This window comes from Moschus berezovskii, chromosome 25 (assembly GCF_049115385.1).
Source record: "Moschus berezovskii isolate FMDL1 chromosome 25, NW_MosBer_1.0, whole genome shotgun sequence".
Taxonomy (NCBI): Eukaryota; Metazoa; Chordata; class Mammalia; order Artiodactyla; family Moschidae; genus Moschus; species Moschus berezovskii.
The window spans coordinates 21414205-21486293 of NC_142484.1; the positions used below are offsets into that span (position 1 = coordinate 21414205).

At 39.6% G+C, this 72089-nt stretch overlaps 4 protein-coding genes and 1 pseudogene across 5 annotated transcripts; all 5 read left to right on the forward strand.

The window, feature by feature from the left end:
• The first annotated feature begins 16961 nt into the window (after positions 1 to 16961).
• LOC129548492 (olfactory receptor 8B3) lies at positions 16962 to 17906 on the forward strand. Its single transcript, XM_055415012.2, has one exon. The coding sequence runs from the start codon at positions 16962 to 16964 to the stop codon at positions 17904 to 17906; it is 945 nt and encodes a 314-aa protein (XP_055270987.2).
• A 9726-nt stretch (positions 17907 to 27632) lies between these two features.
• On the forward strand, positions 27633 to 31747 carry LOC129548493 (olfactory receptor 8B3-like). 2 transcript variants are annotated; one of them, XM_088832451.1, is made up of 2 exons: positions 27633 to 27651; positions 30828 to 31747. In XM_088832451.1, the coding sequence occupies exons 1-2, from the start codon at positions 27633 to 27635 to the stop codon at positions 31745 to 31747; spliced, it is 939 nt and encodes a 312-aa protein (XP_088688577.1). The 2 variants fall into 2 exon arrangements, with proteins under 2 accessions (XP_088688577.1, XP_055270988.2); XM_055415013.2 differs by lacking the exon at positions 27633 to 27651 and having other exon boundaries at positions 30803 to 31747.
• Positions 31748 to 36211: 4464 nt separating this feature from the next.
• On the forward strand, positions 36212 to 37162 carry LOC129548494 (olfactory receptor 8B3-like). The gene has a single exon (XM_055415014.2). It carries the CDS (start codon positions 36218 to 36220, stop codon positions 37160 to 37162), a length of 945 nt encoding a protein of 314 aa, XP_055270989.1. The 5' UTR covers positions 36212 to 36217.
• A 19979-nt stretch (positions 37163 to 57141) lies between these two features.
• On the forward strand, positions 57142 to 58068 carry LOC129548495 (olfactory receptor 8C8-like; annotated as a pseudogene).
• An 11440-nt stretch (positions 58069 to 69508) lies between these two features.
• LOC129548496 (olfactory receptor 8B3-like) lies at positions 69509 to 70456 on the forward strand. Its single transcript, XM_055415015.2, has one exon. The coding sequence runs from the start codon at positions 69533 to 69535 to the stop codon at positions 70454 to 70456; it is 924 nt and encodes a 307-aa protein (XP_055270990.2). The 5' UTR covers positions 69509 to 69532.
• The last annotated feature ends 1633 nt before the right edge of the window (positions 70457 to 72089 follow it).

Below are 72089 nucleotides of genomic sequence, written 5' to 3' on the forward strand. Positions count from 1 at the left end.
ACACGGCTGAGCAACTGAACAACAACAACGAGTTGATGCTGAACATCCTTTCATGAGACTCTTGGCCTTCTGTATGTCTTCTTTGGAGAAATGTCCACTTAGGTCTTCTGTCCTTTGTTGACTGGGTTGTCTGTTTTGGTGCTTTTAAGCACAGTAAGCTGTTTGTAAATTTTGGAGACTAATCCCTCATCAGTCACATCATTTGCAAATATTTTCTCCCTATCTCTGTGTTGTCTTTTCATTTTGCTTATTCTACTGTGCAAAGGTGTTTGAGTTTAAGTAGGTCCCATTTGTTTATTTTTGTTTTTATTTCCATTGCTCTGGGAGATGGATTGAAGAAGAAACTGAACAATTTATGTCAGACAATGTTCCGTCTATATTGTCCACCATATACTCAGATCACATGAAATTATGTAGCTCTTCTATAGGTACCTACTTTGATAACGTCCAGCGTCAACATGTGGCAGGCATGAACATTACTGCCCTTTGCCCAAGATTACCCAACAGGTTGGAGAAGGAAATGGTAACCCACTCCAGTACTATTGCCTAGAAAATTCCATGGTTAGAGGAGCCTGGTGGGCTATAGTCCATGGGGTCGCAAAGAGTCGGGCATGACTGAGCGACTTCACTCACTCATTCACTCACCCAACAGGCATTTTGAGCTTTCAAAGTCCAAAATGAGGAGAAGAAATAAAGAGAAAGGAAAAGACTCACTCTCTGCTGTTCACTATCCATAGTTTTAATTTTAGTATTCTGTTAAAAGAGATGCATCTTTCAAACATGACCAATGCCAAGATAATGATCTCATCCTCAATTGCATAATTCTGGACGAGATTTCAAGAGAGTATCGTTCTCACAAAGTGATTGGAGAGAGACCAACCCAGTGAAGAATCTCACTCCTTGCTTGATTTTGCTTCTTTTTCTTCTTTTCCTTTTTTCAATCTTTAAGATTTTTATTTTTAAGACCATTATAACACAGACCATTATAACATAGAGGTCTATGCTGTGTTATGTGTCTTATATTTCTTTACTCCACACACATTATTTTCATTATTTTCATTTTTTCTTCTCTTGAGGTACCAAGAGGTGACACTTCAGATTGCATATCCTTTCTATTCCCTTCCTGTATATCTTGCTGTGATCTCTCATGACACATTTTTCTTTTCACATTTAGTGTGAACTTTTTCTTTCTGACTGTGGCTTTGTATCAAATTAGATCCACCACAACCAAAACTCTTTCATCTTCCCAACAGCTTTTTCCAGCTGCTCTTGTTCATTGCAAAAGCTTGAAGCTTCCATTGTAGAAGTGAGACAAACTGTTCCCTGGGATTTGTTTTTCCTTTCTTAATTTACAGTTATTTTGAAGTGTGAGCATTTTCTTTGTCTTTGGATTATGCTGTGAATATTGTTTTTTATGGAATTTTACTTGTTCTTATTGTTCTGTATTGCTTTTACCAGAATTATTGGGAGGTGCAGGTCTAGGCATTTGCTATTTTTTTGGTTTCTTGAAAGTCTTGTCAAAAATAATATTTTTAAGATATTTGCATATTTTAAAAAGGCATATTGTATTGATTTAGAGATGTGGCAGCCTGGATGGGAGGAGAGTTTGGGGGAGAATGGATACATGTCTTGGAGAAGGAAATGGCAATCCACTCCAGTATTCCTGCCTGGAGAATCCCATTCACAGAGGAGTCTGGTGGGCTATAGTTGATAGGGCCGCACAAAGTCGGACACAACTGAAGCGACTTAGCATGACATGGCATGACAGAGGTGGTTCACTTCTCAGTGAACTCAAAAATATTTTTTTCATTTTAGTTCATGAAAAGCAGCATTCATCATTTAGATTTGTGTTATTTCAGAAAAAGTAAGCATTCAGAAGATTACTAGATCTGTTACTGGAAATATGGTGGTTTATTCAAGCCAACCATCTTGTTGGAAATAACTATATTGTCATACAAAATACAGACTTTTTCCTTATAAAATTGAAAAGCTGAAAGAATGTAAAGAATTACTAGGTCAAAATAGATTATGTGAAAAATCGTTTATCTGTTAAACAAATTGAATTAGTAAGTAATCCTTCACACACATGTGCTCACATCTTGTGCTCACAAGCCTAATGGTTTCACAGGTTAATTCTATCATACATGAAAAGAAGAAATAATACCAAGTGTATGCAAATTCTTTCAGAAAACAGATAAAGAGAAAACATTTTTCAAACATATTTTATGAGGCAGCGTAACTTGGATATCTAAATAAGAAATAGAATTACAAGGAAAATACATACCAATATTCCTCATAAACATAAGTGCAAAAATCACTTATACAATATTACTAATCTAATTTTGTGTTCTATAAAAATGATAATGCTTTATAATTAAGTGGGGTTCAGCACAAGAAATCAAGATTGGTTATACCTCTGAAAACCATTCGATATAATTCACAATATTAACAGAATAAAGGAGAAAACAGTATCATCAAAGTAGATACTGAAAACGTATATGGTAAAAAATATCCATTTATCATAAAAATCTCAGAAAAACAGGAACAGAAAAGAATTCTCTCAATTTAGCAAAGGGAATTTATAAAAAAACTAACATAATTAATGGTAAAAATGGAAAGCTTTCCCTGTAAGATTGGAAACAAGTGAAGAATGTTCTCTTTTCTCTATATTTGGTGAAAAGCTTAGTTAGTGAAATTAGACATTAAAATAAAATGATATCAGACTGAAAAAGAAGATAAATTAGCATTATTCTTTGAAAATATGATTATTAATGTAGAAAATCCACAAACTAAAAATATTAGAATAAGCAGATGTACCAAGATGTCAAGATATAAGGTCATTAAACATAAACTGACTGCATTTCTAAATGCTAGCAACAAATATTTGGAAAATGAAATTAAAAAAAATACCATTTATAATAGCATCAAACTAAAATTACTTAGGAATAAATTTAATGACAGATGTGCAAACCTCTAAACTGAAAACTTCAGAACCTTGATCTGAGAAATAAAAAGGTTACAAATAAAGAGAGATACACCAGGTTTGTGGATTGGAAGATCTGATACTGTTAACATTTCCATTTCCCCCAAAACAGATCTAGAGATTCAATGCATTCCAAATGGGGTTCAATGGCTTCAAAATACTGACAAAAAGTTACATTTAAACTAGAATTTCATACCTTACTAAACTATGAAAAAATAGGAAGCCAAAATTAAAGAAATTTCAGAAGTGCAATGTCTCTAAATTTTGCATTCCATGCACCCTTTCTAAGGAAATTAATGGAGCATTTGTGCTATTAAAAATGAGGGAAAAAACTGACATAGTCAAGAGGAGTCTAAAGAGGCATACCAACTAAATGTAACGTAACTTTGATGAGATCCTAGAACTGAAAAAGGACATTAAGTAAATAGTAAGGAAATCTGTGCATAGTATGGACTTTAGCTAATGATAACAACACTGGCTTGCTATTTGTAACAAACACATTGTAAGATGTTAATGTTAATAATGGAGGAAATAATTTGCAGTATATGGGAATTCTTTGTACTATGCTCTCAATTTTTTCTATAAATCTAAAACTGTCCTAAAAAATAAAGTTCATTTAAAAATTAAGAAACCAAGAAACAGGAAAATATGGGATGCAGAAAACAGAGGATCTAACATACATAAGAGGTGAAGAGAATCCTCAGAAAGATGGTGAACAGGGATCTCAAGATGTTAGATTTTCACGAGGGTAAGAGGACAGTCTATTAACACTTGAGTGGATCATGAATTTCTTAGAAAGACTTCTTAAGGAAGGCAACATTTTAAGAACAGAAGCTAACATCATATAGCTACAGCTGAATATACTGAAAGGAGATCTGTACAAAAGGGATAAATGAGAGAAATCTATAGAATATCAAGCAAATGAAAGCACCTAAAAATATTCCTTTCAAGGAAAACAACAAATCAAATGAAAGCAATAATTAAATTTGATGTACCTCTGTAAATAGTGTTTAAAATTGTCTTAATAATGTTAACCACCAATATTTACCTAAAATTTGAGTTATAACCATAGTGCAATAAAGAGAGTGTGGGTGTGTATGTGTGTGTGGTGACAGTGAGGTGAAAAAGATTCCATAGGAACTCACACTGGAAACTATTGTGTGTTTAGTCGTTCAGTCGTGTCGTGTTCGACTCTTTGCGACCTGATGGACTAGCCCACTAGGCTCCTCTGTCCATGGGGATTCTCCAGGCAAGAATATTGGAATGGGTTGCCATTTCCTTCTCCAAGGGATCTTCCCAGCCCAGGGATCAAACCCAGGTCTCCCACTTTGCAGGCGGATTCTTTACCGTCTGAGCCACCAGGGAAACCCAAGAATACTGGAGTGGGTAGCCTATCCCTATTAGAGTAATTTAAACTTTAGACAAGAAGCTTATCAAATCAATGTAACTGAGAGGGAAGGCCAGACCAGGGTTTCAAAGAGATATGTTCTCTGGGACTGGAGGTTGGATAAAGTTGAGTGAGAAGAATATGTTTATGTTTAGTTTATGAATTTAGCTTGTTGCCTAGGGGTGAAAAAAACTTAGAAAATGATGACCAGAGGAGAAGCAGCATTGTGAATCACAAGTAAATGTTGAATGCAGCTTGGGGCACTTTAACTTGAGGCACATAAATAGACTTAAAACAGAATTGTTCAGGAGGCAGGTGGGGGACAGGTTCAGGCGATACATACTGGTGAATATGAATTAGGAGAAGGAGAGCAAATACTTGTCAGACTTTTTCCATGATTCAGGCAGTGTTTCATTATTTTACATGTGGTAAGTCATTTAACACAAAGGACAATTACTCTCATGTTACAGATGTGGATACCAAGGGTGAAAGAGGTCACCTAAATTGTCTAAAATCTCACAATTAGAAAGTGGAGACTCAATCTGGATTTAAATTTCAGACTATCTGACTTGACGGTCTCTTCCTTTAAATGCTTTCCCACAGGTCAAAACTTCAGGGAGCAGAACCATTGACTCCCTTTGTTCTCCTGACAGTGGGGGCAAAACATATTCACAGCTACATTACATGATATAACTGTGGCCAACTGCTCAGAACTGGGTGAACATCCTTTGTCAGTAGCAGTACAGCTGCTATTCCTTTGGCTTGCCCCACTCTTGCAGAACCTCTGTCTACCAAACTGGTGTCCACATCTGTAAGATGCTTTGTTCGCCAATCCTGGTTTTATAATCTCAAACCAATTATCTGAATTCCCATCTTCTTTTAATTAACTCTATTTAAAAGAGCTAGTATTTTTTTCTACTTTTATTGAGATAAACTGACATACAGTAGTGAATTAGAGTCACTTTCTACTGTTTATCCACATAAACTCTAACACAGTATTTTCTCCTCACATATATAAGCCAAAGTATGAACTGACAAAACACTTAGCTGTAAAATGGGTTAAATTAGCAGTTACAAATATGAATAAACTTTGCAATATAAGATTTTAGGGAGTTTTAATTCTCAATCACAGAAATTTGTGTAATCTTTGTACTTCACTTCTCAAGTGAGAGGGCTCTAGTTTCTTCTTTGGCAAACAATATCACTAGTGGTTTTACCCAAAAGTTCTGTCTCATGTAACATAAATTCATTTGCAACAAATGAATTTGGAGTTTTCCACCAAAAATTGGATTTTTCCACCAAAAAATATAGGAAGTTGCAAATACAGTTTATATTTTTTGAAAACAACAGGTATGTCAAATTTAAAGGAATTTCTTCAGCAGAATGTCCAGTTATAGCTGGGTGGTCAGGTCAGCAAATATCCACAGCACATCTATAAACTTGGACAAAATTGGCAAACACAATGATTCCAACATTCTGTAAATCAACCAAAGTATACAAGAATCTGAGAAATGCTAATGCTTCAAAAAGTGTTTAAGTTCATGTAAGAATAAAGGGAGTCTGTGATATTTTACAAAGGACTTCTCCCAATGCCAAATTTTGACTGGATATTTTAAGGTTAAAAATAAAAAGAATTGTGTTTGGATACTGTAATCTAGTTGAATTCGTTTCTCTCAGTGTTTGCAATTCTGAAACCTTATTCCATATGTCCTGGGATTGACGGAACAATAATAAATGATACATAATAAAAATCTTGTACTCAAATGGCTTTTCCCGGCTGATTATTAGATTACGATGCATAATATTGCGGGAATATTATAACTTCCATTAGTGCATATGCCTGTTTACTAAAGATATTTTGATGGGTGGATGGCATCACCGACTCTGTGGACATGAGTTTGAGTGTACTCCGGGAGTTGGTGATGGACAGGGAGGCCTGGCGTGCTGTGATTCATGGGGTCGCGGAGAGTCGGACACGACTGAGCCTGAGCGACTTATCTGATCTGATCTGATCTGAATATTGCGGGAAGTAAGGGACACATGCTCCATCCACTTGACTCCACCCACCAGTCACCACCACTCCTTCAGCTTTAGGCTTGCCGCAGCTCGACGTGGCGCGAGAGCCAAGGGGGCTCCATCACAACCTCCCAAAACTCAAGAAGCAGTCCCAAGGCCCCACCGCAGCCTCCCCCGGAGACCTGTGTCTTAGCATAGGGGCAGCCTCACTCTTATCTTCTCTGGAGAGTCTCCGAAGACCTGGACGGCGCAGGAAGCAGCTCAGTCCTGAGCGAGAGCTCCCTGGTCTCTGGCATAGGCTGGGCCCTAAGGGAAGCAGCTTGAGGGCGCCGGGTGGCCGGCTGGACATGACTGACCCCAAGGAGACTTCAAAAGAGACGAGTGGGAGCCTATGGCCTGGGCCACCACCGAGGCCTTGTACAGCAGCAATTGCGAGATGGACGGCACAGAAGCCACTCGGGCAGATCAGCGGCCAGCGCCTTCCGCCATGGCCGACAGCAGCCTCAAGCTGGGCTGCCCACCAGCGGCTGGCAGCCTGGCCCCTGACGTGTCCCACAAGGACAGAGATGCATCTTTCGTTTTGGAGCCTGAGGATCCCAGGCCAGCTGACGTGGCTGCCCGGCTGGGCGGACCCCCGTGTGGTGTCGAGCAGAGCATGCGCACGAGAAGCCCGCCCTCAGCCATCTGGGGGATTCTGCAAAATGGAGGCGCAAGGCCGGGACCGGCCAGAGGACGTGGCTGAGGAAGACACGAGGGACCATCAGGTGAGCGAGTCCGCACGCAAGATCCTGGAAGCCGCTGAGCACGCCAGACCACGGCTCCCCTTGGGGCCAACCCAGTGGATGCCTGCCCTTGGCCTTGGTCTCTCTGGTCTCGCGGGTCTGGGCCCTCACTGCCCCAGGCCGTGCTTCCCCAACTCGGGTCTCTTCTCACACCCCAGTGTCTGGGCTCTCAGCCTCTCGTTCTCACATGCGTGCCTCCACCATGTCTTTGGGCTTCAGGCCCCCTTTTGGGCCGTCTTTCCCTTCAGGGTCCCATCTGTTTGTGCCTCAGTCCGCCATTTTGCAGGGGTCACCTTTCTGTACTTCAGTTCCCCCAGTTTCTCAAAGCCTCCTCTCTCGAGTTTTCTGTGTTCTCAGGGTTTCCCTGTGCTCATGATTTCCTGTCTCTACAGCTTCTTCACTCTTCTTTGCGTCTTTGCTGTCTCTAGCAGCCACCAGCCTCTGTATTGGGCCTTCCCACCTCCCCAGGCCCTTTCTCTCCCACTTGCATTTTAGGCAGATGGAGACTCACTTCCTGTCCTGCTTGTGTTCCTCACTGCCTACCCGCCTGCCTGCAGGCGCCTTTCTTGCTTGTTGTTCAGTTGACAAATTGGATCCGACTCTTCTGTGACCCCTTGGACTGCAGCAAGCAAGGCCTCACTGTCCCCCAGCATCTCTTAGAGTTTGCTCAAGTTCATGTCCATTGCATCAGTGATGCCATCCAACCATCTCATTCTCTGTTGCCCATTTCTCCTTCTGCCTTCAATCTTTCCCAGCATCAGGGTTTTTTTCTAGTGAGTTTGCTCTTCACATCAGGTGGCCAAAGTATTGGTTTCAGCATCAGGCCTTCCAGTGAGTAGTCAGGGTTGATTTCCTTTAAGATTGATTGGTTTTATCTCCTTGTTATTCAATGGACTCTCAGTGAGTCTTCTCTAGTACCACAATTTGAAAGCATCAATTCTTGGGCCCTCTGCCTTCTTTATGGTCAGGCTCTCAAAATCGTTCATGACTACTGTAAAGGCCATAGCTTTGACTATACAGAACTTTGTTGGCAAAATGATGCTTTTGGTTTTTAACACACTGTCTAGGTTTGTCATAGTGTTCCTGCTTAGAGGCAGTTTCTAATTTCCTTTCCTGATGGCTTATCCTTTTGCTGTGAGGAAACAGAGCTTGTTTCAGGCAGTTTGTGAGAGACGGGTGGAGCCAGATTAAAAAATGCCTTTCTTGGGAAGTACAATAGGACTGGTCATTGACAAGGGGGCAGGGGCTCCTTAAGGGGTTTCCCTGTCCAGGCCAAATGAAACCTGGCCGACTCCTCCCTCAAGGCTCTGGCCAGCATGTTGTGAGGAGTGGATACATTAGGCTTTGCACACGATCACACCTGGTCTAGATAGATGATGTCCCTGCCATGAAGAGTCCCTGGCATGCCCCACAGACACACAGATACCATCCCCAGCCATGCCTGGAAAGGGGCTAAATATGGAGCGCTTGTTGTTGAATAGGTGAAGGTAAGAATGATAGCTGCTGAGCCCCAGCACATTACTAGGCAGGGTCCTCATGAGCATCTCATGGGCACCCCATAAAGTGGCAGTGGTCCTTGCTTTTACAGGTACCTGGCAGACCCCAACTCCACCCTGTTTTTGGAGTCTTTCCTCTTTGTAACTAACCTGCAAAATCTGTCCTCTTACTTTTCTTATGTTTCTTTTTTTTTTCAGCTCCAGAGAATAACTTTGATTTGATTTTAACTCCAGAGAATAACTTTGATTTGGAATGATACCTTTGGTACTAAATATTTAGAAAGCCCTACCCCCATCCCCCCAACACACCCTGGCCATGTAGGTGCTAGCACTGTGAAAATACTCTTTCTGCTATTTCATTATAAATAGATTAAAAAAAATTAGTTATAAGGATTCGTGTCAATGTATGGCAAAACCAACCAATATATTAATGTAAGGTAATTTGCCTCCAATAAAAAAAAAAAAGAAATCCCAGGAAAGAAAATTTAAGAAACAAGGCCATTGAGCCAAAGCCACAGTTCTGTCTCCCAGCATGGAGAAGGGAGGGTGGTGGGCCTTGGGGACACCTTTTGCTCTCTGAAAGCTCCTTGTTCACCAGTGCCACTGCTCACTTGGTGGGAGTGGTGACAACAGGGAGTTTTGTTCCGGTGGAAAAGGTCACTGGGTGCTAGATGAGCTTGAGTGTTTTTTGACCTTAATGTGCTTGCTGCCAATTTGTTTTCATGCAGCCTGGTGTGTCACTGTTTTGAGCTGACCATTCTAGACCTATTGCTAAGGGAGAACTGTAACAGGCAGTGGAGCATTCTGCCCATGGAGAGACCATTTACTGGGAGCCCAGTCAAGGTCTTGAGAGCCTCTTGTCTGCATCTTCCCACATCTTGCAGTGTAAGATATCTCCTAAAGTGTGATTCTGCACATTTTGTTGTTAACATAGTGCACACACACACAAGTGATGATGTGCATTTTCACAGAAAGTTAATAGTGGGGCATATCCTGTCTTTGACTAATTATAAGACCAGCTCTGCAGGCCTGGGGAAAAGCACAGACTTGAGCATGCACCACCACCCTAGGGAAAGCACAGAGGAAGCTATCAGCAAGTAAACTAGCTTTGCAGGGTTGAAAGAAAGCATATAAGCTTAAGAGTTCTGTTGTAAATTGAAATGAGAAATGTAGAGCAGGTATCATGTAAAAAAGATCTGAGAAAGCTTCAGACTTACTAGCAGGACTGCCAGAAGGTGATTCTCTCCTGAAGCTAGTCAGAAGGACCAGAGGGATGTGACTGATCAATTTTGAAGGTATTAAAAAATATTAAAGGAATTTGAAAAATCAGTGTAACATGACATCAACAAAGGTCACAGTAATTTTCTAGAGACAGAGTCCAAGGAAATGGAGATATGTGATTTGCCTGATGAAGAATTCAAAATAGGTATTTTAAGGAAGCTCAGTGAGCTACAGGAAAACAGAGAAAGACGGTACAGTGAAATCATGAAAACAGAAAACAAAATGATAAGCTTAATAAAGAGATACTGATAGAAATCATAAGAAAGAAAAAGAAATCCTGGAGCTTAATAATGCAGTGAATGAAGTGAAAAAATGTGATAAGAGCAGCAGCAGATTAGATCAAGCAGAAGGATGAGTCTGTGAGGTAGAAGATAGGAAATTTGAAATTATGCAGTAAGTAGAGAGCAAAGGAAGAAAATGAAAAAGAGTGAAGAAAATTTATGTGAAACGTGGGATTCCATCAAGAGGAATATTGTAGACAGTATTAGAGTCCCAGAGGGAGAAGAATGGAGAATGGAAAGCTTTCTTAAAGGAATAATCGCTAAGAACTTCTCAAACATGGGAAGATATTTGGACATCCAACTTATAAAGTTAATAGGTCACCCCAATATTTTAACTCAAAATGGTCTTCTCTAAGACACATAATTAAGCAGTCTGAAATCAAAGAATTTAAGAAAATCCAGAGGAAAAACAAAGGAGTCCTCATTAGGCTGCCAGGAGATTTCTCAGGAGAAACCTTGCAACCTAGGATGCTGCTGCTGCTAAGTCACTTCAGTCGTGTCCGACTCTGTGCGACCCCATAGACGGCAGCCCACCGGGGTCGCCCGTCCCTGGGATTCTCCAGGCAAGAACACTGGAGTGGGTTGCCATTTCCTTCTCCAGTGCATGCAAGTGAAAAGTGAAAGTGAAATTGCTCAGTCGTGTCTGACTCTTCGCGACCCCATGGACTGCAGCCTACCAGGCTCTTCCATCCATGGGATTTTCCAGGCAAGAGTACTGGAGTGGATTGCCATGCAGCCTAGGATAGAGTGAGACAATATATTCAAAGTGTTGAAAGAAGAAATGCCTTGCCAATCAAGAATACTTTACCCAGCAAAGTTATCTTTCAAAAATGAAGGTGACATAAAGACTTTCCCAAAGAACAACTGAAAGAATTAATTAGCACTTGACTTTATAAGAGTTATTGAAAGGAGTTCTTCAAGCTGAAACAAAAGGACACTAATTAGTAACATGAAACATAAGAGAGTATATAACACACTGGCAAGTATAAAGTCAAATCCAGAATACATACTGTAAGATGGTGATGTGTTAACCAGTCAACTCTAGTAAAGGTTAAAGGACAGAACTATTTAACAATAGCTATAACTACAGTAACTTGCTAATGGGTACACAATATACAAAGAGGTAAATTGTGACATCAAAACATAAAATGTGGGAAAGGAGTAACATCATAGTGTTTCTGTGTGTTATCAAAGTGCTATCACCTTAAGAGTTGTATCTGTAGGGTATCTTATGTAAGTCTCATGGTAATCACAAAACAAAAGCCTGCATTAATGCAAAAGAATAAAGAGAAGGGAATAGAAACATACCATTATAGAAAATCATGAAATCATAAAAGAAGATAGCAAGAGAGAAAGAAAAGGACAAGGGTGTTACAAAACAGCCAGAGAACAATTAGGAGGGCTTTATTCCTTACTTGTCAATCATTATTTTAAGTGTAAGTGATTTAAATTCTCCAATCAAAAGAAGTAGAGTTGCTGGATGGATTAAAACAGAACAAAAAAAGCAGACCCAATTATGTGCTTTCCACAAGAGACTTACTTCAGCTTTAAGGACACACACAGACTGAAAGTGAGGGGATGAGATGCAAGTGGATGGGAATGCAAGTGGAAACCAGAAAACAACAGCAGTAACCATGCTGATATCAGACAAAGTAAACTTTAACTCAACAATTGTAATGAGACAGAGGTGGTAATACCATCATGAAGAGGAAACATTACAGCTGATACCACAGTAATACAAAGGATCGGATTATTATGAACAGTTACAGTTAAACAAATTGAATAGCCTAGAAGACATGGATAAATTCTTAGAAAGAGTCCACCAAGACTGAATTATGAAGAAACAAAAAAAAATCTAAACAGATCAATAACAAGTAAGCAGATTGAATCAACAATCATGAGAGAGTAACAGGCAGGAAGGCCAGGGGTCTCCAAACAGAGGAAATAGCCTGCAAGTGTCAGACATTTTTATCTCTCTTAAGTGGCAGGAGGAAACAAACTAGCAATATTTTTTTCTTCTCTATACAAATTTAAAAGGAAGTTTCTCTTAAAATACTGTGTTGCCATAATGACACCTGGTTTCACCTGAAGTTAACTATTCTTAAACCTTGAGTTAACCAATGCATTTTTCTTATGGAAATGTTGGTCTGAAGCTATGTTAATGTACTACGCATTTACCCCAAACTCTGTCTTCAAGTTGGTTTTCCAAATGGCTCAGAACCTACTTGACAAACTAGTATGTTATACTCAGATATTGTTGCCCTAATCTGTGTAAATGAAACTATTTGTATGGTAATCTGCTCTCCTACAAAATTCAAGTTAATCATTTTATGGCCCAGGATGAATTGTCTGGTGTCAAGATTATCCCAAAATGCATCTTATGGGTGAGGGGCCTTGTGTCATTCTGAGTTTTAAGACATTCCTTTATTTCATTAACAGACTGCTAGTCACTATATAACATCCAGCTGAAGACTAGCAGTTGGGTACTCTTTCTGTCCCCTTCTGATGTCTATGTCAGAAGCTTTCTCTATCTCCTTTATACTTTAATAAAACTTTATTACACAAAAGCTCTGAGCAATCAAGCCTCATCTCTGGCCCCGGATTGAATTCTTCTCCTCCAGAACCCAAGATCCTGGTGTCTTTGTGTCATTCCGCAACAACCTTTCAATCAGAAACCCCCCAACAAAGAAAACCCCAGGACCAGAAACTAGATGGTATTACTGGAGAATCCTGTCAAACGTTTAAATAAGAATAAATGCCAAAACTGCTCAAACTTTTCCCAAGTGGAAGAAAGAGAACACTCTCAAAACCGTTTTACAACCAAAATTACCCTCTCACCAACATCAGGTAAAGACACTATAAGAAAAGATAACTACGAGCCGATGTCTCTGGTGAATATAGATGCAAAAATTCTCAACAGAATTCTGATAGGCAAGTTCAATAGCACATTAATAAATCATGCACTGTAATTAAGTGGGATTTAACTATGGAATGCAAGAGTGAACACTAATCAATAAATGTGCTATACCAGATTAATAGAATGAAAGCTAAAAATCATATAATATTTCAATAGCTGCAGGAAAAACATTTGAGAAATTTCAACATTCTTTCATGATTAAAAAGTGACAGGGGATGGATTGTTAAGGGGGATAAGGGAACTTTTGGGGGTGATGGAAATGCTCTAGATCTTGACCATGTGGTCCTTAATGGAACCATATTCTTTTGAAAGTTGTTGAACTGTCTTCTTAAAATGAGAACGTGTTATTGTATCTAAATCATGCCACCATAAAACTGATTAAAAAAAGAATATTACAAGTAGAACCAGTCTGAACGTCTTATATCTCCTGCCCCTGAAAAACTTTCCATAAATAAAACAGATTTAGCTTTGCTTTAACAAGAACCTAGTCAGGGAAGGGGGAGCCTGGTGGGCTTCCATCTATGGGGTCACACAGAGTCGGACACGACTGAAGTGACTTAGCAGCAGCAGCAGCAGTAATTTTTAACTTACTACAGAAGTTTGAATAAATGTGGGTTGTATAAAATGGAATACCACTCAGCAATAAAAGGACAGGCTGTTGATACAACTAGGATGGGCTTAAGAGCCTCATGCTTAGGGGAAAAGGCCAATATCAGAAGTTACATATTGTATAGTTTCACTTGTTGTCTTAACAACCCAACTATAGAGATGAAGAACAAGTAAGTTAGTGATTTTTAGAAGACAGAGATGAAGGTGGGAGGGGATAGGTGTGACTGTAAAGGGGTAGTACAAGGGAGTTCCTTTATGTTAGTAAACGAGTTCTGTGTATGATTGTGGTGGCAGCTACATGAATCTGTAAAAGTGATCAAATCACATGGGTCAGACCGAAACATGTACTGCATATAAAATTTCTCAAAGCTAAATAGAGTCTATAGTTTTCCTTTTATGCTACAGTTGCTGTGGTAGGAAGTTGGGTGGATTTCAAGGAAATCTATCCAATATTTTTGAAATTTTGTGGGACTCAATAATTTCTAAATAAAAATTTAGATTTCTTTTCACAGCGTGTGTGTGTGTGTGTGTGTGTGTATTAGTCACTCAGTCGAGTCCAACTCTGTGACCCCATGGATTGTAGCTCACCAGGCTCCTCGGCCCATTGGATTCTCCAGGCAAGAACACTGGAGTGGGTTGCCATTTCCTTCTCCATGGTCTCTCAAGTGTAACTGTAAGCTAATACGTACATGGGAATTTTAGTCATACTTCTTTATAATGAGGCTTATTTACAGGGATTTTTCTCATAGATTAAATTTTAATCTATCAAACACATATTGAGTCAGAATATCTTAAAGTAAATTTCCATGGGATTATTCTAATAGTAAATAGTGCTTTATTAAACAATAACCTCTGAAATCAATTAAAAAATTCTTTGGTTTATGTCTGTAAAATTTTCATAAGCTGATTATTTAAAGAGACTCAATTATTGTAAGTGAAAGTGGCTCAGTCATGTCCGACTCTTTGCAACCCCATGGACTATACATTCCATAGAATTCTGTAGGCCAGAATTCTGGAGTGGGTAGCCCTTCCCTTCTCCAGGGAATCTTCCCAACCCAGGGATCGAACCCAGGTCTCCCACATTGCAGGCAAATTCTTTACCAGCTGAGCCACCAGGGAGTTTGTAAAGGGCCGTAGTAAATAATCTTTTCTTAAATGTTTGTATATCTTTATGAACTAAAATTCTTAAAACTATTGTTGCCTAGAATTATAATTAGCGAATTTTCAATGACATTAATTATTTGCATCTTTATAAGGGAGGGCAGAGAATCATTTCTTTTATGCTCTGGGGAATGTATAATCTGTGGTGGGAAATTAACATTTACTGTCACAGTTAGTGTGTAAACATACACACTGATTTCTTCCCTGCAGAGTTTATCACGATGGGAAGGTCCTTGGGGGCACCTGTACCTGGATTTCTAATCAGGTTCAAAAGAATGATAAACCTTAAGCAAATGCTATGTGCTTTATGACATGGTGGTTCAGATGTCTGCCTGTGGTTTCCTTTCAAAATCTCTTGGTAAATTTATAGCTACAAGTTTGATCTAAATCATAGACTGACCCTTGGAACATTGAGACTGTGAGATTTATGCTATGATTCTCTGCCTGTGAAGGAAGAAGATTCTGTGGGTACATCTGCTCGGCTTTGATATCTCCTAGGCCAGTTCTTCTTCCAAGACATTGGAGGTGAAACACTCACAAAGGGTCAGGACTGAGTTCTGTCAATGGATGGAGAGTGAGTTAACCAAGTTTCTGTATTTTGCTAAATTCCTCTGTTTCCAAAAATAAGGAAAGTATTTATATTGAATAACCCAAAAGTCCAAAGTCAGGGTGTCTAACTCTACTGCCTTTGTTGTTCTCAGCATACCCTCTGTGTTGGCTTTATCTTCTTTCTGGTAGCAAGAGAATTATAGCAATTTCAAGTGACAAATCCAGAACATAGCAATAAGAGATTTGTTTTTTTCCCTAAATTTTTTGTTTAATTGAGATGTACTGTACACAAAGAGTCAGACACACCTTGGTTACTGAACAGCAACAGTTATACACATAGGAAAGTTGACATAATAAGTTGACATTTTTCAGATTAGTCTTGATGAAGACCTTAGAGAGTCATTAAAACGTGTTTTCTATGAAAATGTTAAGAACTCTTATTTAGGTGATGCAGGTAACAAAAACACTCCCTCTAAGTTTATATTACATGAAGTCAACATTACAGTAAAGTTTATGGCAAGGTACCAAGCTAGAGTTAAAGGTCATTCTTTCATCTTTAATACAACCAGTATAAATAGAGGCAGAGAATGAGTGTAGAGATACTGAACTTATTCTTACATTGCAAAACTAACTCATTACCTTCCTTTCTCCTATCTACATAATGGTCACAGTAGCCTGATTTAGTTATAACAAAATGTGTCAAACAGTTATCCTTTTCACTGAGATATAACAAGGTATCCTTTGCTAATAAGTATACAGCTTGAAATGTTTTCAGAAACTTAACAACTAACTTAATCAGCACTCAAATTGATTATTTTCTCATTCTTGCCATCCTACAAAATCTAGGAGAGCACATTCAAATTCCTTTATTCATTCTCCGGGCAACTAGGATAGAACAGAGGAGGGCAGTGTGTGGAAACTCTGAAATGTATGGTTAAGTATAAAATTTCAGATATCATGGTTCACCTCAATATCTGTTGTCAATTATTGACTTCCTGGATTCTTAAAGTATCTGAAACTTTAGAGACTATGAGGGACTTCCTGGTTGCAGAATATCTGTATAGTCTCTTCCCTGTAGGAATCCCTTCTTGAAGGAACCTGCACTATGGAGTGATGGAAACATCATCCTACTGAAAGGATGTAGGAAGTAGGAAGTGGTAAATCAGATGAATATGGGGAGAACTGGGGATACCTTCCCACTGCTGAAGCCCATCAGCACGTAAGCTCGTTCCTCAGCTACTGTATCCCGCTATTTTCTAGTGAAGATAGAGCAGTTGTTTGTCACATGCAGTTCATTCAAAAGACAGTGATCTAAATGTTGAGAAGTGTGTACCTTCAAGACACTATAAGGCAAAGAAGTGTTTACATGATTTCTGTCAGACTGAGATTCTTTCTCATAAATAAAGCTCATGTAAAAGTGGGTTTGTGAAGGACAGAGCTGTGTTCCCTACTAATGAAATTTTCTTCTATTCTCACAGATTTCTGAAGTTGAGAATAAAATGCTGACTAGAAATGACTCCTTAGTGACTGAATTTATTCTTGCTGGATTAACAGACCGTCCAGAGCTCCAGCAACCCCTCTTTCACCTGTTTCTAATCATATATGTTGTCACCGTGGTGGGTAACCTGGGCTTGATTCTTCTTATTGGTCTAAATTCTCACCTCCACACCCCCATGTACTATTTCCTCTTCAACCTGTCCTTCATTGATCTCTGTTACTCTTCTGTTTTCACCCCCAAGATGCTGATGAACTTTGTGTTCAGGGAGAATACCATCTCGTATGTGGGGTGCATGACTCAGCTGTTTTTCTTTCTCTTTTTTGTCATCTCTGAGTGCTACATGCTGACCTCGATGGCCTATGATCGCTATGTGGCCATCTGTACTCCCTTGCTGTATAAGGTCTCCATGTCCCACCAGGTCTGTTTGGTGCTCTCTTTGGCTGCATATGTGATGGGGTTTGCTGGAGCGTCTGCTCACACAGGGTGCATGCTTGGGCTCACCTTCTGCAGGTTGAATGTCATCAAGCATTACTTGTGTGACATCCTCCCACTCCTGCAGCTCTCCTGTACCAGCACCTCTGTCAATGAGGTGGTAGTCCTCATTGTCGTGGGCATCAACATCACAGCACCCAGTCTCACCATCCTGGTCTCTTACGTCTTCATCCTCACGAGCATTCTTCACATCAGATCTTCTCAAGGAAGATCAAAAGCCTTCGGTACCTGTGGCTCCCACATGATTGCGCTTTCTCTTTTTTTTGGTTCAGCGGCATTCATGTACCTTAAATATTCTTCTCCTGGATCTATGGAGCAGGGAAAAATTTCTTCTGTTTTTTATACTAATGTGGTGCCCATGCTCAATCCTTTGATTTACAGTTTGAGAAACAAGGATGTCAAAGTTGCACTGAGGAGATCTGTATTTAAAATCCAGAGGAGAAATATGTTCTAATTAGTAACAAAAATAATGTAAAGACATTCAATTTTGTACTTAATTTTTATTATCTATCATGATGAGAGTTTTTCAAAAAAATTGCATTACCTCTACGAATTATATTATGTGTGGTATAATAGACTTGTCATCATTTCTCTTGTAGCTGTTCTTGTCTCATTTTTTCCTACATATCTCTTGTAACTTGTAACAGTTTTTGGAAACAACTAATGGGTTCTTTATAAAAGGAAAATATAAGTTGATTTTTTTCAAACTATCTTTGACTTTTGGGCTATTCCAAATTGAACAGGTGTGGTGTTTCTTAAATACATAAAGATAAAATTAGAGTTTGCTGATCTAGACACAAAAGTGCCAAAGACTGCAGAATATTTATCTTATGAAACAATATTGTTACTGGTATAGTCGGAAGGCCTTCCTCAGTGATCAATGCAAAGAAATATAGGAAAACAATAGAATGGGAAAGACTAGAGATCTCTTCAAGAAAATTAGAGATATCTAGGGAACATTTCATACAAAGATGGGCTCAATAAAGAACAGAAATGGTATGGACCTAACAAAAACAGAAGATATCAAGAAGAGGTTGCAAGAATACACAGAAGAACTGTACAAAAAAGATCTTCACGACCCAGATAATCATGATGGTGTGATCACTCACCTAGAGCCAGACATCCTGGATTGTGAAGTCAAGTGGGCCTTAGGAAACATCACTAAGAACAAAGCTAGTGGGGGTGATGGAATTCCAGCTGAGCTATTTTAAATCCTAAAAGATGATGCTGTTAAAAGTGCTGCACTTAATATGCCAGCAAATTTGGAAAACTCAGCAGTGGCCACAGGACTGGAAAAGGTCAGTTTTCATTCCAATCCCAAAGAAAGACAATGTCAAAGAATGTTCAAACTACCGCATGATTGCACTCATCTTACACACTAGTAAAGTAATGCTCAAAATTCTCCAAGCTGGGCTTCAACAGTATGTGAACTGAGAACTCCCAGATATTCAAGCTGGATTTAGAAAAGGCAGAGAAACCAGAGATCATATTGCCAACATCCATTGGATCACAGGAAAAGTAAGAGAGTTCCAGAAAAACATTTACTTCTTCATTGACTACCCCCAAACCATCGACTATTTCAATCACAACAAACTGTGGAAAATTCTTCAAGAGATGGGAATACCTGATCTGCCTCTGAGAAATCTGTCTGCAGGTCAAGAAACAATAGTTAGAACTGGACATGGAACAATGGACTGGTTCCAAATTGGGAGAGGAGTATGTCAAGGCTGTGTATTGTCACCCTGCTTATTTAACTTCATGCAGAGTACATCTTGCAAAATGCCAGGCTGCATGAAGCACAAGCTGGAATCAAGATTGCTGGGAGAAATAACAATAACCTCAAATATGTAATTGACACCACCCTTATGACAGCGAAGAGGAACAAAAGAGCCTCTTGATAAAAGTGAAAAAGTTGAGTGGAAAAGTTGGATTAGAACTCAGTGTTCATAAAAATAAGATCATGGCTTTGGGTTCCGTCACTTCTTGACAAATAGATGGGGAAACAGTGGAAACAGTGACAGACTTTATTTTCTTGGGGTCCCAAATCACTGCAGATGGTGACTGAAGCCATGAAACTAAAAGATGCTTGCTACTTGGAAGAAAAGCTATGACCAACCTAGACAGTATATTAAAAACCAGGCATTACTTTGCTGACAAAGGTCCATCTAGTCAAAACTACGGTTTTTTCCCGTAGTCATGTGTCGATGTGAGAGTTGGAGTATTAAGAAAGCTGAGCAACAAAGAACTTTTGCTTTTGAACTGTGGTGTTGGAGAAGAAGACTCTTGAGTCCCTTGGATTGCAAGCAATTCAAACCAGTCAGTCCTAAAAGAAATCAGTCCTGAATATTCATCCAAAGGACTGATGCTGAAGCTGAAACTCCAGTACTTTGGCCACCTGATGTGAAGGACTGACTCATTAGAAAAGACCCTGATGCTGGGCAAAATTGAAGGTAGGAGGAGAAGGGGACGACAGAGGATGAGATGGTTGGATGACATCACCGACTCGATGGACATTCGTTTGAGCAAGCCCCGGGAGTTGATGATGGACAGGGAAGCCTGGCATGCTACAGTCCGTGGGGTCAGAAAGAGTTGGACACGACTGAGTGGCTGAACATAACTGGTAGAGGGATTTAAAAAAATGTCTTCATTGCAAATCGTAAACAGCTTAATATAGAAACAGATCCACAGATGTTGTCATTTTGTTCTATTTTTTTGTAACACTTTTCCTTTGATCTTGCTTTTCTTGTTCTCTTTAAAATAACAAAAAATCTATTTCCCCTGCCACCTGCTTCTGAGAACCTCTATCAGGCAAATGCATTTAGTACTCAAGAGAATACATATAATTCTGCCATTTATTGTCAAACATAGCATTAAGAGAGGGTGATTAGAGGAATAATACATATGTATCTCAGGATCCCAATAAGTATGATGGGCAGTTTGTTATCAAATTTGTATTTATTACTCTCTACTTGACACAAAATATTTTGAAAAAGGCATATGGTTTTACTGTAAATTTCATCATCACTTTAGTGTTAGGAGAAACATTTTAGCCATGTTTCACTTATCCACTGAAGTATTATCAAAGATGTGTATTAGTACAATAAACTATATCAACATTTTCTGAAATTACTTAAATGTTGTTTCACCAATGAGATAATAAATACATTTACCTAGATGTTTCTCCCTATAGTTTTCCCATTCATATATTTAGAGTATCATATGTAGTGGTAGGTCACAAAATTCTTTTAATTGGATTATCTTGTTTGGATAACAATAATAAATTTAATGTTGTAAATAATAGTATAATATAATAATTACAATAATAAGAAATCAGAAAGAACTTTGGGGTATAATTTCTTTTCGGGAGTGAAATGTGGCAGTCATGGATCAGTTCAGTTCAGTTCAGTCGCTCAGTCGTGTCTGACTCTTTGCGACCCCATGAATCACAGCACGCCAGGCCTCCCTGTCCATCACCAACTCCCGGAGTTCACTCAAACTCATGTCCATCGAGTCTGTGGTGCCATCCAGCCATCTCATTCTCTGTCATCCCCTTCTCCTCCTGCCCCCAATCCCTCCCAGCATCAGAGTCTTTTCCAGTGAGTCAAATCGTCGCATGAGGTGGCCAAAGTATTGGAGTTTCAGCTTTACCATCAGTCCTTCCAATGAACACCCAGGATTGATCTCTAGAATGGACTGGTTGGATCTCCTTGCAGTCCAAGGGACTCTCAAGAGTCTTCTCCAGCACCACAGTTCAAAAGCATCAATTCTTCGGCAATCAGCTTTCTTCACAGTCCAACTTTCACATCCATACATGACCACGGGAAAAACCATAGCCTTGACTAGATGGACCTTTGTTGGCAGTCATGGAGAGGTGCTGCTAACTCCTTTTCAGTAGAACCATTTGTGGGGCGCATCATTGTCTGTAACTGATATTCCCTTGGATCCAACATAGTGTTTAGGTAGAGTCCATGTTTCCTCTAAGATGTTCTCAACCATTGACTTAGCATGGTGGGTCATAATGGAGCTGGCCATTATCTTTGTAATATAGATCTCTTCTGATAGGCAGTCTTTGCCTCGGGACTTCTTATCATACTATTTGAGATTTTTTTTTTTGAACCACACTGTAATCTGAGGTTTTTCTACCAAATTCTTCCCTCTCTCCTTTCGTAGGTGTCACACTTTCATCCTGGTCTGAAAACTTTTTCACTGACACCCACTCCTTCCCCTTTTATCTTTCACAGACACTTACCACAGTAAATGTCTTGGAAGTGTAATCATTTTTTAGCATCTGTTTCTTGGAGAACTCAACATAACACTAGCTGATTTTAAAACTTAGTTTGAGGATATGGTAATCAAGACAAATTGGTTTTGTTATAAATATAGACAAATAAATCCACGGGACACAGCAGAATATTTAGAAACAGATCCTTACTTACGTAGTTGATTGATTTTTAACCAAGTAACTGTGTTAGTCTGGAGGTAAAGACAAATCTAAGCAATTGATGCTGAAAATGCTAATTAATCATGAGGAAAAGTAAACTTTGATTTCTACCTCACATCATACACAAAATTAATTTTAAATGGATCAAAACTATATACATAAAACTGTCATTTGAAACTTCTAGAAGAAAACATGGAAAATATGTTAATGTAGGCACAGATTTCTTAAGACATATTCTGGAAAACACTAAACCTAAAAGAAAAAAGAAATAGTTTCATTTAAATTAGAGCATCTATGTATCAGAAAATATTTAGAAGCAGGCCCTAATTGGAAGAATATTTGCAATACATATATGTGATAAAAGTATTATAACTAGGATATGTAACAATTTAATTAAAATTTATCTCAGTGATAAAAAGACCATATCATATATTCTCAAATGATTTGAAAGACATATCCCAAAGGAACATGGTCAATAAGCCCATGGGAATGTGCTTAACTTGGTGCACCCCTTAGATACGGTAGATAGCTGTTCAACAGTCCCTTATCAGTGGTACTATGCTCCCTTACATCATTGTCCAGACTTTTGCCCCTTGAGTGGCTCAAGCACTTGTCAGGTCTTCTTCAGGGTCTCCCTCCATGTTAGACCTTGCAACCTCTTGGTGAAGTCTCTATTTCAGAAGTCCAGGCACCAACTGTGGGGCATCTTCAAACCCTCCATTAATCCAAGCACCAATCCTGTAGAGCTTCTCTGAGATTCTAGAATTTTGGTAATGATTCTTAGTCTTTCTTTTTGTTCCATCAGTCCTGGAAGTAGTATCTATTTTTTAATAGGATATTAGTCTTTATATTTTTCCCTGCTGCTTATTATACTCTGTGTCTATATATCCAATTCTCTTTAAAAAAAATGTCCTCTGTAGGGAGTGTGTAGTATGCCATGTTTTTTGACTGGAATTTGAAACAGGGAACACATTTTATGTGATTGTGTTGGACTGACTTGACTCTCTCACAGAACATATCCAGTCTAACCTTGATGACTGATTAATCAGGAACAGTTATTTGGCTATAGTCTTTCGTGCCAAAATTGTTTAAACAGGCTTTTCTCTTTGTAGTTACTGAATTGGTAAGACTAAATCTAGGTATTCTGGTTGTCCTATTTTCACTGCATGGGAAAATTTAGCTGAGGTTGTAGTAGAATCAAGCAAATAGAATGTTCGGGGAGAGACACACTTCCATGAGTGGTTGGCCCTGTCCAGCCAAATAAAAGACGGTGTATATTTGTGGCTTACCAGTTTCACACACTTTTGGGGAGTATGTTGGTTTATCTAGGCAAAATATAGTTGCAGGAATGACGCATGGCTTGCAGTCTGAATGTGATATCCAAGTGCCCAGAACACACTGCTGAAAGTATGAGTCAGCAAATGCCTGGCCCGGTCTGTGAATCAGCAGGCTTATTTTGCAGGATGACTTTATATTCTGTAGATCAGCCTGTCTAAAATGATCATTTAAAAATATTAAAACCACAATTCATATAAAACTAAAATGCTTAAAGCTTTAAATGTAGTGCTTTAGAAATAATTATAACTATAGAATTTGATGTAAAAATTATTTCAATATATCAAGCATTTTAAAGATACCTTTAGGATATTTAGAAGTATTATGTCTGTAAATTGATGAATTTCTTGAAGACACAAGTAATGTCATATATGGCTTTATTGTCCTTCTGTATATGCTTCATGCATGCTATTTTTTTTTGGGGGGGGGGGGAAAGTTTGTTTTATTCATGTGGAATCCGTAGGTGAACAGAGCCTGAAGTATATGCTAGATAGATGCTCTCAGAAGGGTAAGAATAGAGTGTGTCTGATGTGATGGCATATACCATACTCTGGTCAGCGATAAGAATGGTCAGCCAAGTGAGGCATTCTCTACTCTATTCAACAGCTCAACCAAAGAGGTACTCCACCACCTGGTCACCAGCTATGACAGTCACACACAAAAGGGACAGTGCCTATAGTGGTCAAGAGTTCCACAGAGCTGCTGGAGGTGTTTGTTCCAGGTGCTCAGCTCACAGTGGTGGGGGGCTGAGCAGGGAATCCTGATGCTTGGGATTCCATCCCCAAGTTAGTGTCCCAGTGTCTGTCTCCCCATGTCAGATACTTGCATCTGTCTCCAGCCAATTTGTCCTTTCCATGGCAGGTGAACTAGATGCAGTGTGATTGCTCTGAGAATGCATAGCCTTCTGAAAACTAGACCTGTTATTTTGAAATATTGGAAATGAAAAAATTAAATTAGTTCTAAATTTGTTGCACATTAAATTTGTAAGTAAAAATGAAATAACTCACGTTATTTAAATATGATTTTGATGGCAAAGTTTTCAATGGTGGTAAGAATGATTTAAATTCTCTCTTTTTCTCTTTTTTTATTATTTTTATTGGAGGCTAATTATTTTACAATATTATATTGGTTGGTTTTGCCATACATTGACATGAATCTGCCCCGGGTGTACATGAGTTCCCCTTCCTGAACTGCCCCCACCTCCTTCCTCTTCTTGTCCTCCCACTGGGTCATCCCCGCACACCAGCCCCGAGCATCCTGTAACATGCATTGACCCTGAACTGGCAATTCATTTCACATATGATAATATGCATGTTTCAATGCCATTCTCCCAAATCATCCCACCCTCACCCTCTCCCACAGAGTCCCAAAGACTGTTCTATACATCTGTGTCTCTTTTGCTGTCCCGTATACAGGGTTATCATTTCCATCTTTCTAAATTCTGTCTCTTACATATATAAAGTTTCTCATTGATGGTTATAAAAGAAATTAAAAACTGTTGATCAAGAATTGCAAATGACTATTTCAAGTACAAACCTGATACAAAAAAATTATATTCTGAAAGCAAGTACAAATTTTTATTTAGAATTATGAATATATTTTATTTGAGTTTCTTATTTTATAAAAAATCATACATTTCATTTAAGAGATGTTTTTGGTTTTTTGATTAATTTACATTACTATAGCATATAATGGGAGAAGACAATGGCATCCCACTCCAGTACTCTTGCCTGGAAAATCCCATGGATGGAGGAGCCTGGTGGGCTGCAGTCCATGGGGTTGGTAAGAGTCGGACACGACTTCACTTTCACTTTTCACTTTCATGCATTGGAGAAGGAACTGGCAACCCACTCCAGTGTTCCTGCCTGGAGAACCCCAGGGACGGGGGTGCCTGGTGAGCTGCTGTTTGTGGGGTCACACAGAGTCAGACATGAGTGAAGTGACTTAGCAGCAGCAGCATATAACGAATATACCAACTTTTCTGATTTTACCATCAAATATGACCCTAAATAGTTCCTAAAACATGCATTTACAATTAATAAATAATACAAAATTTATGTGATCAAAAGCCAGTCATAAAATAGAATATTTTTTTTCAGTATTTTTAGCTGGTTTTGAGTAGGTGGTAGATCCAATAACCTAGCCCAACAATACCAGAAATGACAATTATTAAACAGCTTATGTAGTCAACTTGTTCTCAGATTAGGTCGTCAGGGGGTATTCACTGTATAGGTGAATGTCTTCAGCTGTTACGTCTTCAGCTGTTTTTCTCCCACTCCTCCTCCCTGTCGTCTGAAACCCCAGTTAACATACGTACGAGGTTGCTTGATGTCTTAGGGCTCACTGATGCTGTGTTCATATTTTTGTTGTTCTTTTTTTCTCTCTGGATTTCATTTTGGGTAGTTTCTATTGCTCTTCTTTAAGCTTACCCATCAGCTCATCATTTCTTCTGATGTGATGTTAACTCCATTCAACACATTTATTTTTACACAGTAAACATTCTTGTACAAGTATTTTTTTTTACATGCACTAATTTTTCTGGATGTATAACAGTGGTGGAATGTCTGGATCAGATGCTACCTGTGTGTGCAGCTTTATTAGAAAGTATCCATTTGCTTTCTAAAGTACCTATCCAATTTTTCTCTTCTAACAGCAGTGTATGAAAGCTCCAGGAGTGCCACATCCAAATGTACACTTGGTGTAGACAGTCTCATTAATTTTAACCATTCTGGTGTATATGCAGTGGTATCTCATTATAATTTTGATTTGATTTTCCTGAGGACAAACGATGCAAGGTACATTTTTTCAAACATATTAATATTTGAGCCTGTGTCTTGGAATGATAACTTTAAATGGTTTTTAAATACATCCTGGGAAAAAAGAAATACGGCTGCCTATGTTCTCAGATGATATGATTATCTCTGTAGACAATCCCTCAAAATTGACAGCTGCTGCTGCTAAGTCACTTCAGTCGTGTCCGACTCTGTGTGACCCCATAGACGGCAGCCCATCAGGCTCCCCCGTCCCTGGGATTCTCCAGGCAAGAACACTGGAGTGGGTTGCCATTTCCTTCTCCAATGTGTGAAAGTGAAAAGGGAAAGTGAATTCGCTCAGTCATGTCTGACTCGTAGCGACCGCGTGGACTGCAGCCTACCAGGTTCCTCCATCCATGGGATTTTCTAGGCAAGAGTACTAGAGTGGCTTGCCGTTGCCTTCTCCGCAAAATTGACAGCAAGAACTACCAAACAAACAAATGAGCAAAAGGTGGCTTGGTGGTAAAGAATCTGCCTGCAGTGCAGGTGATGTGGGTTTGCTCCCGGGTGGGAAGATCCTCTGGAGAAGGAAATGGCAACCCTTTCCAGTACTCTTGCCTGGGAAATCCCATGAACAGAGGAGCCTGGCGGGGTACAGTGCACGGGGTCACAAAAGAATTGGACACAACTTAGCGACTAAGCAACAACAATGCAGCAACTAAGATGTGGAGCAACCAAATAAAATCAAGAAATAAAAAAAGGAACTGATTCTAGAGTTTATAAGAAAGGCAAAAGACCCAGACTGTCAAGTACAGTACTGAAGGAGAGCAAAGTTACAGGAGAGAGACTGTCCAACTTTAAGATTCTATGTGTGTGTGCATGTTAATTCAGTTCAGCTGTGTCAGACTCTTTGGGACCCTATGGACCAAGGACCACCAAGCTCCTCTGTCCATGGAATTTTCCAGGCAAGAATACTGGAGTGGGTTGCCATGCCCTCCTACAGGGGATCTTCCCCACCCGGGGAATGAACCTGAGTCTGTTATGTCTCCTGCATTGGCAGTCGGGTTCTTTACCACTAGTGCCACCTGGGAAGCCCAAGACTCCCTATAAAACTATAGACAACAAGGCAGTGTGGTGTTGAAGGAAAAGACAGTGGATTAAAAGAATCTGGAAGTAGACCTACACAATATAGTCAACTGATCTTTGACAAAAGAGCAAAAGCAATCAATGGAGAAATGACAGTCTTTATAACAGTTGGTGCTAGAAAGACCAGATGTCCCTATGCAAAAACATGAATTTAGACCAGACTTTATACCTTTTTTAAAAAAATCAGAATCTAGAACCCCACCTCAGATCTGCTGAATTAGATTCTGCCTACCCATTTCCTTTCTGGCACTTGTAGATTTAATTTTCTTTTTATTACATAGTTACATTTAAACATATATTAGCCAATGATTCTGGATATTTGCAGCAGCTTAGCTCAGTGTGACATAATACTGTAAATTAAAAACCTATTTAGTTAAAAAAGATATGGTCGCACTAATGGAAGACACATGGCAAACCTTGCAATAGAATTGGGGCAGTTGCCTTTTGATCCTAAATATTGACCATCACAACTAAGTTAAATTAGAAAACTGTAACAGAAACTTGGATGCTTGCTTTACTGTTTGGTGTTGAAACTAAGATGAAATTATCCAGATAACAATGTCTTTTTATCATTTCTAAGTATAGTTTGATGGTTTTATATTATTACTCAGAAGTATCAAGCAAAAGCTTACTAACTTGCATTTTCCTGTAGTTTCAGTTCAGTTCAGTTCAGTCGCTCAGTCATGTCTGACTCTTTGCGACCGCATGAATCACAGCACGCCAGGCCTCCCTGTCCATCACCAACTCCCGGAGTTCACTCAAACTCACATCCATCGAGTCGGTGATGCCATCCAGCCATCTCATTCTCTGTCGTCCCCTTCTCCTCCTGCCCCCAATCCCTCCCAGCATCAGAGTCTTTTCCAGTGAGTCAAATCGTCGCATGAGGTGGCCAAAGTATTGGAGTTTCAGCTTTAGCATCAGTCCTTCCAATGAACACCCAGGATTGATCTCCTTTAGAATGGACTGATTGGATCTCCTTGCAGTCCAAGGGACTCTCAAGAGTCTTCACCAGCACCACAGTTCAAAAGCATCAATTCTTCAGCGATCAGCTTTCTTCACAGTCCAACTGTTACATCCACACATGACCACGGGAAAAACCATAGCCTTGACTAGCCGGACCTTTGTTGGCAAAGTAATGTCTCTGCTTTTTAATATACTATCAAGGTTGGTCATAACTTTCCTTCCAAGGAGTAAGAGTCTTTTAATTTCATGGCTGCAATCAGCATCTGCAGTGATGGGTTTTAATATCCTGTGTGTAATCCATACGAAAGATTTTCCAAGTGTTTTTCTTGTGTCTCTGCTCTCTTTATTCTTTCTCATTGAGTTCACCCGACTCCATGACTTTAACCTCTGTGGGAATGGTCCCCAGATCAGATTATGGTCTTCCTCTTGAGCATTATTTAGCCTTATTTGGGTGGTATACTTCTTTTTAGTTGCTCAGTTGTGTCCAACTCTTTGTGACCTCATGGACTATGTAACCCACCAGGCTTCTCTGTTCATGGGATTTTTCAGGCAAAAATACTGCAGTGGGTTCCCATACTTCTACTTGCTTGTCCAGCTGGAACTCAAGATCATCATGTTCACAACTGAAAGCATGATGTTTATGAACATTCCTATTCTTTCTGAATTTTCTGTTTGTAGTCGCATCATAGTTTAACCTGGCACCTAGACTAATTTTGGGATTTTTGTCTATTTCGATTCCATTTGTGAGAAGCTCTACTGACTTTCCTTTCAGTATCGCTCGCATGTGTTTGTTTCTTGGAATTATTCACAGTAGCACAGTTAATTCAGGGCATTTTTATCATTCATTGATTGTTTTAATTGCCTCTTGTGAGTCACCTTGTCTCCAGTCTCTCTTACGCCAGGCCATTCTACCAGCCATTGCCATAGTAATCTTTCTAAGCTTGCACTTAGATGATTTCAATCCTATGTCAAAAGACGAAATAAAAATCTCGAATGGTTCCTAATGGCCTCTGATAGTGAGCTGACCTTGATTTTGGCATTTGAAAGCTTCTTCTATTGACCCAAATCTGTTTTTTGAGCTATGCTGTCAGGGAGAGACATTGAGACATTTCTGAGAATTTGTGGAAATCCTCTTTGTGACATTCAGAGAAGATGGAAATTATATTATTTTCTCTGAATTCAGCAGCTTTGATCTGAAGTGCTCTTAGATGACATCTAAAAGTTTATCAGTGACCTTACATGCCTTACTGGTGTCTTTCCTGTCTTACACTCAGGTCTGCAAAGAAAAACACCAGCACTACATAAGCCTTTGCCTGCAGGGCAAGAATTTTGTTGTAGTGTCCAACATAGGTTCCAGGAAAGATGGGAAAGGGATCCTCATTCTTTTATTCTTTTATTATACAAATATTTATTGGGTGCCTATTATGTGCAAGTATTACTCTGAGGTGCTGCAGAAATAACTCTGAAGAAAATAGAAAAAAATATAGCTTAGATTGAAACATTTGTGAATAAATACATGTGTGTTTATGTGTGGTGGGAACATGCAAGGAACAGATAAATGTATAGTATTTCATATAGTGATAGATGCTAGAAAGAAACCACCTGGATGCAGGGGAGATTCTGCTTTTCTATTTGGGGGTGTGTCCTATTTTATAAGAAACTAAAAGGTCTATAAAATGGTATACTTCCAATAAGTCAGTGTTGTTATCATGAACTAGGCTGAATATGCGAAGTAGGTAATTTCTTTTTGCCTCAAAGTCTGACCTCTGGGGAAAACACTAAGAAAACATAGGTCTTTTAATTTTTAATCAGGTTCCTAGGATTTCCCAATTCATAAAAACCCGTGGGTAATATTAGCAGGTGGCTCCCTGGGCACCAGCAGATGCTATTTACACCCCCTAGTCTGGAGAGGACACTGCAGAGCCACCATCAGAAGTCATGACCTGTAACTCGTGGTGTCTCAGAGCCAGAGCTACTGAGGTCTGTGCTCTGGCTTCATTAGTCTGAAACTCACTGAAAACAAAACCACAGAAAACTGTTTTAGGTTGTTCTCCCTCAAAATTCATCAGAGCCACTTGCCCTTCCATGCAAATAATGGAGAAGAGTTAATAAGGTGAGCTGACCTTGATTTTGTCATTTGGAAGCTTCCAAAACTGATCCAAATCTGACTTTTGATCTGATTCTGTGCTGAATTTAGCAAGGAGAGACATTATTAGGACCTTTCTGAGAGCTTGCAGAAGTCCTCTATCTGACATTTGGGAAGGATGAAAACAAATTTCTTTCTCTGAGCTCAATTAATCCAGTAGGACTGAGGTCCTCATAAGGTGAGTGTTGAATTTTATCTGTCCTGTTACTCGTCTTCCAAACCTCACCTGTGGAGGCCAAGGATTCCCTGAAATGACAGCTTTGTCTCTGCTGAGATGACCACTGATCATTAGGTGTGTCTGGTAGACCGTCAGAGCAGAAGTGGAGCAGAGATACTGCTGTCATGAGGTCACAGGGTTACTGAATCTTATTCCTGTAGAACTTGCCCGATTTTTAATACACGTCTCTAAAAATTCCCTCAGCCTTTACACAAAGGAGAAAAAAAAAAGACACAGAAGGGTGGGCTGGGGTTCCTTCTCGCATTCTGGGTCTGTCTCATTAGAGTGGGATTGGGTGGAGAGAGCGGGGTACTCATTTTAACGTTACCCTCTGTCCTGTTCCCCAGGTATGTCCTAGGGAAGAATGGCCCCAGGGAACGAATCTTCAGTGACTGAGTTTATCCTGCTGGGTTTAACACAGCAGCCAGAACTCCAGCTGCCTCTCTTTTTCATTTTCTTAGCTATTTATGTGGTCACTGTGGTGGGGAATATTGGCTTGATTATTCTTATTGGTCTGAACCCTCACCTGCACACTCCCATGTACTACTTTCTCTTCAACCTTTCCTTCATTGATCTCTGCTACTCCTCTGTCATTACCCCTAAAATGCTGATGAGTTTTGTAAGCCAGAACATCATCTCTTATACAGAGTGCATGACTCAGCTCTGTTTCTTCTCCTTCTTTGTTATTGATGAGTGCTTTATTTTGACATCAATGGCCTATGACCGATACGTGGCCATCTGTAAGCCCCTGCTCTACAAGGTCTCCATGTCCCATCAGGTCTGCCTCATGCTGACGGTGGGTGTATACGCGATGGGGCTTGCGGGTTCCATGGCCAATACTGGGTGCATGCTGCGACTCTCCTTCTGCGATGGAAACATCATCAATCACTACATGTGTGACGTTCCTCCTCTCCTCCAGCTCTCCTGCACAAGCACCTCCATCAATGAGTTGGAGATTTTCATTGTGGTGGGTGTCAATGTCGTAGTGCCCAGTGTCACCATCTCCGTTTCTTACATCTTGATCCTTTTGAACATCCTTCGCATCCGTTCTGCAGAGGGCAGGTCCAAAGCCTTCAGTACCTGCAGCTCCCACATAATTGTGGTTTCTCTTTTCTTTGGATCAGCAGCATTCATGTATCTCAAGCCTTTTCCTGCTGGGTCTCTGGATGAAGATAGAGCGTCCACAGTTTTTTACACCATTGTGGGGCCAGTGGTGAATCCTTTCATCTACAGTTTGAGGAACAAAGATGTCCAAGTTGCACTGAGTAAGACTTTGAAGAAAAGGGTATTCTAAGTGGAATTTTTTATACTATTTGTTACTAATGGGCTTCCCTAGTGGCTCAGAGGTTAAAGCGTCTGCCTGCAAATTAGTATTGTTTGTTACTAGTAATTGTTAAAAATATTACTCTTTCCCTCCCCTGTGAGGGCCAAGGTGGTTCTTTCTCAGATCTTCACTGTGAGAACCTGCTGGGGTGTTTTGAAGGTAAAATCCAGGAAAGTGTGGCAGTCCCCTAAAACTATGGCTCTTATGGTGTGCTGCAAGTCTTTGGGGTTTCAAAGAGTCAGATATGACTTAGTGACTGAATAACAATGAATCTTAATGTATATTTAATAGAAACACGTTATCTCTGACTTTAGCATCATAGGATTCATTGTAGACTTTCCCTTTTGTGTATCTGTAAATTCTTTCTTTGATGGTGTCATCTACTTATTTGACTATACATTGTAAGGAGAAAAGGGGGAAAAGAAAACTGTACACAAGAACTGTACTCCAGACAGTAAATGTATTTCTCACACTGGTGTTGATTTGCAATTCTGAAACTATCACATGTGTACTGGGATTGAATGGATGATAATAAATTTGAATAATAGAAATTTTATTGTAACCAAATGCCTTTTCCTGACTAACTTGCTTATGACTGGTAATGATGCTGTACACTCTCACAAAGTGTAGTGGAAGAGCATTCCTTGCTTTTTGTCTTTAACCAGTTATTAAAAACCTGCTAAAAATCTGGATGTCTCAGTCTTTATTCTTAGAGAAGGAAGAATGAGAACCTTGACTCAGATTGGCTTAAAGAGGATTCAGAGAAGAACCAGCTTCAACTGTGATTTCTAGCCTCTGCCCCTGAAACACTTTCCATAAATAAAACAGATTTACTTTTGCATAAATGCAAGAATATTTATTTTATTTAAATATTTAAATATATAATATTTAAATTACTACTGAAGGTGGAATAAACTTAAATTGTAAAATACGGAATGCTACTCAGCCATCAAGGAATTGATACATGCAACAAATGGGATGAACATTAAAGGCATCATGACTAGTGAGAAAAGCCAGTCTCAGAGACTGCATATCGTTTGATTTCATTTCTTATCCTCCAAATGACTTGACTATGGAGGTGGAGATGAAAGAGATGGAGATGGAGCAAACAAAGATGAAGGTGGAAGGGGATGGGTGTAACTATAAAAGAGTAGTATAAGAATTTCTAAAGATAGTGAGACAGTTCTGTATCCAGTCAGGGTGTTGCTACATGAGTATATACAAAGGATCACATTGCATAGATATACGCACATGTACACACACACAATGTAAACACTCAGTGCATATAAAACTGCTAAAATCTCACTGTCTGCAGTCCTGAAGTCTTGTTACCATTACTAAACCAGTGTCCATTTCCTCATTTTACTCTTACACAGCAATTGTAATGTGTCATCATGATAGGAAGCTAGGTGGAGTTCAAGGGACTCTACATTATTTTAGCAACTCCCTGTGAATCTATTCTTATTTCCAAATAAATGTTAGCTGCAATCTCATAAGCACAAATAGAAGTTAATACATATCTCAGTTCAGTTCAGTTCAGTTCAGTCTCTCAGTCGTGTCCAACTCTTTGCGACCCCATGAATCACAGCACGCCTGGCCTCCCTGTCCATCACCAACGCCCAGAGTTCACTCAGACTCAGGTTCATTGAGTCGGTGATGCCATCCAGCCATTCTCTGTTGTCCCCTTCTCCTCCTGCCCCCAATCCCTCCCAGCGTCAGAGTCTTTTCCAGTGAGTCTACTCTTTGCATGAGGTGGCTAAAGCATTGGAGTTTCAGCTTTAGCATCAGTCCTTCCAATGAACACCCAGGATTGATCTCCTTTAGAATGGACTGGTTGGATCTCCTTGCAGTCCAAGGGACTCTCAAGAGTCTTCTCCAACACCATATTTTAAAAGCATCAATTCTTCGGCGCTCAGCTTTCTTCACAGTCCAACTCTCACATCCATACATGACCACTGGAAAAACCATAGCCTTGACTAAGACGGACCTTTGTTGGCAAAGTAATGTCTCTGCTTTTTAATATGCTATCTAGGTTGGTCATAACTTTCCTTCCAAGGAGTAAGCGTCTTTTAATTTCATGGCTGCAATCAGCATACATATCTAGGAATTCTAAAGTCACATTTTCAAATAGAAGGCTTTGAACAGTGATTTTCTTATGTGCTCTATGCTTAGTCACTCAGTCACATCTGACTCTTTGTGACTCCATGGACTGTAGCCCTCCAGACTGCTCTGTCCATGGGGATTCTCCAAGCAAGAATATTGGAGTAGGTTGGCATGCCCTCCTCCAGGGGATTGTCTCAACTCAGGGACTGAACTCAGGTCTCCCACATTGCAGTTGGATTCGTTATTGTCTGAGCCACCAAGGAAGCCCAAGAATACTGGAGCGGGTAGCCTATCCCTTCTCCAGGGGATATTTCTGACCCAGGAATTGAGCTGGAGTCTCCTGGATTCCAGGTGTATTCTTTACCAGCTGATCTACCAGGGAAGCCCCTGATTTTCTTATGGACTTAATTTATTAAAAGGAAAGACATACTGAGTCAGAACAGCCCAAACTAAATTTTCATGGAATATTGGATTAGAATTATACCTAATGGCATTTTACTGAAACAATAATGTCTAAAAGCAATAAAAATATCCTTTTACTATATGTTTATAAAATGTTCATAAATATTTAAAGATAATCTATTTTACAAAGCAAATAAATAACCTTTACTGAAGTGTTTATAAGTTTTACAAAAATTAATATGTTACCTGAATGACAGTTAATGAAATTTTCAGTGACATTAATTATTTTCATTTTTATGAAGAACAGAGAGGATCTTTTACTATGTCCCAAGGGATGTACGTTCCCTGAAGGAAAACTAACATTTACCGTCATGATTACGGTGTGAAAATAGACGCCAGTTTCTTGCCTGCAGAGCTTATCACAATGGGAAGGTCTTAGGGGAGACTTACCCCCGGATTTCTAATCAGGTGTGAAAAAATTACAAGCCTTAAGCAAATGCCATGAAATCTATAAAATGGTGGTGTAGCTGCCAAGTCTGTGGTTTCCCTTTACAGTCTCCTAATAGATTTATAGGTACAACTTTAATCTGAACCTTAGACTAACTTCTGTAACGTTCAGGCTGCTGTATCAATGCTCTGACTCTTTTGCCAACACAGGGAGAAGATTCTGTGACTGCATCTGCTCAGCGTCGATATCTCCAAAGCCAGCTCTTTCAGAAGAGTAGAGGTGAAACACATATGAAGCTTCCTAGGCACTGAGCTCCCTCAGTGGAAGGAATGTGAGTTAACCAGGTTTCTTTTTATCTCTGTGGCTATAAAATGAGGAAAAGCATTTCTATTGAATAGCAAGAAACCCCAAGGTCTGGATCTCCGACTTGACTGCTTGTATTGTTCTGAGCATATCCTCTGAGTTGGCCTCGTCCTCATTCTGGTAGCAGGGGACTATGGCAGTTCCAAGTGACAAATCCAGAGCATAGCAATATCAGAGGAGGAAAATATTTTTCTCCTAAAGTTTTTTGTTGAAATACATGTATCATACAACTTTATATGTCATAATAAGAATACAGCTTTGTTTGTTTTCACTAATTTAACAGCTAATTTAATCAGCACCCAAATTAATTTATTTCTCTTTCATGCCCTCCTACAAAACATGGTAAAGTACATCCACCTTGTTTTATTCATCCTCTATTCCTCTAGGATGGAATAGAGGAGGAGAATGTGTAGAAACATTGAGCATATGGTTAAGTATAAAGTTTAGGCCACCAAGGTTCTCCTCCATACCTTATTGACTTTGTAATATCTTGCAGTAAAGTGTCTGTAAAACCTATAGACTGTTAACAACTTCCTTCCAGGAAGCAGAATATTGGTGTGACCTCTGCTCTATAGGAATTCTCTCTTTCTTGAAGATCATCATAGGGAAACTGAGATATCTAGTAGAGTGATGGAAACTTGAGTAGGAATGAAAAAGTGACTGGTCAGATGAGTAGGTTAGAGAGATGGGGATACATTCCCACCACTGAAACTCGTCAACAGGTAGATTTGTTCCTCAGCCACCCCATCCCTCTATCTTTTCGTAAAAATAAAGTTAGAGCCATGATTTGTTCCATACAACTCATGAAAGCAAAAGACATGGGAGGGGGCATGGGTAAACCTATGGCTGATTCATGTTGATGTTTGGTAGATAACAATGCAATATTGTAAAGCAATTATCCTTCAATTAAAAATAAATAAATTTAATAAAAAAGAGATTTAAATGTTGAGATGTGTGTGTCTCCAGACACTATGAAGCAGAGGAGGACTTACATGATTTCTGCCAGTCTGGGAAGCTGTCTCATAAATAAAACTCATATAAAAGTGATTTTGTAAGGACAGAGCTGTGTTCCCAGCTAATGAAATGTTCTTCTGTTCTCACAGATTTCTGAAGTTGAGAACAGAATGCTGACTAGAAATGACTCCTTAGTGACTGAATTTATTCTTGCTGGATTAACAGACCGTCCAGAGCTCCAGCAACCCCTCTTTCACCTGTTTCTAGTCATATATGTTGTCACCGTGGTGGGTAACCTGGGCTTGATCCTTCTTATTGGTCTAAATTCTCACCTCCACACCCCCATGTACTATTTCCTCTTCAACCTGTCCTTCATTGATCTCTGTTACTCTTCTGTTTTCACCCCCAAGATGCTGATGAACTTTGTGTTCAGGGAGAATACCATCTCATATGTGGGGTGCATGACTCAACTCTTTTTCTTTCTCTTTTTTGTCATCTCTGAGTGCTACATGCTGACCTCGATGGCCTATGATCGCTATGTGGCCATCTGTACTCCCTTGCTGTATAAGGTCTCCATGTCCCACCAGGTCTGTTTGGTGCTCTCTTTGGCTGCATATGTGATGGGGTTTGCTGGAGCGTCTGCTCACACAGGGTGCATGCTTGGGCTCACCTTCTGCAGGTTGAATGTCATCAAGCATTACTTGTGTGACATCCTCCCACTCCTGCAGCTCTCCTGTACCAGCACCTCTGTCAATGAGGTGGTAGTCCTCATTGTCGTGGGTATCAACATCACAGCACCCAGTCTCACCATCCTGGTCTCTTACGTCTTCATCCTCACGAGCATTCTTCACATCAGATCTTCTCAAGGAAGATCGAAAGCCTTTGGTACCTGTGGCTCCCACATGATTGCGCTTTCTCTTTTTTTTGGTTCAGCGGCATTCATGTACCTTAAATATTCTTCTCCTGGATCTATGGACCTGGGAAAAATTTCTTCTGTTTTTTATACTAATGTGGTGCCCATGCTCAATCCTTTGATTTACAGTTTGAGAAACAAGGATGTCAAAGTTGCACTGAGGAAATCCCTGTTTAAAACCCAGAGGAGAACCATGTTCTAATTTGAAGTGGCAATATTATAAAGCAATTCAAGTTTTTATTGTTATTTTTAAAGAAGAGTCTTTGTTTATCATCATGTTGCTTCCACAGGTTGTGTTATGTTTAGAACAATAGACTTGTCTTATTACTTCCTCATTGCTGGCCTCATCTCATATTTGTCCCCTGTATTTCTTGTACCTCATATCAGTTTACTGAATAGTAACTTGTTTATTAAAGGCACAAATATGCTGACCTTTTTAAATATAAATTTTTATACTTCTATCTTCTGTGTTATTCCTACTCTGTACACATGCGATGAAGCATAAATCATAGAAATTTAAAAATACACTTTGCCTATCTAAACACAGAAGTGCCAAATACTATAGAAGCATTCTCATGCTTGTTGATAATATTGCTGGTATAGGTAACAGGATTCAATAAACTGTCTTTATACAAAATACAAAGTAGTAGATAGCTTAAAGTGCTATCATATTCTCTGATCTTTTCCTTTTATGTTTCTTATCAGCTTACTTTTTAGTTTTGTCCTTTCTTATTTCCTTGGCAAATTGCAAAATCTGTACCATAGTATCACCTGTTTCTGAGAGCCTCCATCAGCCCAGGTCATTTAATATTAAAGAGAATATATGTAGTTCCATCTTTTATTGCCAAAGATGGCATTCAGTTCAGTCGCTCAGTCGTGTCCGACTCTCTGCGACCCCATGAATCACAGCATGTCAGGCCTCCCTGTCCATCACCAACTCCCGGAGTTCACCCAAACTCATCTCCATCGAGTTGGTGATGCCATCCAGCCATCTCATTCTCTGTCGTCCCCTTCTCCTCCCACTCCCAATCCTTCCCAGCATCAGAGTCTTTTCCAGTGAGTCAACTCGTCGCATGAGGTGGCCAAAGTAGAAATAATACACATGTACCTTAGAATCCCAGTATGGGGGCTGGCTGCTTTATTATAAAACTTGCATTAGCTATTATATAAAATGACATAAAATATTTTGAAAAAGAGCATATAGCTCTTACTTCAGAGTTTGTTATTTATCACTTTAAAGGAAAATATTGCACATTAAGTTAGGAGAAATATGTTAGATATTGTTTTATTCATCTAATGGGATTTATCATGAAAAAAGTCATATGCTAATGATTATAAACTATATTCCTTTCAATGGTTCTTGAGCTTATTTAAACCTGTTTCAGTGCAGTCAGGTTAGTGTAACAAAATACCACAGACTCAATGACTTATAAACAACAGAAATTTATTTCTCACAGTTCTGAAGGTTGGAAGTCTAGGATCAGGGTACCAGCATAAATGAGTGAGGGCACTTTTCTGGGCTACACCCTTCTCATTGTATGCTTACTTGATAGAAGGGGCTAATGATTTCTGTGAAATGTCTTTTGCTGCTGCTGCTGCTAAGTCACTTCAGTCGTGTCCGACTCTGTGCGACCCCATGGACGGCAGCCCACCAGGCTCCCCTGTCCCTGGGATGCACTAATCTCAATTGTGAGGGTTCCATCTTCATGACTTAAGTATCTCCTAATGGTCCCTTCTTCTAATATCATCATCATCGAGGGGTTAGGATTTCAACATTTGATTGTAAAACCTTGTCTCACTGATAAGGTAATTAACAGATTTAAAGTAGATGCTGTTTTCTGTAAGTTTCCTATTTCTCCAGTGCCTTTTCAGCTTGTATATTTAGAATATCAGATGTATTTGCAGGATAAGAAATACTTGTTAAATTGTGTTATCTTGTTTGAGTAACAACAATAATAAATTTCATAGTTGTTAGCAATAATTAAGGGAATATTACGATAAATACAAATACTAGTAAATAAATAAATCAGAAAGAACTTTGGGGTATCATTTATTTCTTTGAGGGTGGACTTTTGCACCTCTAGAGATGCTGCTCAGCTCCCAGTCAAGATGAGTAGCTGTGGGGAGCATCAGTCACTGTCTATTGCTTATACTGCTTTGGATCCACCATAGTGTTCAGGCAGAGTCCATGCTTACTCTGAGATGTCCTCAGCCAACAGTTTAGCTTGGTGGGTCACACAGGAACTGACCATTTTATACATTATATATTATACATGTATCTCCTGATAGACAGTCTTTGGTTAGGGACTTTCTATCATTATTAATGAGAATTATAGAACTGCATTGTGGCCTGAGATGTTCCGTCTCTGTCTCCTTTCTTAGATGTCAGATTTTCATTGAGGTCCGAAGGCCTTTCTCACAGACTTCCAGCTCCGTATTTAGCCTTCATAGACTTTTTTATAATAAGTGTCTTGAAAGTGAAAGAAAGTGCAAGTCCCTCAGTTGTGTCCGACTCTTTTTGACCCCATGAACTATACAGTCCCTGGAATTCTCCAGGCCAGAATGCTGGAGTGGGTAACTGCTCCCTTACCAGGGGACCTTCCCAGCCCAGGGATCGAACCCAGGTCTCCCACATTCCAGTCAGATCCTTTACCAGCTGAGCCACAAGGGAAGTCCAAGAGTACAGGAGTAGGTAGCCTATCCCTTCTCCAGCGGATCTTCCTGACCCAGGAATTGAACCAGGGTCTCCTGCATTGCAGGCAGATTCTTTACCAACTGAGCTATCAGGGAAGTAATAAATGTCTTGCAAGTCTAATATTTCTTGGCATTTGCTTCTTGGAGAACTTTAAGTGACACAAAGGGCTTACTGATTTTAAAGCTTAGTGTAATGTTCAAATAAAGACTGAGTTTCTTGTTATAAAACAGACAAATGAATAACAGATAAAATAGAAGATTCAGAAAAAGATCCTCATCTATCCAGTTAATTGTTTTTTTTATCAAGCAATAAGCCAATTCTAGAAAGAAAGAAAAACTAAGAACCTGATGTTTGGAAATATTAACATTTCATGAGAAAACTATTAAACTTGATCTCTATTTAACAGCATACACAAAAATTTTAAAGTGGATCAGAACAATAGACACAAAACTTAAGTGTGCCTTCTAAAAGAAAACATATGAAAATGTCTTCATGTAGGCCTAGATTTTTAGACATATTCTAGTAAACAGGAGATCCCAAAGAGGAGAAAAAAGATAAACTTCATTAAAATTAGAATACCTATCAAAAATATTCATAAGCAAGCCATATACTAGAAAAATATTTGCAGTACATTGTTTTGATAAATTTATTGTATCCAAAATGCATGGCAATTTAATAACTATATTTCAGTGATAAAATACAGTTTCATATATTTGCAAATCATTTGAAAGACACATCCAAGTGTGTAAATGGCCAATAAGCACATGGAAATATGCCTAACTTGGTGCAGTCCCTTAGATGTATACTTAGGAGCTGGACAATAGTCCTTTAGCAACTATTCTGCCTTCCCTCACTTCATTGCCCAAACTCTGCCCCTACCTTTTCTATTGATGTATAATTGATTTACATATTCATATTAATTTCATGTGTACAGCATGATGTGTTGGTACTTTTATATGCTGTACTCTGTTAAAAATTATCACAATTAATAGTCGTAATTACAATACAATATATTCTTGTTGCTTATCTGTTTTCCCTAGTGGTTTGTATGTCTTAGTCCCATGCAGGTAGTTTGCACCTGCCTCCTTCTCTCTCAGCTAGTGCCTCCCCTGACAGTTCCCAAGTAGACACCAGGTAACCAGGGAGCCACCGATGTAGCCACAAAAGCCAACCTTCAGGGAGGGGTCCAGAGAAAGTTGCAGAGGGATGGAGTGGGAATCTGAAGGAGCCGATGGGGAAGATCCATCAGGGTTTACTTACTAGTAAACAACTTCTGAAACTGGGGACTTTCCCAAATACTTCTGTTATATCTGAAATATCTAATAATACATATGCAATGATTATCTTAAAGTTGAGGGTTTTTCTTTTCTTTTTTGGTGGTGGTGGTGGGATAATGGATTTTCCCTTTGATTTGTTTTTCTCTGTTAAAATGACTTCATAAAGTTCTTTAGAAAGTAATATGTAAAAAACAGCAAGCATTATTCTCAGTGGTAAAAAACTGAAAATATTTCTTCTAAGATCAGGAACAACACAAGATGATTACAATTAATAGCACTTTCACCACTGTTATTCAACAAAGTTTTGGAAGTCCACACATGGCAATCAGAGAAGAAAAAGAAATAAAATGGATCTATATTGGAAAAGAAGAAGTAAAACTCTCACTCTTTGCAGATGATATACTGTACATCAGTTCAGTTCAGTTCAGTCGCTCAGTCGTGTCCGACTCTCCACGACCCCATGAATCACAGCACGCCAGGCCTCCCTGTCCATCACCAAATCCCGGAGTTCACTCAAACTCATGTCCACAGAGTCGGTGATGCCATCCAGCCATCTCATTCTCCATCGTCCCCTTCTCCTCCCGCCCCCAACCTTTCCCAGCATCAGAGTCTTTTCCAGTGAGTCAACTCGTCGCATGAGGTGGCCAAAGTATTGCAGCTTCAGCTTTAGCATCAGTCCCTCCAATGAACATACAGGATTGATCTCCTCTAGAATGGACTGGTTGGATCTCCTTGCAGTATAAGGGACTCTCAAGAGTCTTCTCCAACACCACAGTTCAAAAGCATCAATTCTTCGGCGATCAGCTTTCTTCACAGTCCAACTCTCACATCCATACATGACCACGGGAAAAACCATTGCCTTGACTAGACGGACCTTGGTTGGCAAAGTAATGTCTCTGCTTTTTAATATACTATCAAAGTTGGACATAACTTTCCTTCCAAGGAGCAAGCGTCTTTTAATTTCATGGCTGCAATCAGCATCTGCAGTGATTTTGGAGCCCAAAAAAATAAAGTCTGACACTGTTTTTCCATCTATCTCCCATGAAGTGATGGGACCAGATGCCATGATCTTTGTTTTCTGAATGTTGAGCTTCAAGCCAACCTTTTCACTCTCCTCTTTCACTTTCATCAAGAGGCTTTTGAGTTCCTCTTCACTTTCTGCCATAAGGGTGGTGTCATCTGCATATCTGAGGTGATTGATATTTCTCCCGGCAATCTTGATTCCAGCTTGTGCTTCTTCCAGCCCAGCCTTCCTCATGATGTACTCTGCATATAAGTTAAATAAGCAAGGTGACAATATACAACCTTGACGTACACCTTTTCCTATTTGGAACCAGTCTGTTGTTCCATGTCCAGTTCTAACTGTTGCTTCCTGACCTGCATACAGGTTTCTCAAGAGGCAGGTCAGGTGGTCTGGGATTCCCATCTCTTTCAGAATGTTCCACAGTTTATTGTGATCCACACAGTCAAAGGCTTTGGCATAGTCAATGAAGCAGAAATAGATGTTTTTCTGGAACACTCTTGCTTTCTCCATGATCCAGCGGATGTTGGCAATTTGATCTCTGGTGCCTCTGCCTTTTCTAAAACCTGCTTGAACATCTGGGAGTTCACGGTTTACATACTGCTGAAGCCTGGCTTGGAGAATTTTGAGCATGACTTTACTAGCGTGTGAGATGAGTGCAATTGTGCGGTAGTTTGAGCATTCTTTGGCATTGCCTTTCTTTGGGATTGGAATGAAGACTGACCTCTTCCAGTCCTGTGGCCACTGCTGAGTTTTCCAAATCTGCTGGCATATTGAGTGCAGCACTTTCACAGCATCATCTTTCAAGACTTGAAATAGCTCAACTGGAATTCCATCACCACCACTAGCTTTTTTCATAGTGATAGAAAACCCTAAAGATACCATTAGAAAATTACTAGAGCTAATCAATAAATTTAGTAAAGTCACAGGATGCAAAATCAATACACAAAATTCCCTTGCATTCCTATACACTAATAACAAAAAATCAGAAGGAAAAATTAAGGAAAAAATCCCACTCACCATCACAACTAAAAGAATAAAATATCTCAGAATAAACCTACCTAAGCTTGCTCCTTGGAAGGAAAGTTATGACCAACCTAGATAGCATATTAGAAAGCAGAGACATTGCTTTGCCAACAAAGGTCCATCTAGTCAAGGCTATGGTTTTTCCAGTGGTCATGTATGGATGTGAGAGTTGGACTGTGAAGAAAGCTGATCGCTGAAGAATTGATGCTTTTGAACTGTGATGCTGGAGAAGACTTGAGACTCCCTTGGACTGCAAAGATATCCAATCAGTCCATTCTAAAGGAGATCAATCCTGGGTGTTCATTGGAAGGACTGATGCTAAAACTGAAACTCCAATACTTTAGCCACCTCATGGGATGAGTTGACTCACTGGAAAAGACTCTGATGCTAGGAGGGATTGGGGGCAGGAGGAGACGGGGACGACAGAGAATGAGATGGCTGGATGGCATCACCGACTCGATGGACATGAGTCTGAGTGAACTCCGGGAGTTGGTGATGGACAGGGAGGCCAGGCGTGCTGTGATTCATGGGGTCGCAAAGAGTTGGACACGACTGAGCGACTGAACTGAACTGTAGGAGACAAAAGACCTGTATGCAGAAAACTAAAAGATACCGATGAAAGACGACACAAAGCAGATGAAGAGATGTATCATGTTCTTGGATTGGAAGAATCAATATTGTGAAAATTAATATACTGAAGCAGTCTGTAGAGTCATTGCAACCCTATCAAATTACCAATGACATTTTTCACAGAACTAGAACAAAAAATTTCACAAGTTTATGGAAACACAACACACCTCAAATAGCCAAAGTAATCTCAAGAAAGAAAAATAGAACTGGAGAATCAAGATTCCTGCCTTCATAACATACTGCAAAGCCAGAGTAATCAAGACAGTATGGTACTGGCACAAAAACAGAAATATAGACCCATGGATCAAGATAGAAGGCCCAGAGATAAACTGACACACCTATGGGCACCTTATCTTTGACAAAAGAAGCAAGAATATACTATACAGTGGAGAAAGGACAGTTTCTTCAATAAGTGGTGCTGGGAAAACTGGACAGCTACATGTGAAAATGAAATTAGAACACTTCCTAACACCATACACAAAAATAAATTAAAGGCCTAAATGTAAAGTCAGAAACTATAAACTCAGAAAATATAGGCAGAACACTCTGACACAAATCAGAGCAAGATCCTCTTTGACCCACCACCTAGCGTAATGGAAATAAAAATAAAAATAAAAAAATGGGGTTAAACTAGGGCTTCCCCGATGGCTCAGCAGATAAAGAACCTGCCTAAAATGCCGGAGACATGGAGGAAGATGCAAGTTTGATCCCTGGGTCGGGAAGATCCCTGGAGAAGGAAATGGCAACCCACTCTGATATTCTTGCCTGGAAAGTCCCATGGAGAGGAGCCTGGGGGGCTCCAGACCAGGCTACTGTCCATGGGGTTGCAAAGAGTCAGACATGAGTGAGCAGCTAAGCATGAAAAAGCTTTTGCACAGCAAAGAATACTATAAACAAAATGAAAAGACAACCCTCAGAATTGGAGAAAATATTGCAAATAAGACAACTGACAAAAGATTAATCTTCAAAATACACAAGCAACTCATACAACTCACTCTCAGAAAAATAGACAACCCAACCAAAAAATGGGAAGAAGACCTAAATAGACATTCCTTGAAAGAAGACATACAGGTGACTGATAAACCCATGAAAAAGATACTCAACATAGCTCATTATTAGAGATATGCACATCAAAACTACAGTAAGGTATCACCTCACACCAGTCAGAATGGCCATTATCAAAATCTACAAACAATAATTCCTGGAGAGCATGTGGAGAAAAGGAAAACCTCTTGCACATTTGGTGGGAACATAAATTGCTATAGCCACTGTGGAGAACAGTATGGAGATTTCTTAAAAAACTGGGAATAAAACAACCTTGTGGATGCATGCATGCTAAGTCACTTCAGTTGTGTCTGACTCTCTGTGACCCTATGAGCTGTAGCCCACCAGGTCCCTCTGTCCTTGGGATTCGCCAGGCAAGAATACTGGAATGGGTTGCTATGTCCTCCTCCAGGGTATCTTCCAGACTCAGGGATTGAAACTACATCTGTGTCTCCTGCGTTGGCAGGCAGGCAGGCAGGTTCTTTACCACTGACTCATCAATGCAAATACTGGGCATATTCCCTGAGAAAACCATAATTGAAAAAGACACATATACCCCAATTTTATTGTAGCACTATTTACAGTAGTCAGGACACAGAAGCAACCTAACTGTTCCTGACATGTATATGGATAAAGAAGTTGTGGTACATATATACACTGAAATATTACTCAGCCATAAAAAGGAACACATTTGAGTCAGTTCTAGTGAGCTGGATGAACCTAAGGCCAATTATACAGAGTGAAGTAAGTCAGAAAGAGAGAAACAAATATTGTATGTGTGCTGTGCTTAGTTGCTCGGTCTTGTCTGACTGTTTGTGTCCCTATAGACACAAGGATCCCACGAGGATCCTCTGTCCATGGGGATTCTCCAGGCAACAATACTGGAGTGGGTAGCCTATCCCTTCTCCAGGGGGACTTCCTGACCTAGGAATCAAACAGGGGTCTCCTGCATTGCAGGCAGATTCTTTACCAGCTGAGATAACAGGATTAACACACACACACACACACACACACACACACACACACACACATATATATGGAATCTAGAAAAACAGTACTGATGAACCTATTTACAGGGAAGGAATGGAGACACTGATGTAGAGAAAAAACTTGTGACCAAAGTGGGGGAAAGAGAGACTGGGACTAACTGAGAGAATAGGACTGACATATATACCCTATCATGTGTAAAATGGGTAGATGGTGAGAAGCTGGTACATAGCACTATATGAACACTGCCCAGACTGGCACTCTGTGACAACCTGGATGGGTGGGATGATGGGGAGAGGGAGGCTCAAGAGGGAGGATCAGTTCAGTTCAGTTCAGTCGCTCAGTCCTGTCTGACTCCTTGCGACCCATGAATCACAGCATGCCAGGCCTCCCTGTCCATCACCAAATCCCGGAGTTCACTCAAACTCACCTCCATTGAGTCAGTGATGCCATCCAACCATCTCATTCTCTGTCGTCCCCTTCTCCTCCTGCCCTCAATCCCTCCCAGCATCAGAGTCTTTTCCAGTGAGTCAACTCTTTGCATGAGGTGGCCAAAGTATTGGAGTTTCAGCTTTAGCATCAGTCCTTCCAATGAACACCCAGGACTGATCTCCTTTAGAATGGACTGGTTGGATCTCCTTGCAGTCCAAGGGACTCTCAAGAGTCTTTTCCAGCACCACAGTTCAAAAGCATCAATTCTTCAGCGATCAGCTTTCTTCACAGTCCAACTCTCACATCCATACATGACCACCGGAAAAACCATAGCCTTGACTAGACGGACCTTTGTTGGCAAAGTAATGTCTCTGCTTTTTAATATGCTATCTAGGTTGGTCATAACTTTCCTTCCAAGGAGTAAGCGTCTTTTAATTTCCTGGCTGCAATCAGCATCTGCAGTGATTCTGGAGCCCAAAAAAATAAGGTCTGACACTGTTTCCACTCTTTCCCCATCTATTTCCCATGAAGTGATGGGACCAGATTCCATGATTTTAGTTTTCTGAATGTTGAGCTTTAAGCCAACTTTTTCACTCTCCTCTTTCACTTTCATCAAGAGGCTTTTGAGTTCCTCTTCACTTTCTGCCATAAGGGTGGTGTCATCTGCATATCTGAGGTTATTGATATTTCTCCTGGCAATCTTGATTCTAGCTTGTGCTTCTTCCAGCCCAGCCTTCCTCATGATGTACTCTGCATATAAGTTAAATTAGCAGGGTGACAATATACAGCTTTGACGTACTCCTTTTCCTATTTGGAACCAGTCTGTTGTTCCATGTCCAGTTCTAACTGTTGCTTCCTGACCGGCATATAGGTTTCTCAAGAGGCAGGTCAGGTGGTCTGGTATTCCCATCTCTTTCAGAATGTTCCACAGTTTATTGTGATCCACACAGTCAAAGGCTTTGTCATAGTCAATAAAGCAGAAATAGATGTTTCTCTGGAACTCTCTTGCTTTTTCCATGATCCAGTGGATGTTTCAATTTGATCTCTGGTTCCTCTGCCTTTTCTAAAACCAACTTGAACATCTAAATATATAATTGTTATTGATTTGCAATACTATACCTGCAAGCCAACACTACATGGTAAAGCGACAAAGCCCCAGCTATTCTTTTGTTTTTGGAACTGGGCATAGACTCCAAGAGATGATAAAGAAAGTAAATATTAGAACACACATTCTTCTGCCTTGGGGATTAAGAAGAATACTTATTTTAAAATTGTAAACTGAGTAGTATATTGTGTCTCAAAATATCTGTGACACAGAATGGAAAAAAAAAACATTAATTTCAACTGTCAGTGGGTTCATTTAACTTGAAAGGAAATCATGAGGAAAAGAATTATTTTCTGTGTTTCTAATCAGTTTCCCCAGAACTACAGGGTATGAAATGAATTCTACTTGAGTCAACTGATTGTTTTGGAGCTCATTAAGGTGGATATAAACAGTATGAAAAGGCAAAAAGGGAGGACACTAAAAGATGAACTCCCCAGGTCAGTAGGTGCCTAGTATGCTACTGGAGATCAGTGGAGAAATAACCCCAGAAAGAATGAAGGGATGGAGCCAAAGCAAAAACAACACCCAGCTGTGGTGGGTGATAGAAGCAAGGTCCAATGCTGTAAAGAGGACTTTTACTATTGCATAGTAACCTGGAATGTTAGGTCCATGAATCAAGGCAAATTGGAAGTGGTCAAGCAGGAGATGGCAAGAGTGATTGTCGATATTCTAGGAATCAGCAAACTAAAATGGACTAGAATGGGTGAATTTAACTCAGATGACCATAATATCTACTACTGTGGGCAGGAATCCCTTAGAAGAAATGGAGTAGCCATCATAGTCAACAAAAGAGTCCGAAATGCAGTACTTGGATGAAATCTCAAAAACGACAGAATGAACTATTTTTGTTTCCAAGGCAAACTGCTTAGTATCACAATAATCCAAGTCTATGCCCTGACCTGTAACATTGAAGAAGTTGAAGTTGAATGGTTCTATGAAGACCTACGAGACCTTTTAAAACTAACACCCAAAAAAGATGTCCTTTTCATTATAGGGGACTGGAATGCAAAAGTAGGAAGTCAAGAAACACCTAAAGTAACAGGTAAATTTGGCCTTGCAGTACAGAATGAAGCAAGGCAAAGGCTAACAGTTCTGTCAAGAGAACAAACTGGTCATAGCAAACACCCTCTTCCAACAACACAAGAGAATACTCTACACATGGACATCACCAGATGGCCAACACTGAAATCAGATTGATTATATTCTTTGCAGCCAAATATGGAGAAGCTCTATACAGTTAGCAAAAACAAGACCAGGAGCTGACTGTGGCTCAGATCATGAACTCCTTATTGCCAAATTCAGACTTAAATTGAAGAAAGTAGGGAAACCCACTGGACCATTCACGAATGACCTAAATCAAATCCTAATGATTATACAGTGGAAGTGAGAAATAGATTTAAGGGACTAGATCTGATCGACAGAGTGCCTGGTGAACTATGGATGGAGGTTCATGACATTGTACGGGAGACAGGGAGCAAGACCATCCCCAAGAAAAAGAAATGCAAAAAAGCAAAATGGCTGTCTGAGGAGGCCTTACAAATAGCTGTGGAACCAGTATAATATTGTAAAATAATTAGCCTCCAATAAAAAAAAATTAAAAAAAAAGTTAAGTTTGAGACTCCTTTATGGACTTTTATAGTCTCAGCAAAAAAAAAAAAAAAAAAAAAAGGGTCTATGGTTATATAAATAATCAGGTCAAGTTTATTGAGAACAGACCTATTTTTAAAACAAGTCTTAATTTGGTTATATTTGGTAGAAATGAGGGTGATTTTAGGGAGAAAAGGATGTTTCAATAAATGTTAAATCCCAGTTTGTTAATGGCGGTCTACCAATGGCGGTAGTAAGACTCATTTCTTGGATAGTTCCTTGCTGTTATGTGATATTAATGTAAAATTTAATTGAATTCTTAAAGAACACCCTAAGCTTGTTTCTGAAGCTTATCTCAGTGATCTATCTTTGAATAAAGATCAGATGCCTCTTGACCTGCAACCAGGACTAAAAAAAAAAAAAAAAGGACATAATTTAAAGGACTGTCTCCAACCTGGATGGAAGGACTTTTTTCAGAAGAAACTACACTACACCAGGATGAGAAGACGACAACATCGGAGGTAGACAGCTTGCCCAAGATGCTGGACCTGATTCGTATGATCATTAATAATGTTTTCTTAACTTCTTAGCCCTCTGCATATAAATCAAAGGCTTTTCTACCATAGGCCTGATCTTATGCTAGTTTTAGAAATTACTCCAATTGTTGGGTTTGTAGACATGTGCTTATACAAAAACCCTGTTAGACTTGTGCCATCCTAATGTCCTTAAACCATGGCAACAGTCTGCTTCTAAATTGGAAAATTAAAAACAATAGCTGGAAATCAGAGTCAGGGCTATGGGAAATCCAAGATGGCTGCTTGGCTTTTCTGAGCTCCCTGACAAACCTCATTTTTTATTTGATGGTTTAAAGCCTCCCTGGCTACAGGGCCTCCATAATGAAAAATCACGGAATATTAAGTTTTGTAAATTGTTAAATTAAGTTTCTAGTTTTGTTAATGTCTAGTGTAGTTTTGTTAATGTCTAGTGTTTACTAGGAGAAGGAAATGGCAACCCACTCCAGTGTTCTTGCCTGGAGAATCCCAGGGACGGGAGAGCCTGGTGGGCTTCTGTCTATGGGGTCACACAGAGTCGGACATGACTGAAGTGACACAGCAGCAGCAGCAGCAGTGTTTACTAAGACTCATTGCTGAGACAGTTCCTTGTTACGTGATACTGCTAAAAGATTTAATTAAGTTATTAAAAAGGACACTCTAGGTTAGTTTCTAAGGCTTATCTCAGTAACCGATCTTCAGATAACGGTAGGATGCTCCATAATGTACAACCAGGAAATGCAAAAGAGCGAAATGGCTGTCTGAGGAGGCCTTACAAATAGCTGTGAAAAGAAGAGAAGCGAAAAGCAAAGGAGAAAAGGAAAGATATAAGCATCTGAATGCAGAGTTCCAAAGAATAGCAAGGAGAGATAAGAAAGACTTCCTCAGTGATCAATGCAAAGAAATAGAGGAAAACAACAGAATGGGAAAAACAGAAGACCTCTTCAAGAAAATTGGAGATTCCAAGGGAACATTTCATGCAAAGATGGGCTCGATAAAGGACGGAAATGGTATGGACCTAAAAGAAGCAGAAGATATTAAGAAGAGGTGGCAAGAATATACAGAAGAACTGTACAAAAAAGATCTTCCCGACCAAGATAGTCACGATAATGTGATCACTGACCTAGAGCCAGACATCTTGGAATGTGAAGTCAGGTGGGCCTTAGAAAGCATCACTACTAACAAAGCTAGTGGAGGTGATGGAATTCCAGTTGAGCTATTACAAGTCTTGAAAGATGATGCTGTGAAAGTGCTGCACTCAATATGCCAGCAGATTTGGAAAACTCAGCAGTGGCCACAGGACTGGAAGAGGTCAGTCTTCATTCCAATCCCAAAGAAAGGCAATGCCAAAGAATGCTCAAACTACCGGACAATTGCCCTCATCTCACACGCTAGCAAAGTCATGCTCAAAATTCTCCAAGCCAGGCTTCAGCAATATGTAAACCGTGAACTCCCAGATGTTCAAGCAGGTTTTAGAAAAGGCAGAGGCACCAGAGATCAAATTGCCAACATCCGCTGGATCATGGAGAAAGCAAGAGAGTTCCAGAAAAACATCTATTTCTGCTTCATTGACTATGCCAAAGCCTTTGACTGTGTGGATCACAATAAACTGTGGAACATTCTGAAAGAGATGGGAATCCCAGACCACCTGACCTGCCTCTTGAGAAACCTGTATGCAGGTCAGGAAGCAACAGTTAGAACTGGACATGGAACAACAGACTGGTTCCAAATAGGAAAAGGTGTACGTCAAGGTTGTATATTGTCACCTTGCTTATTTAACTTATATGCAGAGTACATCATGAGGAATGCTGGGCTGGAAGAAGCACAAGCTGGAATCAAGATTGCTGGGAGAAATATCAATAACCTCAGATATGCAGATGACACTACCCTTATGGCAGAAAGTGAAGAGGAACTCAAAAGCCTCTTGATGAAAGTGAAAGAGGAGAGTGAAAAGGTTGGTTTGAAGCTCAACATTCAGAAAACAAAGATCATGGCATCTGGTCCCATCACTTCATGGGAAATAGATGGAAAAACAGTGGAAACAGTGTCAGACTTTGTTTTTTTGGGCTCCAAAATCACTGCAGATGCTGATTGCAGCCATGAAATTAAAAGACGCTTGCTCCTTGGAAGGAAAGTTATGACCAACCTTGATAGTATATTAAAAAACAGAGACATTACTTTGCCAACCAAGGTCCGTCTAGTCAAGGCTATGGTTTTTCCCGTGGTCATGTATGGATGTGAGAGTTGGACTGTGAAGAAGGCTGATCGCCGAAGAATCGATGCTTTTGAACTGTGGTGTTGGAGAAGACTCTTGAGAGTCCCTTATACTGCAAGGAGATCCAACCAGTCCATTCTAAAGGAGATCAATCCTGGATGTTCATTGGAGGGACTGATGCTAAAGCTGAAACTCCAATACTTTGGCCACCTCATGCGACGAGTTGACTCACTGGAAAAGACTCTGATGCTGGGAAAGGTTGGGGGCGGGAGGAGAAGGGGACGACGGAGAATGAGATGGCTGGATGGCATCACTGACTCTGTGGACATGAGTTTGAGTGTACTCCGGGAGTTGGTGATGGACAGGGAGGCCTGGCGTGCTGTGATTCATGGGGTCGCGGAGAGTCGGACACGACTGAGCGACTGAACTGAACTGAACTGAATAATCATTTAACGAATGAAGTCAGGTGACTTGGGTTACCAGGCTTTATCTAATGAAAGCTCTTGACTTATAATTCTTATTTTACTAATAACTGCTAGCTATGGCTATATTATTTTCTATGTCACTTGTTTCACTGAGCCTGTGATATAATGCTGAACTGACAGTTCCATATGAGATCAATAATTGTAATAATGTGACCCTGGGTATGGGAAAAAGCAACAAGAGGAAATATTTTCCTGGACCAGGAGGCTAGTAAGACAGTGGTCCAGAGACTTTTGCTACTTGCAAGGCCTGGTCCAATTTTAGCACACTGAGTGGCCCATCACTTCCCTAGACCTGGGAATGAGCCTTCCCAGCACTGCAGGACACAATGGCCATGAAATGGTGTCACATGGTCAGATATGTGGCTATGAAGGGACCCTGCTGACTGGAAGTTGGTACTTGCCAGCTGCCTCTACAAAGATTGCATCATGACCATTGCAAGCTGCTGACCTTCAACACCCCCTGAAAGAAGTTCAGGGTGAAAATCAGGAATGAGGCACTCTGTGCTCTGAAAAAAAAAACAAAATCAACTGGCAGAACAGGCCTTCAGATAGTTAGATCTTTTCAGAAAAAGGTTTTATGAGTTCCAATTCTTGCATCTTCTCATACCTAGAAAAACACTGATGTCATTAATGGTGAAATCTGCTTTGGCTATTAAAAATTTTTTTTTATTTTTTCTTACAATTAAAAGTCAAAATAGAGTAGCTATGGTTCAGGCATCCTGGGAAATAACTATTTCCCAGATATCCTGAAAAATGATATTATGGGTGTGATTTCAGATTAGAGGCTGTGACCTAATGTAGAACTTAATGCTCCTGTAATGCATTTTTGCTTCTGTACTTTGCTTGCTGCTCGTAAAACCAAAGTTACTCCATTTTAAGATAAGGTTGTTTTTAAGTCAGTTCAGTTCAGTTCATTTCAGTCGCTCAGTCGTGTCCGACTCTCCGCGACCCCATGAATCACAGCACGCCAGGCCTCCCTGTCCATCACCAAATCCCGGAGTTCACTCAAACTCATGTCCACAGAGTCGGTGATGCCATCCAGCCATCTCATTCTCCGTCGTCCCCTTCTCCTCCCGCCCCCAACCTTTCCCAGCATCAGAGTCTTTTCCAGTGAGTCAACTCGTCGCATGAGGTGGCCAAAGTATTGCAGTTTCAGCTTTAGCATCAGTCCCTCCAATGAACATCCAGGATTGATCTCCTTTAGAATGGACTGGTTGGATCTCCTTGCAGTATAAGGGACTCTCAAGAGTCTTCTCCAACACCACAGTTCAAAAGCATCGACTCTTCGGCGATCAGCCTTCTTCACAGTCCAACTCTCACATCCATACATGACCACCGGAAAAACCATTGCCTTGACTAGACGGACCTTGGTTGGCAAAGTAATGTCTCTGCTTTTTAATATACTATCAAGGCTGGTCATAACTCTCCTTCCAAGGAGCAAGCGTCTTTTAATTTCATGGCTGCAATCAGCATCTGCAGTGATTTTGGAGCCCAAAAAAACAAAGTCTGACACTGTTTCCACTGTTTTTCCATCTATCTCCCATGAAGTGATGGGACCAGATGCCATGATCTTTGTTTTCTGAATGTTGAGCTTCAAACCAACCTTTTCACTCTCCTCTTTCACTTTCATCAAGAGGCTTTTGAGTTCCTCTTCACTTTCTGCCATAAGGGTAGTGTCATCTGCATATCTGAGGTTATTGATATTTCTCCCAGCAATCTTGATTCCAGCTTGTGCTTCTTCCAGCCCAGCGTTCCTCATGATGTACTCTGCATATAAGTTAAATAAGCAAGGTGACAATATACAACCTTGACGTACACCTTTTCCTATTTGGAACCAGTCTGTTGTTCCATGTCCAGTTCTAACTGTTGCTTCCTGACCTGCATACAAGATTCCTAAAATTGTTTTTGAAAAAATAAAAAAATAAAAAAAAAGAAAGAAGTGAAAAGCAAAGGAGAAAAGGACAGACATAACCATTTGAAAGTAGAGTCTTAAAGAATAGCAAGGAAAGATAAGAAAGCCTTCCTCAGTTATCAGTGCAAAGAAATAGAGGAAAATAATAGAATGGGAAAGACTAGAGATCTCTTCAAGAAAATTAGAGATACCAAGGGAACATTTCATGCAAAGATGGGCTGAATAAAGGACAGAAACGGTATGGATCTAACAGAAGCAGAAGATATTAGGAAGAGATGGTAAGAATACACAGAAAAACTGTACAAAAAAAGATCTTCATGACCCAGATAATCACAATGGTGTGATCACTCACCTAGAGCCAGATATCCTGGAATGGGTCTTAGGAAGCATCACTATGAATAAAGCTAGTGGAGGTGATGGAATTCCAGTTGAGCCATTTCAAATCCTGAAAGATGATGCTGTGGAAGTGCTGCACTCAATATGCCAGCAAATTTGGAAAACTCAGCAGTGGCCACGGGACTGGAAAAGGTGTTTTCATTTCAATCCCAAAGAAAGGCAATGCCAAAGAATGCTTAAACTACCACACAATCGCACTCATCTCACCTGCTAGTAATGGAATGCTCAAAATTCTCCAAGCCAGGCTTCAGCAATACGTGAACCGTGGAGTTTCAGATATTAAGCTGGTTTTAGAAAAGGCAGAGGAACCAGAGATCAAATGGCCAGCATTCGCTGGATCATCGAAAAAGCAGGAGTTCCAGAAAAACATCTATTTCTGCTTTATTGACTATGCCAAAACCTTTGACTGTGTGGATCACAGTAAACTGTGGAAAATTCTGAAAGAGATGGGCATACCAGACCCCCTGACCTGCCTCTAGAGAAACCTGTATTCAGGTCCAGAAGCAAGAGTTAGAACTGGACATGGAACAACAGACTGGTTCCAAATAGGAAAAGGAGTACATCAAAGCTGTATATTGTCACTTATATATTTTACTTATATGCAGAGTACATCATGAGGAATGCTGGGCTGGAAGAAGCACAAGCTGGAATAAAGATTGCTGGGAGAAATATCAATCACCTCAGATATGCAGATGACACCACCATTATGGCGGAAAGTGAAGAGGAACTAAAACGTTTCTTGATGAAGGAGAGTAGGAGAGTGAAAACATTGGCCTAAAGCTCTACATTCAGAAAACAAAGATCCTGGCATCTGGTCCCATCACTTCATGGGAAATAGATGGGGAAACAGTGTCAGACTTTATTTTTTTGGGCTCCAAAATCACTGCAGATGCTGATTGCAGCCATGAAATTAAAAGACGCTTACTCCTTGGAAGGAAAGTTATGACCAACCTAGACAGCATATTAAAAAGCAGAGACATTACTTTGCCAACAAACGTCCATCTAGTCAAGGCTATAGTTTTTCCAGTAGTCACGTATGGATGGGAGAGTTGGACTGTGAAGAAAGCAGAGTGCCAAAGAATTGGTGCTTTTTTACTGTGGTGCTGGAGAAGACTCTTGAGAGTCCCTTGGACTGCAAGGAGGTCCAACCAGTTCATCCTAAAGATCAGTCCTGGGTGTTCATTGGAAGGACTGACGTTTAAGCTGAAACTCCAATACTTTGGCAATACTGATGCAAAGAGTTGACTCATTTGAAAAGACCTGGATGCTGGGAAAGATTGAAGGCAGGAGGAGAAGGGAACGACAGAGGATGAGATGGTTGTATGGCATCACCGACTCAGTGTACACGAATGTGGGTAAACTCCGTAAGTTGGTGATAGACAGGAAGGCCTGGGCTGCTGTAGTCCATGGTGTTGCAAAGAGTCGGACATGATTGAGCAACTGAACTGAACTGAACTGAAGGTGGATGTTGTCCTTGCAAGTGAAGAAAACCTTCTGGGAGAATTCTCACATAAAAATTATGGCCTGTTCCCTTCAAAAGCCTCTTGATGAAAGTGAAAGAGGAGAGTGAAAAGGTTGGCTTGAAGCTCAACATTCAGAAAACAAAGATCATGGCATCTGGTCCTATCACTTCATGGAAATAGATGGAAAGACAGTGGAAACAGTGTCAGACTTTATTTTTTTGGACTCCAAAATCACTGAAGATGCTGATTGCAGCCAGGAAATTAAAAGACGCTTACTCCTTGGAAGGAAAGTTATGACCAACCTAGATAGTATATTAAAAAGTAGAGACATTACTTTGCCAACAAAGGTCCGTCTAGTCAAGGCTATGGTTTTTCCGGTGGTCATGTATGGATGTGAGAGTTGGACTGTGAAGAAAGCTGAGCGCCGAAGAATTGATGCTTTTGAACTGTGGTGTTGGAGAAGACTCTTGAGAGTCCCTTGTACCACAAGGAGATCCAACCAGTCCGTTCTAAGGGAGATCGATCCTGGGTGTTCATTGGAAGGACTGATGGTAAAGCTGAAACTGCAATACTTTGGCCACCTCATGCAACGAGTTGACTCACTGGAAAAGACTCTGATGCTGGGAAAGGTGGGGGGCGGGAGGAGAAGGGGACGACAGAGAATGAGATGGCTGGATGGCATCACCGACTCTGTGGACATGAGTTTGAGTGACCTCTGGGAGTTGGTGATGGACAGGGAGGCCTGGCGTGCTGTGATTCATGGGGTCGTGGAGAGTTGGACACGACTGAGCAACTGAACTGAACTGAACTGAACTGAACTGTTCCCTTAGCATGTCAAAGACTGATGACCACAGTGATGGATACTGTTTTTTCCCTTGTCAGAAACTCTGACCTTCTAAGGTAGAAGGAGTCCTACGGTTCAGTATCAGTGAGGCACCGAGGAAAAAGAAGGTCAGGTTTGAATCACCTGTGTCTCAATTCCTTTCAAACCTCAGACTGTATAAATTGAGGGTTCTGAGGAACACTACCTATTTATTGTTCTTTTCAGCCCTGATCCTGAACAGAGCCTGGAGAGAAGGAAGAATGATGTGCAGAGACACTGGGAGTCTACCAGTATTTTTTAAGCACAGAGACAAACAAGAGGAGTAAGGACAGAAAGAAGAAAATGAGGAATCTGCGGGAATAATCATTACAGGTCTTGTATTTCGGATACTTTGATGAGTGTCTTTAGACAACCCTGTGGTTATAAACCAAGAGATCCAGCTCTTACTTGGGAAACAGAGGATAAGTCCATGAAGGTCCATTGTGAATCCGAGTTTCTGCCCCTGTTCCTACAGATCACAACTGGGTAGTAAATGAATATGGAAAATGCCTCCTCTGTGACTGAGTTTATCCTTATGGGATTGACAGAACAACCTAAACTCCAGCTATCTCTGTTTTTCCTGTTTCTGCTGAACCACATGATCATTGTGGTGGACAATTTGTGCTTAATGAATCTAATCTGTCTAAATTCACACCTGCACAACCCTATGTAGTTTTTTCTCTTCAATCTCTCTTTTATTGATCTTTGTTACTCATCTGTCTTTACCCCCAAAATGCTAATGAGCCTTATTTTTGAGAATATGCTATCTCCTTTACAGGATGTTTGTCTCAGGTATTTTTCTTGTGCTTTTTTGTCAGCTCTGAGTGCTATGTGTTGACAGTCATGGCCTATGATTGCTATGTGGCCATCTTAAGCCCTTGCTGTACACAATGGCCATGTCCCCTCAGATGTGTTCTCTGCTGATGTCTGGTTTGTATGTGATGGGGTTTCCTGGAGCCATGGTCCACACAGGGTGTATGATGAGGCTGAACTTTTGTGACTCCAACATCATCAACCATTTCATGTGTGACATCTCCAGCTTCTCCAGCTCACCTGCAGCAGCATTTATGCCAATAGGATTGTAGTTTCTGCTGTTGTGGGGACAGTTGTAATAGTATTTAGCCTCGTTATCTTTATTTCTTACACTTTGATTCTTTTCAATATTCTTCATATACCATCATCTAAAGGTTGATGCAAAGCCTTGAACACCTGTTTTCCCATATTACCTCAGTTGGTCTATTTTATGGATTTGGGCTGCTCACTAATGTCAGACCATCATCTTCTGGGTTTGTGGAAGAGGGAAACTTTTTCTCACTCTTTTCCACCAATGTGGTACCCATTCTGAATTCTCTCATATAGCCTCAGGAACAGGGATGTCAAAATTGCTGTGAAGAAAATCCTGAAGAGAATTACAAACTGAACCAAACCATTTATACCTCGACTTTATCCTCTTCCTCTCATTCTTTTTTCACATTTTCCTTTGTCTTCCTCATGTCTTCTTTACAGGATTTCATCTCTAATGTCTGATGCCTGTTCTTCTCTTGCCACATAATGTAACACTGTGGGCCTATTTGACTGGAGAATCATCCTCAGTCCTAAGTGATCCCATAGCATTTGGAGAGTAGGGACCAATTACCTTTCCCATCTGATGATAACACTACTATTTCCCTTGTGTGTCAACTCATCCAAGGTATGCCATAGAGTAGTATGCAGTCTGACCAATTCTTTTCTTTCTTGCTTTCATTACATAGAGCCCTTTCCTGTATCAGTGCTGTCATTACTTACCACTCAATTAACACAGAGAAGTCATGACAAATATGTGGACATAGTAAAGATGCTCAGTTCAGTTCAGTTCAGTCCAGTCACTCAGTCGTGTCCGACTCTTTGTGACCCCATGAATCACAGCACGCCAGGCCTCCCTGTCCATCACCAACTCCCGGAGTTCACTCAGACTCATGTCCATCAAGTCGGTGATGCCATCCAGCCATCTCATCCTCTGTCGTCCCCTTCTCCTCCTGCCCCCAATCCCTCCCACATTTCAAAAAATTTTCTGGATTTTCTTTTAGTAATAGCTCCTATTCTGTATTTTAGGTGCCACATAGGTAAAGAAATTGAATAATTTGTTGAACCATAATTCTTTTATTCTTGAAGGTACTTGAGAATGAATAAGCTAAACTATTCTATCTACCTTTCTCAATCCACACCAATAAAAATGCCTGCTTTTAGTTTATTGGTCAATTGATGTCATAAATATAATTGAAATTGTTACCAACTTGCCTATCAGTGGATTGTAATTGTGATTAAAAGTTTCACAGTGGTATATTTGACTACAGAATATGTTGTGAAACATAAGGTCAGGATTCATTGTCTAACTATGTAAGACAGCTTCCCTTTTGCAAAGAAAGATGTGTTTCCCACTTTTCAAAAGAAAACAAAAGTATTTGGCAGAAACATTGTCTTATTGATATTTACTCTTTTAGTTCATAAATTTGACTCCTTCCCTCTATTAGAGGAAAATTTAAATCAGTAGAAAATAATGTGTCCTAGAATTTTACAAATGGTCTAAAAGAGAAATCTCTTTATCTGATTTTTTTGCTGAGGAAATATTTCTGTGACTTGCTCAGAATCACACAGCTAAAATTGCAGATACCACTTTTTGCAGCCACTGCTCATCTTGTGAAAAAAATGGAGTAAAAAAGAACTGTGAAGGGACAGATCTAACTTCTGGAGAGTTGTTTCTGAATGAGCTTGAAAGTGGGAATTTTCCAGTGTGGAGTTATCTCAGAAAACTAGAAATAGAAATACCAAAAGTCCAGTAATTCCACTCCTGTGTATATATCTGAAAAATATGAAAACACTAATTCAAAAAGATATTTGTACCCCAATATTCAGTGCAGCATTATTTATAATTGCCATGATATGGGAGAATCCTAAATCTCCAACAACAGATTGAAGGGATAAGATGTGGTAAATATATACAATGGAACATTACTCATCCATCAAAAGAATGAAAAATTCCCATTTACAGCAACATCAATGGACTTGGAGGGTATTATGCTAAGTGGTTTAAGTCAGGCAAAAAAGGCAAAGATGATATTACTTATATGCGAAATCAGAAAACTGTAAAAAATTAGTGAATACAGCAAAAGAGATATAGACTCATTGATGTAGAGAAAAAAATTTATGTTTATCTCTGGGGAAAAGGAAGTGGGAAGAGGCAATAAAAGGATAGGTGATTAAGAAGTATAAACTATTATGTATAAAATAAGCTTTAAGAATATATTGTACAACACAGGAGATATAACCAGTATTTTATAATAGCTGTAAATGGAATATAACCTCTAAGAATTGTGAATCACTATATTGTACATCTGTAACTCATATAATATTGTACATAACTATACTTTTCACTTGGATGCAATCTCAAAAACGACAGAATGATCTCTGTTCATTTCCAAGGCAAACCATTCAATATTACAGTAATCCAAGTCTATGCCCCAACCAGTAATGCCAAAGTTGAATGGTTCTATGAAGACTTACAAGACCTTTCAGAACTAACACCCAAAAATGATGTCCTTTTCATTATAGGGGACTGGAATGCCCCAACCAGAAGCCGAAGTTGAATGGTTCTATGAAGACTTACAAGACCTTTCAGAACTAACACCCAAAAATGATGTCCTTTTCATTATAGGGGACTGGAATGCAAAGTAGGAAGTCAAGAAACACCTGGAGTAACAGGCAAATTCAGCCTTGGAGCACGGAATGGAGCAGGGCAAAGGCTAATAGAGTTTTGCCAAGAGAACGCACTGGTCATAGCAAACACCCTCTTCCAACAACACAAGAGAAGACTCTACACATGGACATCACCAGATGGTCAACACCGAAATCAGATTGATTATATTCTTTGCAGCCAAAGATGGAGAAGCTGTATATAGTTAGCAAAAACAAGACCAGAGGCTGACTGTGGCTCAGATCATGAAATCCTTATTGCCAAACTCAGACTTAAATTGAAGAAAGTAGGGAAAACCATTAGACCATTCAGATATGACCTAAATCAAATCCCTTATGATTATACAGTGGAAGTGAGAAATAGATTTAAGGGACTAGATCTGATAGATAGAGTGCCTGATGAACTCTGGATGGAGGTTCGTGACATTGTACAGGAGACAGGGACCAAGACCATCCCCATGCAAAAGAAATGCAAAAAAGCAAAATGGCTGTCTGAGGAGGCCTTACAAATAGCTGTGAAAAGAAGAGAAGTGAAAAGCAAAGGAGAAAAGGAAAGATATAAGCATCTGAATGCAGAGTTCCAAAGAATAGCAAGGAGAGATAAGAAAGCCTTCCTCAGTGATCAATGCAAAGAAATAGAGGAAAACAGCAGAATAGGAAAGACAAGAGATCTCTTCAAGAAAATTAGAGATACCAAGGGAACAGTACATGCAAAGATGGACTCGATAAAGGACAGAAATGGTATGGACCTAAAAGAAGCAGAAGATATTAAGAAGAGGTGGCAAGAATACACAGAAGAACTGTACAAAAAAGATCTTCACGACGAAGATAATCACGATGGCGTGATCACACACCTGGAGCCAGACATCTTGGAATGTGAAGTCAAGTGGGCCTTAGAGAGCATCACTACGAACAAAGCTAGTGGAGGTGATGGAATTCCAAATGAGCTATTTCAAATCCTGAAAGATGATGCTGTGAAAGTGCTGCACTCAATATGCCAGCAAATTTGGAAAACTCAGCAGTGGCAACAGGAGTGGAAAAGGTCAGTCTTCATTCCAATCCCAAAGAAAGGGAATGCCAAAGAATGCTCAAACTACTGCACAATTGCACTCATCTCACACGCTAGTAAAGTCATGCTCAAAATTCTCCAAGCCAGGCTTGAGCAATACGTGAATGGTGAACTTCCAGATGTTCAAGCTGGTTTTAGAAAAGGCAGAGGAATGAGAGATCAAATTTCCAATATCTGCTGGATCATGGAAAAAGCAAGAGAGTTTCAGAAATACATCTATTTCTGCTTTATTGACTATGACAAAGCCTTTGACTGTGTGGATCACAATAAACTGTGGAACATTCTGAAAGAGTAGGGAATACCAGACCACCTGACCTGCCTCTTGAGAAACCTGTATGCAGGTCAGGAAGCAACAGTTAGAACTGGACATGGAACAACAGACTGGTTCCAAATAGGAAAAGGAGTATGTCAAGGTTGTATATTGTCACCCTGCTTATTTAACTTATATGCAGAGTACATCATGAGGAAGGCTGGGCTGGAAGAAGCACAAGCTAGAATCAAGATTGCCGGGAGAAATATCAATAACCTCAGATATGCAGATGACACCACCCTTATGGCAGAAAGTGAAGAGGAACTAAAAAGCCTCTTGATGAAAGTGAAAGAGGAGAGTGAAAAGGTTGGCTTGAAGCTCAACATTCAGAAAACAAAGATCATGGCATCTGGTCCCATCACTTCATGGGAAATAGATGGGGAAACAGTGTCAGACTTTATTTTTTTGGCCTCCAGAATCACTGCAGATGCTGATTGCAGCCAGGAAATTAAAAGACGGTTACTCCTTGAAAGGAAAGTTATGACCAACCTTGATAGCATATTAAAAAGCAGAGACATTACTTTGCCAACCAAGGTCCGTCTAGTCAAGGCTATGTTTTTTCCTGTGGTCATGTATGGATGTGAGAGTTGGACTGTGAAGAAAACTGATTGCCGAAGAATCGATGCTTTTGAACTGTGGTGTTGGAGAAGACTCTTGAGAGTCCCTTGGACTGCAAGGAGATCCAACCAGTCCATTCTGGAGGAGATCAATCCTGGGTGTTTATTGGAATTACTGATGCTAAAGCTGAAATTCCAATATTTTGGCCACCTTATGCAACAAGTTGACTCACTGGTAAAGCGTCTGATGCTAGGAGGGATTGGGGGTGGGAGGAAACGGGGACGACAGAGAATGAGATGACTGGATGACATCACCGACTTGATGGACATGAGTTTGAGTGAACTCCAGGAGTTGGTGATGGACAGGGAGGCCTGGCGTGCTGTGATTCATGGGTTTGCAAAGAGTCGGAGACGACTGAGCGACTGAACTGAACTGAGCTGAAAAGAGAATTTTTGATCAGTAATTGATATTTCATTCATAAAATCTAATAGAAAAATTACATTCCACAAATAAGCGCACATTTACATTAGAATTTTGATGATTTTATTTGGAATTGTTGTCTAGTAACCATCATAATTCATCTTTATTCATCTTTAAATATAAGAATATTTTGTTTTTAGATAATTTATGGTAATATGATAAAGGTTGAAAATACCTATTTTTCTTTTTTATCATCAAACATAACAGACATACTAGATGTTCACTGAACATTCATTTATGGTTTAATAAATAATTAAACATTCAATTTAATATATACCAAGGTCATAAAATATTTCCAACATAGTTGATTCAGTACTTATAGGTATATTTTTCTCCTTGTGTATTTATTGTAAAAAATCTAGCTGAATGTTATGAGATAAGTTTTGAAAGAGCTTATTTAGTCAAATTATTGTGAATGAATTTGGTGCTGTCATTGATGTTTCTGATTGTCTTTTTACTTGGAGAATTATTTGTATAAATAGACCTATTTATAATTAAAAACTGTGATCACATATAGCTTCGTGAGTTCTTGCTAGTTTTCTTAATTAAACACTTGGTAGACATACTTTAAGTGTACACAGAGTCATGTAAATATTTTATACAAAATATTTTGGAAATAAATTATTTAGATAAGATTAGATAGCTATATAAGCCTTTCACTCTAAGTGTTCTCTTGCCAGTTCAATTTACCTCCCTTGATTCCTGTGCCCGAAATCGTTCATCAAGCCACTCAAAATGTAGTATTAACTCCTTTTGGTTTTTCCAAGACTCTTTTATTATAATTTTCTAACTACAAACATCTTTTCATGCTGGAATTTATTTTTTAAATGCATTTTTATTGAAATATAGTTGATTTACAACATTATTTTCAGGTGTACAGCATAGTGTTTTAGTGTTTTTACAGAAATATATTTCATTAAAATTATTACAAGATAATTGTATAATTCCCTGTGCTATAAAATAACTCCTTGTTGCTTATCTGTTTTATACATAGTAATTTTTATTTCTTAATCCTGTATGCCCGTCTTGCCCCTCTCCTTGATGGTTCGCCTGTAGTTTTTTTCCTTTGTTTGTGAGCCTCTTTCTGTTTTGTTGTATACATTTGTTTGTTTTATATTTTAGATTCCCATATAACTGGTATCTTATACTATGTTTCTATATGAGATATTTCACTAATCATAAAATTCTCTAGATCCTGCCAAGTACTTGATGCTTTATTTTTTTCAAATTTTTTATTTTGTATTGGCATATGGCTGGTTAACAGTGTTGTGGTAGTTTCAGGTGGACGGCCAAAGGACTCTGTCAAATATACATGTTCCCATTCTCCCCCAAACCCCGCTCCCATCCTGGTGGCACATAACATTGAGCAGAGTTCCATGTGCTATACAATAGAAAGCAAGATTATTTATAAATGAGTCAAAGACCTTAACAGATATCTAACCAAAAAGATAAACAAATGACAAATAAGCATGTGAAAAGATGCTCAACATCATATGGCATCGAGAAAATGCAAATGAAAGCAACAATGAAATAGAACCACACAGATACAGAGAACAAATTCAGGGTTGCCAGGGGAAGGGAGTGGTGGTTGGAGAAGGATATATTGGAAGTTTGGGATTAGCATGTGCAATCTTTTATATAGGAAATGGATAGACAAGCTCCTACTGTATACCTCAGGAAACTACAGTTGTTATCCTATAATAAACTATAATGGGAAAGAATATGAAAAAGAATATATATATAGAGAAATGTATAACTGAATCATTTTGCTATTCAACAGAAATTAACAGAGCATTATAAATCAACCATGATTTAATAAAACGAGATACTTTTTAATAAATGAGATACTAGTACACCATATTAGAGTGGCTGAAATCTGGAATATAAACAACATGAAGTCCTGGAGAGAATGTGAAACTCCAGGAATTCTCCTTCATGGGTGATGAGAATTCTGAAAGGTACAGCCACTTTGGAAGTCAGTTTGGCAATTTCTTATAAAACTAATCCTACTCTTACCATGAGATCCAGCAATTCTTAGAATTTACCCAAATGAATTGAAAACTTATATCCACATAAAAACCTGCACATGGATTTTTATAGCATATTTATTCATAATCGCTTAAACCTCAGTTCAGTTCAGTTCAGTCACTCAGTCGTGTCTGACTCTTTGCAACCCCATGAATCACAGCACGCCAGGCCTCCCTGTCCATCACCAACTCCCGGAGTTCACTCAAACTCACGTCCATCGAGCTGGTGATGCCATCCAGCCATCTCATTCTCTGTCGTCCCCTTCTCCTCCCACCCCCAATCCCTCCCAGCATCAGACTCTTTTCCAGTGAGTCAACTCGTCGCATGAGGTGGCCAAAGTATTGGAGTTTCAGCTTTAGCATCAGTCCTTCCAATGAACACCCAGGATTGATCTCCTTTAGAATGGACTGGTTGGATGTTCTTGCAGTCCAAGGGACTCTCAAGAGTCTTCTCCAGCACCACAGTTCAAAAGCATCAATTCTTCGACGATCAGCTTTCTTCACAGTCCAACTCTCACATCCATACATGACCACGGGAAAAACCATAGCCTTGACTAGACGGACCTTGGTTGGCAATGTCTCTGCTTTTTAATATGCTCTCTAGGTTGGTCATAACTTTCCTTCCAAGGAGTAAGCGTCCTTTAATTTCCTGGCTGCAATCAGCATCTGCAGTGATTCTGGAGGCCAAAAAAATAAAGTCTGACACTTTTTCCACTGTTTCTCCATCTATTTTCCATGAAGTGGTGGGACCAGATGCCATGATCTTAGTTTTCTGAATGCTTAAACCTAGAAGCTAATAAAATGCCCCTCAGAAGGTGAGTGGATAAATACACTGTGGCACATCCAGACTGTTATATTATACAGCACTATAAAGAAATGAGCCATCAAGCTTTGAAAAGGCTGGAGGAAACTTAATTCATATTACTAAATGAAAGAAGTCCATCTGAAAAGGCTACATACTATATGACTCCAGTTACATACCATTTTGAAAAAGGCAAAACTATGGAGACAGTAAAAAGATCATTAGTTGCCAGGGGAGAGAAGGATCCATAGGCAGAGCACAGATTAATTCTTAGACAATGAAACTATTCTGTATGATACTATAATGGTGGATTTATGTCATTATAAATTTGTTCAAACCCATATAATATACATCAAAAAAAAAAAGCTAAAGTAAGTGATGAGCTTTAATGGTAATGATCTAGGAGAATTGATGTTTTTGAGCTGTGGTGCTGGAGAAGACTCTTGAGAGTCCCTTGAACAGCAAGGAGATCAAACCAGTTGATCCTAAAGGAAATCAACCTGGAATATTCATTGGAAGGCTGAACTCCAATACTTTGACTACCCGATATGAAGAACCCACTCACTGGAAAAGACCCTGATGCTGGAAAAGATTGAGGGCAGGAGAAGAAGTGAGTGACAGAGGATGAGATGGATGGATGGCATAACTGATTCAATGGACATGAGTTTAAGCAAACTGTGAGATACTGAAGTACAGGGAAGCCTGGTGTGATGCAGTCCATGGGGTTGTAGAGTCAGACATGCCCTTAGTGACTGAATAACAGCAAAAATGTATATATACATATACATATATTTGTATATATGTACACACACATATATATATGTGTACACACATATATATATTTAGTGGCAAAGTATCATATATAATATTTTAAAAGCTGGGCTATATAATATATGTATATATTAATATGCATAATATATAACTCAGCCAATAAAAATAATGAAATCCCACCATTTGTAATAATGTGGTTGGTCCTAGAGAATATTTTTTAGTGAAATAGGGCAGACAGAAAATTACCAATATTGTATTACCACTTATATATGGAATATAAAAAATAAAAAGGAAAAAGTTAATAGGACAGAAACAATCTCACAGATACTGAGATCAAAGTAGTGGTTATCAGTGGGGAGAGGGAAGAGGTGAGAGACAGTGAAGGAAGGAGGGGATTAAGAGATACAGATCAGTATGTATAAAATAAAGATATATGGATGGAGAACCAGTCAGTATTTTAATATAGCTTTAAAGGGAGTTTAATCTATAAAAATATTGTGCATCTGAAACTTACAACATACTGTAAATCAACTACACTTCAATAAAAAAAAATTCTGTCTTTGACTTCTTGTAACTTGATTGTAAAGTGCTTTTTTTCTGTTGATTTCTTCGGGATCCTTTTTGTTTCCTGGCTCTGGACATGCGTTTCCTTGCACAGATGCAGGGATTTTTCAGCCAGTTTTTCTTCAAGACATATTTTGCTTCATTTATCACATTCTTCTTCTGAAACTCTGTAGTACCTGTATGGTCCAGGTGACATTTTTCATAAATCCCTTAGACTTTACCCACTATTTTTAATTCTTTTTTATTTTTCCTCCATTTACTGAATTATTTCAAAGGTCTCTCCCCCCAAATTTTAGACTCTTTTCCTCAGTTTTTTTAGTCTGCAGTTTTGAATTTTTAGTGAATTATTCCGTTCAGTTATTGTGTTCTTTGGATTCATGATTTCTTCTTGGTATTCATAAAGCTAAAATTCTCACTTTGTTCATGTATTATTCTGTGACTACAATGAGCATCTTTATGGCTGTTAAATGAGATCTCTGTCATGTAAATCATGTATCCGTTTCATTAGGGCCACTTTTTAGGCCCTTTTGGAAAGTTTTTTTTTTTGTGTGTGTGTAATTGGACTTTCCTTCATTTTACCTTGACTTTCTGCTTTTATGTCTATATATAGACAAAATAGCAACCTATTTTGTCCTTATAAACTGGCTTTGTACTGGAGAAGACCCATATCATCAAGCCTGGCTAGAAAAAGCAAACCTCTTTAACTTTGTAAAAGCACAATCCACTTTGTTTTTAGTAGCTCTCAAGTATTTGGATCATGTTAGGATCCCATCAGGCCCCTAAAACAAAGGAGACTAAAGTCAATTCCTCAAGCAGCCCCTAGATAAATCAGGTCATTGGATGCACAATGCACATTTTCCTTAATCAAGGAGAAGCTGTAGGAAAAGTATTTTCTACAGCTAGCTGTGTTAAGCCAAGGGGAGGTGAATTCTAGCCCAGACTGCTATCTCAGTTCTTTCTCTCACCTCAGGCAGCTAACTATGCCATACCTTATGTCCACTCAGCTTTCTGGCACAGGTTATCCTGAAGCCAGTCTTCAGAACAGCACCTAGAAAGTTGGGGCTTTGTATGTGTTGTACATCTCTTTCTCTCCCCAGGAAGAATCTGGGAACTGGGGGAAGTTTGTCCTAGTCATGTGGTTGTTGACCACCATAGGTATATGGCAAGAGTTTATTTTGAAATTTCTGAACAACTTCGACATAACTGGTATCATGCTCAAACTGTGTGCAGGATCCTTTTAAACTAAGTTTTGGGTTTCTTACGAAGGGAATTTGTACAGAAATTGTTTTTGAATCAGTGTGGCCATACAGAGGAGGAGATTCTAGGGCTTGGTCTTCTGCATGTCACTAATGGGAAATGGTTGTTAATTTTGGCTTGTCCTTGGAGGGTTAACAATCCCTGCAGTGAAGGAAAAACTTGAATGAAATATTGATTGCATAAGGAAGAAAAGACATATTGTGGTCTAGGTATAAATACAATCCCCTTAGTTACCTATTACACCCAGAAACTGTTCCCTGGGGGAAGAGACTGAGGAAGTGGCGGTCTTTTTTTATCTGAGTGCATTGCACCATTGCACTCACAATATATCTTTTGTGACTTACTGTGTGGTAAGAATGATATTAATAGAGGCTGTATATTGCTTTCTGCTCCTTGATAGAGTGAAAAGTCATACTCAAGGTGATGATCTATAATTCTGAATATACTTTCCAGGAAATATCAAAGATTAATTGCAGGTGGCATTTTCTTAGAATCAAAGAAACCAAAGCCTATGAATCTGAAACTGACCTTCCTGGATCAGGGGTATAGCAATAATAAGAAGAAAGAATTTGGATTTTCTGGCTTATGGAGGGTGAGTTTCTGAATTCCATTTATGTTCATCTTTTCCTTATTTGAGATGGAGACCAAGGATCTTATATAAGACAGTTTCTTTGACTCCTACTCCATCAGGTCTAATCTTCATTAGAGAAAAGCATCAGGCTCTGAGGGTTGCTGCCTTCAATTTTGGGCTTCCCAAGTGGCACTAGTGGTGAAGAACCTGCCTGCCAATGCAGGAGACTGAGAGATACCAGTTCGATCCCTGGGTCGGGAAGATCCCCTGAAGGAGGGAATGGCAACCCACTCCAGTCTTCTTGCCTGGAGAGTCCCCATGGACAGAGGAGCCTAGTGGGCTATGGTCCATAGGGTTCAATTTATTGGTGAGGGGTGGGTCCAAGTGCATGAAGAAGAAATGGTGAGATGAGAGAAGGAAATTTCTGTTCTGGTTCAAACTTCTTTTCCCTTTCCTTCCCCCTCCCCACCCCGCCAACAGTTATGTTTGCATATGGCAGGTGTTCTCTTCACTCTGTAGGTTAAACTGTGGTGATTTTTTTGCTGCTTAGTTTATAACACCTTAGAAGGGAAAACTCTTGTCTCGCATCTCCATGGTAATGGTAAAGAAATTCTATGGATCAAGTTTTGGATAGTTTTAGTCATTCCCTGTACATACCTCACTATGTGAGAAGAATTGTTGGAGAAAAGCTGTTTTTCCTCGGTGTAAACCTTTTCTCCTGTGCTCACAGATTTGCTTAGAGAAGAATGGCTCCAGGAAATGGCTCTTCCGTGACTCAGTTCATTTTGTTGGGATTAACAGACCAACCAGATCTCCAGCTCCCGCTCTTCTTCCTCTTTCTAGGAATGTATATGGTCACTGTGATGGGAAATTTGGGCTTGTTAATCCTTATAGGGCTGAGTTCACACCTACACACCCCCATGTACTTTTTCCTCTTTAACTTGTCCTTCATAGATTTCTGTTATTCTTCTGTGTTTACACCCAAAATGCTGATTAACTTCATATCAAAGAAGAATATTATTTCTTACATGGGGTGCATGACCCAGCTCTTTTTTCTCAGTTTTTTTGTCATTTCTGAATGCTATGTGCTGACATCAATGGCCTATGATCGCTATGTGGCTATCTGTAACCCACTTTTGTATAATGTTGCCATGACCCCTAAAGTGTGTTCCAGCCTTATGCTTGGTTCATACTTCATGGCATTTGCTGGTGCCATGGTTCTCACTGAATGCATGCTGAGCCTGGCCTTCTGTGAGGCAAACACCATCAACCATTATATGTGTGATATCATGCCTCTGCTCAAGATCTCCTGCACAAGCACCTATGTCAATGAGCTGGTAGATTCCATTATAGCAGGGTTCAATGTCATTGTGCCCAGTATCACCATCTTTATCTCTTATGTTTTCATCCTCTCCAATATCCTTCAAATCAGCTCCAAAGAGGGCAGATCCAAAGCCTTTGGCACCTGCAGTTCCCACGTCATTGCTGTTTCTCTCTTCTTTGGATCAATTTCATTTGTGTATCTCAAACCATCTTCTGCCGTGTCTATGGATGAAGGAAAAATCTCTTCTGTTTTTTACACCAATACGGTTCCTTTGCTGAACCCCTTAATCTACAGTTTGAGGAACAAAGATGTTAAACTTGCTCTGAGAACAACCCTGCCTAGATGATTTTGATCAGAGAGTATGTGTCTGTGCAGCTATTGATATGACAAGGAGATTCTGTGGTAATTAAATATTAATTAAATATTTTTAGTTGCAGCCTTATTATCCTTTTTTTTTTTCATAACATGATTAAGAAAATGTGTGCCTTTTCTCAATAATTTACTTCCTGTTTTTCTATCTGGAACTTCTTTTTTCTATTTACACACTATTGTATCCCCCCATTTTTCCTATTTAGTAATAACATTAAATTAGAAATGCTATCTGTGTTTTTTTGTGATATCAAACTTTTAGTTTTTTGGAAAAAGAAAATGGTCTTCAAGTGGTCAAATTTGAGATACCTCTGATAGAATGAGCAACAAGTGAAGAAAATCACCTAGATAACATTAGAGCAACACTGTTTCATTGGAGTTGTGCTCACCTACCACTTACTTTTTGGAGAAGGCAATGGCACCCCACTCCAGTAATCTTGCCTGGAAAATCCCATGGATAGAGGAACCTGGTGGGCTGCAGTCCATGGGGTCGCTAAGAGTCGGACACGACTGAGCGACTTCACTTTCACTTTTCACTTTCATGCATTGGAGAAGGAAATGGCAACCCACTCCAGTGTTCTTGCCTGGAGAATCCCAGGGAGAGGGGAGCCTGGTAGGAGGCCGTCTATGGGGTCGCACAGAGTTGGACACGACTGAAGTGACTTAGCAGCAGCAGCACCACTTACTTTTAGAAGCATGCATCATAATCTCTGATTTCTGCTCACATGTATCCATTCTCTGACTATGAAAAAATGTTTCCTTTAAATGCCAGATACTGAAGTTTCTAAAATGGCTTTGACTATAATTCATTTTACGTCTGTAAATATTTTAAATCTTGCTTTTGGCAAGTATTTTCTTTTTACCTTTGTGCAGTGAAACCAGTACATGCACATCCTATAAATATATTTATTTCATCAATAGTAAAATGAAGTTCAGAACGGTTAATGATTTAAAGAAAAAATTTAGACTAAACTGTTAGCCTTCTAATTTCAAGTCTACTAATTTGTAAACTGCTTATATCAAATTCATTCTGTTCTATCTGTTTCAGTAAGACTGTACTTTGAGAAAATATTTTTAACTTGTATCTTGACTATTATTTATTACAGAATTTCTCTTATGCCATGTGTTACCTTTTTTGTTGATGGTTGCTTGTTTAGCAAAGAGTTTCATTGGTTTCTTTGGTTGGGAAAGGAAGGCCTTTTGAGCTCGTATAGTGGTGAGATGATTGACTCAAATTAGGAGGTTACTTTTTCTGCAAAATTAAGAAAACTGAATTTGGGATGTTTGAAAGTATCTGTTATTAAAAGAATAGAACCTGGGTGAGAAAGGAGCCCAGAATCATGTCATTAGGACAGACCTCAGCAAGGCACATGGTCAACGAAAAAGAGACCATGTGTGAGAAGTGTTCACTAGGCTTAGGAAACATTTTATTCTGAAACTGTATCCTTTCTGTATAGGACTGTAAACATCTTCAAATTTTTGGTAAAACTATAAAGTTCAGTTCAGTCACTCAGTCATGTCCGACTTTTCGCAACCCCATGAATCGCAGCATGCCAGGCCTCCCTGTCCATCACCAACTCCCGGAGTTCACTCAAACTCACCTCCATCGA

Coding starts and splice junctions, on each gene's coding strand:
- LOC129548494 (XM_055415014.2), top strand. CDS start 36,218: ATGCTGACTAGAAATGACTCCTTAGTGACTGAATTTATTCTTGCTGGA.
- LOC129548496 (XM_055415015.2), top strand. CDS start 69,533: ATGGCTCCAGGAAATGGCTCTTCCGTGACTCAGTTCATTTTGTTGGGA.
- LOC129548492 (XM_055415012.2), top strand. CDS start 16,962: ATGCTGACTAGAAATGACTCCTTAGTGACTGAATTTATTCTTGCTGGA.